This window comes from Anthonomus grandis, chromosome 4, assembly GCF_022605725.1.
Source record: "Anthonomus grandis grandis chromosome 4, icAntGran1.3, whole genome shotgun sequence".
In the NCBI taxonomy this organism is placed as follows: Eukaryota; Metazoa; Arthropoda; class Insecta; order Coleoptera; family Curculionidae; genus Anthonomus; species Anthonomus grandis.
Genome location: NC_065549.1, coordinates 19,258,950 through 19,317,329, shown reverse-complemented (window position 1 = coordinate 19,317,329; position 58,380 = coordinate 19,258,950). Strand labels below are relative to the sequence as shown.

The 58,380-nt window shown below is 32.0% G+C and overlaps 3 protein-coding genes and 2 long non-coding RNA genes across 7 annotated transcripts; 4 read left to right on the top strand and 1 right to left on the bottom strand.

Annotated features, from left to right (window-relative positions):
- The first annotated feature begins 24,077 nt into the window (after positions 1–24,077).
- On the top strand, positions 24,078–29,282 carry LOC126735407 (uncharacterized). The gene is made up of 4 exons (XM_050439377.1): positions 24,078–24,343; positions 26,520–26,676; positions 27,233–27,380; positions 29,154–29,282. The coding sequence occupies exons 1-4, from the start codon at positions 24,163–24,165 to the stop codon at positions 29,262–29,264; spliced, it is 597 nt and encodes a 198-aa protein (XP_050295334.1). The 5' UTR covers positions 24,078–24,162; the 3' UTR covers positions 29,265–29,282.
- LOC126735408 (bis(5'-nucleosyl)-tetraphosphatase [asymmetrical]) lies at positions 29,273–34,378 on the bottom strand. 2 transcript variants are annotated; one of them, XM_050439379.1, is made up of 3 exons: positions 34,230–34,378; positions 33,977–34,164; positions 29,273–29,639 (listed from the first exon to the last, which is right to left on the bottom strand). In XM_050439379.1, the coding sequence occupies exons 2-3, from the start codon at positions 34,083–34,085 to the stop codon at positions 29,326–29,328; spliced, it is 423 nt and encodes a 140-aa protein (XP_050295336.1). In that variant the 5' UTR covers positions 34,086–34,164; positions 34,230–34,378; the 3' UTR covers positions 29,273–29,325. The 2 variants fall into 2 exon arrangements, with proteins under 2 accessions (XP_050295336.1, XP_050295335.1); XM_050439378.1 differs by having other exon boundaries at positions 33,977–34,232.
- On the top strand, positions 31,612–32,622 carry LOC126735410 (uncharacterized). The gene is made up of 2 exons (XR_007660394.1): positions 31,612–32,458; positions 32,500–32,622. It is a non-coding gene; the product is annotated as an uncharacterized LOC126735410 (long non-coding RNA).
- A 7,641-nt stretch (positions 34,379–42,019) lies between the features above and the next one.
- LOC126735317 (uncharacterized) lies at positions 42,020–45,008 on the top strand. Of its 2 annotated transcripts, none has more exons than XR_007660369.1 (3): positions 42,020–42,392; positions 44,272–44,408; positions 44,478–45,008. It is a non-coding gene; the product is annotated as an uncharacterized LOC126735317 (long non-coding RNA). The 2 variants fall into 2 exon arrangements; XR_007660370.1 differs by having other exon boundaries at positions 44,272–44,425.
- Positions 45,009–45,878: 870 nt separating this feature from the next.
- Positions 45,879–57,913, top strand: LOC126735313 (MIP18 family protein galla-1). The gene is made up of 5 exons (XM_050439263.1): positions 45,879–46,201; positions 46,352–46,423; positions 46,526–46,605; positions 46,657–46,840; positions 57,654–57,913. Exons 1-5 carry the CDS (start codon positions 46,171–46,173, stop codon positions 57,749–57,751), a joined length of 465 nt encoding a protein of 154 aa, XP_050295220.1. The 5' UTR covers positions 45,879–46,170; the 3' UTR covers positions 57,752–57,913.
- Positions 57,914–58,380: the final 467 nt, after the last annotated feature.

Here is a 58,380-nt window from a genome sequence, read left to right as displayed (position 1 = left end):
AGCATGTCTATCTTCTACTATTATCCTGCGGATTCGATATAAAAGAAAGAAATCTACCAACAACAGTTACGATTATATTAATATACACGAGCGTTTATTAAAGTTTTGTCAATATATGCATAGTGACTCCAGTTTAAAAGAGGTACCTCTGGATAGATTTCTAAGTTGTATCATCATATTAGAAAACATAATTAGCTAAGTGCAGTTACCTGCTATTTGCTACCTGTAGAATAGGGTAAGACAAATTAGCAACAAAGGAGTTCGAAGCCAGACAACACTATTTAGTCTTTTGTGAGTCTGTCCGAGCGAGTCCTTTGAAGTAGGAATACGAAGAAGGGAAGAACTCCCTGTCGATCTTTGGTTATTCTTGGTTAGTATGTTAGCACAAATGATTTTAGCAAAAATACTTTCCTATTTCAGGTCTTCCTCACAAAAATTCCTAACAAGTTTTGTTAAAAATAATCAATAATGCATTAGTATTTATAGAACGTTTATTTTCTTTTTCATCAAGTTCAAAGTGTCAGTTTTAACTGCAGCAGTAAGAGCGGCATAGCTCGATATAACATCCTTCTTTCTCATCTTACTTTAATTAAAACATTCTTTAGCTATCAAAAACGGCTTTTACTAAACCAATTAAACTGATTATTTACAAGCGAAAACCAATAAATAAAATCGGCTCACAATACCGGTGAGCCTAAAGTGCCAAAATAATTAAATAGATTGAAGTACCAGCGAATAATAAGCCAAAATGTCTGGTAATAGTGAATATTTGTCGAAGTCATACTTGAAGTATGTCATATGGGTATCCTATAGTCGTGTATAAAAATGTAAGTTTATAGACTTATAAAGAGTAAAGGTGTGAAAAGGTGCTTAAAAAAACAATTTAATCAGTTCACAGAATTTATTTTATTAAGTACTCAAAATCTGTTCTGTCATTCGCGAGACACTAATAACGTCTGTTTTGAAATTCCTCACGAACATTGGCAAGTGTTTGTCCGTTAATATCTCTATATTCGCGAGTTATTCGCTCCTTTATCAATACACATCCCTGGAAACTGTTTATTAAGCTACTCTCGAACTGTCAAAGCGTAGTGCGGGGGATCTTGTTGTAAATACAAATTGTTTTATCAAAAGATATCCACTTGGTTTTCCAAAGATTGGACGATTCAAGGATATATTGTATTTTCAAAAAAATGGACTATTCGAAATTAATGAACAGTTTATTACCATACATTTTTACTAGTAAATCGCTTCAACTTCATCCATTTTTTTTTTGGCGAAGTAAAATGGAAAAGTGTTTGCCATTTAAAATAATGTGTGACACAATGAGAGTAACCATTTGGCCTACTAAAGTTTAAGTTGATAAAATGTCTTTTATTACCACACATTTTTTTTGGACACTGTTGAATAAACATTTTACATGCTGCTTACAACGATGTGTCACACGATGGAGGTTCCCATTATGACATATCAAAGTGAGGTTAACTGGAGGTGAGGTGTTTGACAGAGTTTAGCAATTTTTGAAGTTTAAAATATTTCTTGAAGCAATCTCAAATGTTGCCTATTGACCACTACGCTGACTCATCACAGTGGAAATTTAAAATGAGTATATTTTCTCCACAAGATGAGATCTCGAATCTGTTTGTTTGCCCAGATGCATTTCTGACGATATTCGATTCTCACGATATTTGTATACGTAGCAAGAAAGAGATAAGTCCTTTTAAAACAAAGATAATAAGTCTTTTAAAAAATACAAAACATAAACATGAATATCCATCTGATTCAACTTATTATTAAGTTTGTAAGTTGATAAACAAAAATATAAAAATTCTATAATTCTTTTAGGTGATAATTCCAATAATTCTTTTAGGTAACGTGAATTATATTTTGGAATCAAACATATTTTGAACAAGTTTGATATTTTTTTTCCTTAAATGAAATCTCTTGTATATTTTTGCATTTTCAAATTCACCGAATAATTTTGTACATGTTTTATAAATAATGTTTACGAAATAATTATGTTTAAATAATAATTATAACACTTTATTGCAACCGAAATTAATAAATTATATTGCATATTCCTAAAATTTATTTTATCAAATGCTGGAAGTACACAATTATTTATGTATATAGTTCATTCACAATGAAAAGGCCAAATTCATTTAAAATTCAGGTATTTTTTCTTTCTTTTATTTTTCGGACACGTCGATTAGCATTGTCGCTTGCACGTTTTTTACAATAAAAATTTTCTATACAGGGTACCTCAAGTAGAAACTATGGCGTCAACATTAATTTTTATAAATGGAATCCCCTGTATATGATAGTTTACAATTATTCTACGATATACCCTGAATACTTTTTGCATAGCACACCATAAAAGTCAGCGGTTTGTGAAATTTGACGTAATAGACTAGTGAAACATACCTTATTAAAAAATTAAACTTTATACAATATTTATTTCAACTGATGTTCAATTTTTTGTCAATTCAATGCATTTTCGATCGACAAGTCTAATTTCTTGTTAAATTCTTGGCTTTAATTAGTCATCAATATTATTTGGTCTATTCACATCAAGTTGGGATTTCAAATATCCCTATTAAAAAAATATAATGGGGTTACATCGGGTGGCCACCATTTGTTAGAAAAAGTTGCATCCAGAAATTGTCGAACAGCAATGGCAAAGTGAGGATAGGGTGCCCCGTCTTGTTGAAACTATATCTCGCTCGTTACTAGGTATGTCAGCCTCTTGTGGATCAAGGAATAAGACAACTAAAGCAGGGATAAGTCCAAACTATAGAAAGTATCAGTAGCGCTTTCCGTTGTATTGTATCTCCGAAAAAAAAGGGTGCAAAGATTCGATATTTCACAATACTTGCCCACATATCAAATTTATGAGGGCACTATATGTGATATTGTTGGGTCAAATGAGGACTTTCGGTTGCCCAATATCTGCAATTTTCCCTGTTACCGTGAGTTGGGTTAACGTGTTAACTTGAGACCCCTGTAACTAAAATTTTCATTGCAAAGGACGTATTGAATCAAATGGACAACAAATTAAATATTACAATACAAATCGTTTATTTGTCAAAAGAAAAAAAAAAGAATAGACTTTATGAAAAAAGAAGGCAGCATGACAAAAAGGACGGTTCATCGATCATAAAAAAAACTCCTTTACATGCTCCTTATATTAAGGAAAGCATAATTATGTAAACTATTCTATACATAACAAACAAAACAGCTAAATATTTCTAAATAATTCTAAATAATCATTAGTATTTAGTCTATGAAAGATTTAAAACGAGCAGTAGTCGCAATAAATCTAGAATTAATTTTTATTTTTTAATGTCTTATGTTTCTTTAAATATATGGTATGCTATACAAAAAGTATTCAAAATATATCATAGAATTGTAAAATATCATGATATTCCATTTAGAAAAATGAAGGGTGACGCCTTAGTTTCTACTTGGCACCTTGTATAAAATTTCATTTATTTCTTTAAAATTTTTATTTAAAAAATGCCCAAGTGACAATACTAATCGATGTATCCAAATAAAAAAAGAAGAAAAAAATATCTTAATATAAAATTAATCTGTTCTTCATCGTAAATGCACTATATAACCAATCATTTTAATTACCTGTATCTCTGTAAATATTTGTATTTATATTTAAATAAGTGTTAATTATTTAAAAGTTTCAACTGGATTGTTAATTTAAAATATTAACAATACACTAAACTCAGACTTAGAGAATCGAAACAATAACTATCCTGTAATGAGGAAACTAGAACACACAACGAAGTTTGAATAATCTTGATGTCTAAATATTTGAATAGAGAACCTGTAAGTCAGTAGCAATGTAATTAATATGAATATCTATCTTGTATTTTGTAATTTAATTAAAAATAACAACCTCCATTTTGCTCGGCCAGCAGAAGGTATTCTTTCAAAGCACACAGTATAAATCCATTAAAAATAAGTAGACTGAAGTTTTGAAATAAAAAATTGTTTTAAAAAACTCTTAAAAGTGTTAAATTTAATTAAAATAATAAAAATACAAACATTTGAAAGGAATCAATCATATTTAAATGTTATCACAATAAAACTCATTCAGATTATTTTAAACACTTCCAAGGAGAAAATTTCAGACCTTCTTCCGAAATAGCTTAAAGAAAAGAGAAAAGCGCTGTTCAATGTGTTCCAGTAAACGATTATACAGATTTTAATTTTATACATGATTGATTTGTTAATCAACGTAGAATGGGGCATTTGCAATACTAAATTAGCAGCAATATACAAAATCTCCTCCTTAAAACTAACACACTTTTGAAAAGCCAAGAAGAGAGTGCTGACTACACAAACCCCAAAACCTTATGCCGTATAATAATCTCGACTCGACGGGACTGAAAATAACCTCGATAATCTCAAATTGCATTCTGTGACGTCATCAAAATCGTGACAAAATACTTCTTCAATTGACTTAAATGCTGAATAACGCCTATTATTAGAATGTTATGAACTAATTAGAAAAGTACATATTTTCTCGAAGATGGTGGGATAATAAAAGACCAACTTCAATTTTAATTCGATAATTCGAAAACGTGTAAAAAAGTATTGTTAGAGTGAAACATTGATCGCCCTGAATGCCGGCTATTACTTAAAATGCAAACATTTCAAACGAATGTGATAATTCCTTTTTTTCTATTACTTTAAAATGAATAGGTATTTTTATATTTTACACATGTAATTATCAAAACATTTAATAACTAATATCAGCAATAATTAAAATATTTAAACTTCCAGTACGTAATTTTCAATATATAACATTTCTAAAACAAGAGTACTCATGATTCGATATCTTTTATTCTGATTGATCAATTTTTTTGTGAGAAAAGTATTATTTATGAGTATAATTTTTGAAAAAATTAATCTAAAATCTTGCAAATAACTTATTACCAGAAAAAAATTCTAAAGAAGTCAATTTACGAGTAATAAATACAATGAAAAATCAAGCTACGTCAATAAATGAGTCGCCATATAAATTTACTTCATATTTAAGCCAATAATATTCCTTATTTTCAGGGTAATCCTTAATTACCATAAAGAAAAAAATTATACCTAATATTCTATGAAAGAAATGAACCAATAACCTAAATATCACAGTTTTACGAGATTAATATATTTAACTAATTTAAAAAAAAGAAATTAGTAGTTTGTTTAGTTTGCCTTCATTAAAAAAAAAATCATCAATCCGAACACATAGACTTTTATGGGATCCGATCTCTTCCCTTAATATGGTGGCACACCTATCTAATACATATAGCCGTAATGAAATATAAAATATTAGCGGAAGATTTTTAAAATATAGTCCTATTTTCTGTTTAAATCACTTAATTATCGTCAGTTACATTATCGTCACAGTATAGACCTCTTTGATTACTTCTTAATTTTTCGTTGTTACTCTACGTTCTTCTATAGTTTCCATTTATATTAATACATAAATAGTTTATAGGTAAACATAAAAGATTAACAAAACCTAATTTTGTTTTACAAAATGGCAATATTTGATCTGGCAACATCGGTGGATCTCGCGTTATGCGGTGACTTTAATGATATACAAGGTCGGATCTCGAGTTTCACCATATATTTAGTGGATCTCGGGTTGATATACATGGTATATATAAAGGGGTTGAAAAAATCTACCCCTCTCATGATCCCATTAATTGAACCACTTTGTTAAATATATTAACAAATTATTGCTTCCATATATTAAGGGCTTCAGGTGGATCTCAGGTAGTCCACGATATGATCGGATCTCGACTTGATACAAAGAAGTGTGTATATATATATATATATATATATATATAATACATACATATTTATATAAGGGACCATTTCAATTTTATATAACGCCGTTGAAAAGTTGATAATGATCCCCAAAATAGGAAACGGATGATCCAATTTAATTCACCATTATAGGTTGACAAATTTCTATGGAAAAGTGTAATTTATTTTGAGAATTCTTGAATTTTCTGATCTTTTCGGCAGTGGTAGTTTCTTTTGTGTGTGTGGTAGATCTTTTCGGAAGATGTAGTTTTCTTGAAATTTTCAAATGGCATCTTCTATCTTTTGCTATTTCTGACATCCCCAATGGTCACTCTCGAATTTGGGACGTCGTGTACATTTTAGTGTTCAATTTCATACTCAATTTCTTGAACCAACTTTCAATGTTCTGAAAATCTCATTGCAAATGACATTGGTTTATTTCTACTTCTGCTGCTATTATTAATTAGAGTGAACTATTCGTCATTTACTTATTAACTAAAAGCTAAAAAAATATACTTATTAAATAAAATGTATCTCCAAACAATTAACGGTAGGCAAATTTCTCCAAAAAACAGCTCTTAACACATTGACTACGATTTTGTCAACAATTGACTTTTCCATGGTTCTGGAATGTTTCCTTGATAGCAATGCTACATTACTTGTCCAAGTTATAAGCTGACCGGTTTCCTACAATTTTAGAGTAACATTTTAATATTTATTATTTTAAGTATTTCTTCGATCGATTTCTTCACTCTACGGTCTATTAAGGAAGGCCGGAATGGGTTACATTTTATTTGTAAATGTTGTGTCAAAATGCTCTGTACAATTATCTCCAATATCTTCTAGTGAAGATAAAAGGTGTTAAGACCTTCTAGGAAGTTTAATCTTTTTCTTTTTCTGGTTAATATTTTGGAATTAAACTATGATTTATATATATAAGAAACTTTTTTGGTCTTAAAAACTTCTGTCTTTGGTGGTATTGTTTTAAGACATGTACGCGTTATTATTTTCCTGCAGTTATTAGTTTTATATGTATTTGTCCCAAAGCTTGCATTTTTCGGATTTCTTTAAACAATTGATAATTTATCTATGGCTTTGGTGGAGAAAACATCTTGTCGGACTTGCATTGTCTTATTTATTTATTGTAACACGACGTTTCGGTTGGTAAGTATCTCCAACCGTTATCAAGTGTAAACTGAAAGCAAACTACTATTCTATAGGCTTATATACTAGATGTGTGCAGCGATATGGAAGGGGAGGGAAGGGAGGGAAAGTCATCCGTGAAAAAGAGTTGGAGGGGGGAAGGACACGCGTCTCTCTAGATCCTACACTGTCCTGAGAGTAGAGGCTTCCAGATGTTGGGTATATCGACGCTTGGCTGGCTGAAGATCCTCTGATTCTGTGAAATGAAAGCTGCCTCTACGAACTTCCTCTTCCGCCAGTGCTGTTCCTTGTGCAGAATCTTGGCTTCTGACCAATGGATATTGTGTCCATTATGCCACGCGTGCTCTGCTATCCCGGATTTGGAAACCTCTCCTCTTTGGGTCCAGCTGCGATGTTCCTTCGCTCTGATTTCTAGGGGGCGCTTCGTTTCACCTATGTATGAGTCACCGCACTCACATGGGATCCGGTAGACGCAATTTTTGGTATCCACCATGCCATCTGGTTTGGTCTTTGAAACCACGCTTCTGATAGTGGTGCTAGATCTAAAGGCAGTTCTAATATTGTACTTGCTGGCAATGCGTCGGATTTGTTCCGATGTACCCCTAATGTAAGGTATGGGTAGAAGTCTGGTTGTTCCGTAATTTCAATAAGTATAGCACCGAAAATATTCCGTCAGCGAAATACTCTTTCGGACCGGGATTGGGTTCCAGGAAATTCTTCTCTGACCTCGATCGCCAACATAGCCCCCTCTCATTAACTTTAAGTTTGTAATCGTTTACTAGCGTTTGATGCATTGGTGGGTGTGTTTCGTTGAGCGTTGTAGTTGTATAATTTTTACGTTAGTCTAATAATAGTAGTATGCTCCTTCAATTATAAAAGTAATAATAGAAAGTATTAATTTATAAATAAGTGTGAAGTTTAATAAATAATAAATACAAGTGACATTTGGGCTTTTATTTGGGCCTTTAATGAAATACAATGTAAATGCGAGAAATAGCAAATAGAACCAGTGCAAGTTTAATTAAAGCTAGCACATTTTTTGGTGACCCCGACATGATAATATCACAAATAGAAGTGTGGCGCTGTGAGTAGTAATAAAGAAGAAAATACATCAGTACCAGCAAGGGCTTATGAATAGAAAGGATTGCCGTTTGATGGTTTTGTCTGAGACCCGAGAAAATAGATTCCAGGGTGATTTTCAAGTTTTGGTAACAGTCTCGATCCAGTGTACGGGTACCAGTTGTTCATCGAGTTGGGAAGCAGTTGATGTCATGGTGCAATAGATCGGCCGTAATAATTGAATTGGAGGCGTCACTGGGGAGTGTTTATAATAGTAAGCAATTAAGAAGTAAGGCAGGTCAGCAGCGGCCGGGTGAGTTTTTTAATTAAATATATAATTTAATAGAGCAGCGGTGGTAATTTTTGTTAGCGTTGACTGTTGTTGATTTTAGTAATAATGTTTTAAATGGTATTTTCTTCGCCTCATTATTTAATAATTATTAAATAAATTATGTAATTTTGATACACACAAATAATAATTGAATAAACAATAATCACAATATATCAATAATTAAAAATAAAATAAATAATTTAAATAAAAAGTAAATAAGTAATAATGGCTTCTAATAAAGAAAGAAAGGAAATAATTAAAAAATTAAAAAGTGATAGAAAACAAATTTGTGCACAATTAGATAGGTTCAGTGAATTCATTTCGGGTTGCGATGGTCTCACAAGTAAAATTATTATTAATGAAAGAATACACTAAATGTGAATGTTTGTGGGATCAATTTAACGCAGTTCAAATAGAAATTGAATATTATGAGGAATCGGAAAGCGAAGCGAGACTTACTTTCGAAAACACATTTTTTGAAACAATATGCATGTTTAAGGATATGTTAAAGGAAACTTTACCAACATTAAATTTGGCTGGTAGTAGTATGTCAAATCAGAATCTAGTAAAACTGCCACCTTTAGATTTACCTACTTTTAGTGGCAATTACGATTGTTGGGTAGGATTTTTTGACACTTTTATGGCATTAATTCACTCAAATAGTTCTATCACTGATGTGCAGAAATTTTATTATTTAAAGTCGTGCCTAAAAGGTGATGCTGCACAGGCAATTCATTCAATTGAAGTCAATGACTTAAATTATGAGGTAGCGTTTAAACTTTTGAGGGAAAGATATGAAAATAAAAAATGTATAGTACAAAGTCATGTGAAGAGCCTTTATGAATTGCCTATGATAGGCAAAAATGTTTTAATTGATTTACGTAATATGGTAGATACAATTAAAAAAAATTTAAGGGCTCTAAAAAATCTTAAGGAGCCTGTCGATTCATGGGACACATTACTCTTATACATGTTTAGTAACAAATTGGATATAATTTCCAGACGGGAATGGGAATCAAAAATTGTTAAAAAGGATATCATAACTTGTAATGAGTTTCTGGATTTCTTAACAGAAAGAGTTCAGATTTTAGAAAATTTAAATTCACACAAAGTAAATACAAATCAGTCCCAAGGATCTGCAACAGGTAAACCTAGTTTTAATTTCAAAAACAATTTTAATTCTCAAAGAACCTCGCAAAGTTTTTTCTCTGCTAATAAAGGCATTAATGCACAAGAATTAAAGTGTGTATATTGCAAGGTTAATAATAATAAACATCCTCTATATCAATGCCCCAAGTTTTTAAGTTTAAATGAACAAGAGCGAATAATTGAAGTAAAAAAATTGCATTTGTGTCTTAATTGTTTTAAACAAAATCATGTAAGTACAAGATGTACATTAGGAGGGTGTCGAAAATGTGGCAAGCCTCATAATAGCTTACTGCACATTGATTTTTCTAGGAGTGTACAAAATAATCCGAGTAATAATTCTAGAAGTAGCAATGATTTATCAAGTAATAATAATTTAAGTAATACAAACGGTAACTCAAATAATAATAATGCATCAAATCATTTAACTAATAATAATGCCTCATCAAGTTTTGAAATGACTGAAAATAGTGTTAGTTCATATAGTTCAATAAATACCTTATCAAGTGCATGTATAAATAAAAATAATTGTGAAGTTTTGCTCTCAACAGCGAGGGTTTTAGTAACAGATTTTCAAGGTAATATGCACGAGGTAAGGGCACTATTGGACTCCGGTTCTCAATCTAATTTTATAACAACGGATTTGGCGGCATTTTTAAATTTAAATATAAAGGAGCTAAGTGTGTCGGTCATAGGTATAAATAGTTCTGTGACTAATGTTAATAAACATGTCAATATTAATGTAAAATCAAAATTAAATTCTTTTCAAATAGATTTGAATTGTGTTGTGTTAGACAAAATAACTAATGCTCTGCCAACATTATCAGTTGACAAGGAGAAACTTAAAATTCCCTCCAACATAGTTTTGGCAGACTCATTTTTCAATATACCATCAAAAATAGATATTTTAATTGGGGCTGAAGTTTTCTATGAACTATTGAGTTATGGGAAAATTAAAATTGAAGAAAATTTGCCAATATTGCAAAAAACTTGTTTTGGATGGATCATTTCTGGAAGATTACCCTGCAGTAATAATAATGATAATAATGATGAGCAGGGTCAACATCAAACATTTTGTAACTTATCAGTAACTGAGAATCTTAGCCAACAAATAGAAAGGTTCTGGAAACTTGAAGAGGTTCAGCCAACAATGATTTTAAAAAAGGAGGAATTGGAGTGTGAAGAATTATTTATGACAACAACAAAGCATAATAAAGATGGAAGATTTATTGTGCAACTACCCACCAAAGGAAATATCAATAATATTGGCTCCTCTCTAAAAATGGCAGAAAAAAGATTTTTAAAGTTGGAGAAAAAACTAAATGCAAATCAGGCATTGAAAAATGAATATTCACATTTTCTACAGGAATATGAAGAGCTGGGACATATGTCTAAACTCAATGAAAATGAAATAGTAAATAATGTGGAATGTGTATATTACATGCCTCACCATGCGGTGGTAAAAGAAGACAGCACAACAACAAAATTGCGCGTAGTGTTTGATGCCAGTGCAAAAACAGACAAAGGTATCAGTTTAAATGAAGTATTAAAGGCAGGGCCTACCATTCAAGATGATTTGTATTCTATTTTAATAAGATTTAGAAAGCACAACATTGTTTTAGGAGCTGACGCAGAGAAAATGTATAGACAAGTTTGGATCGATCCTGCACAAAGAAATCTACAACGAATAGTATGGAGAAGTAGTCCAAATGAAGACATCAAACATTTTCGTTTAAATACGCTTACCTATGGAACCACTCCTGCATCTTATTTGGCAATAAGATGTTTGCATGAAGCAGCAAAGGAGCAAGAAAAAAATTATCCCAAAGCATGTTATGAAATAATAAATAATTTTTACGTGGATGATTATCTAAGCGGAGGATCTACAGTAGAAGAAGTAATTAAATTAAAAAGTGAAACATCAGAAATTTTGAAAAAACGTGGCTTTAAACTTAGGAAATGGGTGTCAAACAAAAAGGAAATTTTTGAAGATGAAGAGGTTAATAATCTACAGCAGTATATAGTCGATAAAGAAGTTACTAAAACATTAGGACTTATATGGAATATTAAACAAGACACTCTACAATATGTGGTATCCCTAGATTGTCCTATAAAGGTCACAAAGAGAAAGGTTCTGTCAATATTATCCAAAGTTTTTGACCCTCTCGGGTTAGTAGGTCCTATTATTATCCTAGGAAAATTAATAATGCAAGAAATATGGAAGGGCAATTTTGATTGGGACGAAGACCTTCCTAAAAATATTTATGAGCATTAGCAAAAAATTTATCAAGATTTACCTTATTTAAATAATTTAGTAATATCCAGGCATGCAATAAATTGGCATTCTATAAAAAATGAGATACATGGCTTTTGTGACTCTTCCGAGAAGGCATATGGTGCTTGTTTAATTTTGAGATCTGTGTCTTCAAATAATGAACTAAATACTCATATTCTTTGTGCCAAATCTAGAGTAGCGCCTCTGAAAACTATAACCTTGCCAAGGCTCGAGTTATGTGGAGCGTTGCTACTTTCTCGTTTAATAACAAAAACGGTACATGCTTTAAAAATGGAAATAGATGACATTAGATGCTGGTCAGATTCGACAATTGTTCTGGCATGGTTATCTGAAGATCCATCTAAATGGAATACTTTTGTTAGCCACCGAGTCGCTGAAATTCAAAATAATAAATTAATAAGCACTTGGAATCATGTTTCCAGTGAAGAAAATCCCGCTGATCTTATTTCTAGGGGATGCAGTGTACATAATTTAATAAATTCCAAGTTATGGTGGCAAGGGCCTAAATGGTTAAGGCAAGATTTTTCATATTGGCCGACTGTTTTTGGCAAGGAGAATTTTGTGCAAGGCTTACCGGATATGAAAAATTCAAATACATATATGTTACACTCAGTTACAGAAAGGTTTGAATTATTAAATAAGTTTTCAAGTTTTTTCAGACTTAAACGAGTAACCGCTTTATGTCTAAGATTTTATAATAATTTAAAATTAAAGCCAGAAAATAGACTGATTGGAAATTTAACTGCATATGAATTAGATAAGGCATTAATAATACTGTGTAAATTATCTCAGTCATATGAATTTCCAGATGAAATAAAGGCTTTGCAAAATAATAAACCTATTTCTCGATCAAGTAAATTAATTTCGTTAAATCCCTTTTTGGATAAAAATTCTGTTTTGCGTGTTGGTGGCCGCATTAGCAAGGCTGCAATTTCTTATGATAAAAAATTTCCTATAATATTGGAAAATTGTAATTTCAGTAAGCTTATAATTAATTATGAACATAAGAAAAATTTGCATATGGGTGCACAAAATTTACTTGCAAATCTAAGGCATAATTTTTGGATTTTAGGAGGTATTACTATCATCAAAAGGGTACTTCGCAATTGTATAGTATGTTTTAAGGTAAATCCATACAATATGACTACTTTAATGGGTGAATTGCCTGAGGAGAGAATATCGCCTACTAGAGCGTTTTATAATTGTGGAGTGGACTATGCTGGTCCTTTTAATATTAAAACATCAACTTTACGAAATAGCAAAGTTTTAAAGGCATATTTGTGTATCTTCGTTTGCTTCGTAACTCGGGCTGTTCATTTAGAGGTTGTTTCCGACCTATCAAGCAATTCTTTTTTAAATGCGCTAAAGAGGTTTATTAGCCGTCGTGGTAAATGTAAGAGTATCTATTCTGACTGTGGCACAAATTTTGTGGGCGCAAATCACGAAATGTTAGGATTTTTAAATCAAATTAAAAGTAGTGAATTCAATAATAAAATAATTAATAATTTATTGCAAGATGGTATTAATTGGAAATTTATACCTCCTAGATCCCCGCATTTTGGTGGTTTGTGGGAGGCGAGCGTAAAACAAGCAAAATATCATTTAAAACGAATTGTGGGTAATGCTGCGTTAACTTTCGAAGAGCTAACAACAGTTTTTACGCAAATTGAAGCTTGTCTTAATTCCCGGCCGCTTAGTGCATTGTCAAATGATCCAAATGACCTATTACCATTGACCCCAGGACATTTTTTAGTAGGGGATTCTTTGGTGGCTCTTCCTGAGCCGGATGTGCGTACTGTAAATGTAAATAGACTAAATAGGTACCAGTACATGAAGCAAATTGTACAAAATTTTTGGAATAGGTGGCAGAGAGAGTGTCTTACTGAGTTAATAAGGCGTTCTAAGTGGCGACATTCTAGTGGTCCGTCGATTAAAATAGGAGACCTTGTGTTAATGAAAGAAGAAAATTTGCCTCCATTAAAATGGTCTCTCGGGCGCGTATTGAAGTTGTATCCTGGTAGTGATAACGTCACACGTGTTGTATTAGTTAAAACTAATCATGGTGAATTTAAACGTGCCATTGCAAAATTGTGTGTTTTGCCTTTGTAATATAATTGTAATAAAGAATAATTTAGTTATAATTATGTATTAGTAAGTAGATTTAAGTTTAATTAGCAGTTTTAAATTGAAATTACTTTGTTAATTTTCTGTTGTTGAAAGGTGGTACTTTCAAGGGGGGCGGTATGTTCCGTAATTTCAATAAGTATAGCACCGAAAATATTCCGTCAGCGAAATACTCTTTCGGACCGGGATTGGGTTCCAGGAAATTCTTCTCTGACCTCGATCGCCAACATAGCCCCCTCTCATTAACTTTAAGTTTGTAATCGTTTACTAGCGTTTGATGCATTGGTGGGTGTGTTTCGTTGAGCGTTGTAGTTGTATAATTTTTACGTTAGTCTAATAATAGTAGTATGCTCCTTCAATTATAAAAGTAATAATAGAAAGTATTAATTTATAAATAAGTGTGAAGTTTAATAAATAATAAATACAAGTGACATTTGGGCTTTTATTTGGGCCTTTAATGAAATACAATGTAAATGCGAGAAATAGCAAATAGAACCAGTGCAAGTTTAATTAAAGCTAGCACACTGGTTGTCGTGGTGGCCTCGTCTCTGATTTGATTTGGACGCGTCCTTTGGATGGTCCTACTTATTAGCTTCTTTGGATATCCATTCTGTTGTAGGTCTTTGTAGATGGTATCCACTTCAGTCTTGAGATCCTCGTCGTTTCTACAGATGGTTCGAGCTCTATTGTAGAGGGATCTTATGATGCCTACTTTGGTGGTTGCAGGATGGTTGGACTCATAGTGCAGATACTGGCCCGTGTGTGTTGGTTTTCTATAAACTGAAGTTCGTAAATTTCCGCCGACCTTTTTAACGAGAACATCTAGAAAAGGTCCTGCAACCACCAAAGTAGGCATCATAAGATCCCTCTACAATAGAGCTCGAACCATCTGTAGAAACGACGAGGATCTCAAGACTGAAGTGGATACCATCTACAAAGACCTACAACAGAATGGATATCCAAAGAAGCTAATAAGTAGGACCATCCAAAGGACGCGTCCAAATCAAATCAGAGACGAGGCCACCACGACAACCAGACTTCTACCCATACCTTACATTAGGGGTACATCGGAACAAATCCGACGCATTGCCAGCAAGTACAATATTAGAACTGCCTTTAGATCTAGCACCACTATCAGAAGCGTGGTTTCAAAGACCAAACCAGATGGCATGGTGGATACCAAAAATTGCGTCTACCGGATCCCATGTGAGTGCGGTGACTCATACATAGGTGAAACGAAGCGCCCCCTAGAAATCAGAGCGAAGGAACATCGCAGCTGGACCCAAAGAGGAGAGGTTTCCAAATCCGGGATAGCAGAGCACGCGTGGCATAATGGACACAATATCCATTGGTCAGAAGCCAAGATTCTGCACAAGGAACAGCACTGGCGGAAGAGGAAGTTCGTAGAGGCAGCTTTCATTTCACAGAATCAGAGGATCTTCAGCCAGCCAAGCGTCGATATACCCAACATCTGGAAGCCTCTACTCTCAGGACAGTGTAGGATCTAGAGAGACGCGTGTCCTTCCCCCCTCCAACTCTTTTTCACGGATGACTTTCCCTCCCTTCCCTCCCCTTCCATATCGCTGCACACATCTAGTATATAAGCCTATAGAATAGTAGTTTGCTTTCAGTTTACACTTGATAACGGTTGGAGATACTTACCAACCGAAACGTCGTGTTACAATAAATAAATAAGACAATGCAAGTCCGACAAGATGTTTTCACTGTACCATTGTCTACCACCTTCAGAAACCGGCTTTGGTGGATTTATTGTTATACATTTGCAGGACATGTATTGCTTAATTGCATATTAGAGAACCCTATTAAAAATCTTTAAAAGTATTTTTATCACTTCTTATTGATTTAATGTAAGTTATTCACTTATAATTTTTGAATAGCGCTTTGAAACTTTTGAAGTTTTAATTCTTAGCCTTTAAAGGACCTTTGAAGGATGCCCTTCGTGCAAGGTAAGGAAATCAAGAGTTGGCAACATTCTGTTAGATCTTTTCGTGACATGGTTAAGATTTGCTAAGGGTGTATTTTAGTATTTACTATAAGTAATAATCACTTCAAGGTAAGTAATTATGATAGAGTCTATAAAGAGCTCCTCCGGAATTCTAAAGAACTTTTTCTTGTGTGTTTGTGTCGCAATATTACAAGATCCTAACTTCATGTCCTCTCCTAGTCCACTTTTTTTGCAATGATATCTCGTAATTTCATTTATTCGGGTCTATCATGGTGGTCTTTTATCATAGATCAGATAAAAGACCGCCTTTGTTAAAAATATTAGCAAATCTTCAAGTTATTAGTATTTTATTTAAGTAATTCAAACAAGTTAAAAAGAACAAGACTATTTAACAATAACGCTTCAAACACTATTGCCACTAACTAAAAATTATCAGCGGCATAGCGTAGGTATTTTTGAATCCGTAAACAAATAATTTAACTTATATAATTTTAAATGCTATAAAATAATTGGCCATAACATTTTTTTTATAGCATTTAAAATAATATAAGATATAAATATATAACATGCATTCTTTAAATTGGCAATATCCGTTTTGGTATTCTGTTATTTTTAATATTCAGTTTTGTTGCCTTTTTGTATAGGTCATACACATTTTAGTTCCATGGCTTTTGCTATTGTCTTGCCTAATGCCGCTACTTTTTACTCCAAATGGATATGTCGATATGCTTCTTATTTATAGATAATGTAGAAAAAATTGTCGTTAAGCAGAAATGTTTTATCGAGAAAGTTTTCCTAATCGTCTTATACCCTCATATAAGTCGTTTTCAAGAGTGGAGGAAGAAATGCGCACCGGATTATTTCCAAATTTAAAACATTCCTATCATAAAATGACAGCAAGAAATGAGGAAAATATTAGATCTGTGTTAGCTTATGTTGCAGTAAATCCACATGTTTCCATTTGCACTATCGCAAGAAAATGTAATATTGCAAGAAGTACCATTCAGCAAACATCGACCTTCTAAAATCCACGTAGTACGACTTCGCCCTAGTAATTACCAACAAAGAATAGAGTTAACTGCAGCCCTTCGGGTTTTAATTCATGACAATCCCGAAGTTTTGTCACAAATCTGTTGGACTGATGAAAGTAGATTCCATAATAATGGGATAGTTATAATAGACATAATGCACATTATTGCTCTGATATTTTATTAGACCGTACTTTTATGAAGGTATGTACAATAACTTCAGAGCAGTATTTAAATTTTCTCCAAAATTCACTATGGGAACTATTAGAAGACGTGCCTATTTTAGAGCGGAATTTAATGATTTAGCAACAAGATGGCGCTCCACCCCATATAGTGCCTAAATTATTACAGATTATTTAAATAATAGATTTCCTCATAGGTGGCTTATAAATAGGGGTCCTATTATTCCAGATGGATTTTTTGTCTGGGGTTATTTAAAAAATACTGTTTACCAACGACTATCCAATAATCCTGAAGAGCTTAAAAACCGAAATTCGTAAAACCTTTCGAACAATTACTGCTCCCATGATTACTGCAGCTTGCACCAGATAAATCTTTTGGCGATATGAAGCTTGCGTGGAAGCTGATGGAGCTCAATTTGAGCATTTAATTAAATAATAGATTTAAATTTTGTAAAACAGATTAATATGACGTTAAAATATTTTATAATAAATATATTGAATTTGAAAAGAAACTTGCTATTTTAATTTTTGCGACAGAAACATTTTAATTTAAAAAATTCCTTACGTTGTTGTGAACACATGATTTTTTTATGAAATTGAATTAATAACTTTACAATTACAAGCATTTCAAAAATTAAAAGAAATAATGGTGGTGCCATTTGAAAAAAAAAAGTTAAGGTGGTTTTAAGGGAATGCATTTATCGGCGGTAGTTTTTTTAAGTAATTTTGGGTAGTGGTCCTAAAACTATTAAAAATACATTTTCTTAAAAAAATATATTTAAAAATTAAAAATTGCAGCCTGTGACGTTGATTGTGGGACACCCTGTATAGCTGTCGGTTGGCCATTGGTTTACTCAAGATAGGAACAGCCACAGTACTGCCGTTCCGTTTCTATCTGAAGTTCTTAGCTGTGATATCAAACGGCCGCTTCTTTATTATGTATTTTTTTATACTTGTACTTGTAGTAATTAATTTGTAATCTGTATAATTTCTAGAGTAATGTTTAGTTGCTGCATATCCCCTTTGGTTTATACACGCTGTATGTGGGGTCAGAATCGCTGTTATTAATTAGAGATGCCTAAATATTTAGTGTAAAATTCCAAAATTATAACTTTATATCAAATCGTACTCAATTCATGTTACTACACCTTAGTAGCCTGCTCTTCCTTCTAAGAATTCTAGCAGTGCAAAAAGCTTTTGTTAATGCTTCAGCTTTCCAGGCAACTATTAATAATAATTTTCATATTAACTATAGTACTAAACATTAACCTTGTAGGTTTTTATGAAGTAGAATAAACATTGTTATCAACCATATACTCGTAAAATTAAGATGAACAAGAGACTACCCTTTAAGATTTTATAATGACACAATCAGCCTAATTAAAAGTAGCCGACAAGCCGATTACAACTTCTCAAACCGACGCAATAGGTAAGGCAAACAATGATTATAACGATTAGATTTATAAAACCGAAAAAAACATTGTGAAAGACGTTAAATATTTTTAGTCAGTTTTTCACAGAAAAACAAATTTTGTATTTTTTTATAACAAAAATTATTATTTACGGGAAAAAAAAGACATTTAATAATCAGGAATCTTCCATTTGTATTGGCATTAGTGAACTTTTTCCACAATATTTTAGTGAAGTATTTGTACTTTCTGATACACCAGCTTTAATTAGCCTAGTCGATGTTAAAAGGGTTTTTTGTAGCTAACAATATTCATAAAAATAACATTAAATCTGCACTTATATCTAAAAATCCTAAAAAAAGACCTGGTCCACACGGATTCCCTTAATTTTTTCTAAAATCCTGTTCTGGCTTGTGTGAGCCTTTGCATACCTTGTAGAACCACTGTTTAGTCCAGCGGGCATTTTGCTCAATATTTGGACCAATAACTAATTCAGTACCATTTATTCATTATAAAATTCATTATAGTAATATCGAGAAGGATCGGGAAACATGTGCCTTGTACACCGAGTTTTCCAAATCTTTTGATAAGGTTCATCACCCCACACTTTTCATAAGGTTGGAGAATTTCGGTGTGCACGGGACCCTACTCAAACTCTAATTAAAAAATTACTCAACGGATCGCTCTCAACATATTGTCATAAATGGATAAAGGTCTTCTTGTATTAACTAGTACGTACCGCAAGGTACTCATTTGGGACCGACATTGTTTTCAGTCTTTTTAAACAACAATTGGTCAATGTTTATCAATTTTTAAATATCTTGCATATGCAAATAATCTAAAAATCTTTATAACAATCAAGCGGTATCAGATTTTCTTGCCTTGCAACCTAAAAAAAGGTAGCTAAGCTTTCTATTTTGAAAGGTATTGTACCTTAAAAAAATTATTTATTAATACAGAAAATGTCATTCTATATTCTTTAGTAGAAGAGCAGTTCACACACAAAACAAATGTGATGTCTCTCGCGGAGGCACTACCTTGACATATGTAGAGTGTATTAAGAATTTGGATACGTGTGGCATTGGATTCCAAATTTCTCCTCGACGTTCATATAGAAAATATTGTTGAAAAAACTCTAAAAAATCTAGGTTTTATATCTCGAATTACCAAGGCTTTCAATAATCAAAGATCATTAATATTGTTATAAAATGCAATTGTTAAACAAGCTAGTTTGGAATCCGATAACCAATATATTGACCAAATAGTTTTAATAATTTTCAACAAATTAATTTTAGGGTCATTCTCCTGAAACTGCGGGAAATTACATAACCTTAGAAAAATTCTTTATACAAAAGAAATTTTCTTCTTTTTACGTAATTAAAAATTAAAATAAAAAATATATATTTCCTTATTTTTTGTAACCATAGAACGTGAATAAAATATCACTAAAAAAGTGATACCTGTTGTTTCAAGCACTGTGATCACGTCTGTGAGCAGCCAAAAAGGTAAGGATAATAATCTTATTAATGTTAAATACGTATTATCATAAAGAAAAATACAAATAAACATTGTTGCACAGAAGTTTTGTAACCTAACCTAAAAATCTATAATTTTAAACCGTCAAAAGGTAATTTTCCATCACTCACGTCCGTGGACAAGTTGGCCATGGACGTGATTCCGTGGACAATTAAATATTATTTATACACAATAAAAGTATTTTTAACAACTTTTTCTTTATGAGCTTATAATCTATAAAAAGATATTTATTGCGAAGCTTTAGATAACCCACTAATGCATCAACTAAAAAACACTTTTTTTAAGGTATTAAATGGCTAGAACAAAGAAAATATGCGATCGAGATCTAGAAAAAAGAAGAGAAGCGAAGAAATTAAGTATGCGCAAAGCAAGAGAAAAAATTAAATCTGATCCTGTGCGATATGAAGAAGAGAAAAGAAAAGATAGGGAACGAAAAAAACGAAGTCGAGAAATCGTTCAAGACGTTATAGGGAGAGAAAAAAAGATGCCGAAAAACACGCTGAAAATGAAAATAATTTTCTTAACTACAACACCCCACCATCCAGCCCTTTACCGATATTAGAAGATATTCCTGGGCCAAGCGGATCGAGAAACATTACTCCTCAACAAATAAGAGGACAAAAACTAGCGAGGAGAAACCGAAACACAAAAACGAAACGAAACGAAAAAAAAGATTTGGGATTTGGAGCTCTTAGTAAATACCCTAAAAAAGCGCGTGAATAAATATAAACCCCAAGGAAGCAGAGCAAATCATCGTCACCTTTCTAAAATACAAAGTCCTAAACGTCAGCAACTTGTTAAAAAAATATTCGGTACCTACCCTCAGCTGTAAAAAAAACTTTTATTTGCTGAAGTGATTGAAGAGCAGGTAAAAGAAAACTATTCCCGGGAAAGCAAAAATAAAAATGAGAAAGGTCTATTTTCTATCGATGCTTAATGGTGAAGTGGTAAAAAAATACAAATTTCTTACACATTTGGCGAAGCTCACATCAGATGGAAGAAAGAAGCACATACACAAGCAAGATATAGAAGCAAGAATCTTAGATGAAATAGAAAAAGATGAAAATAGCAGAATAACAGCCGGAAAAAAAGAAACAATTACAAAACACAAAGTTAAGAAACAGAAGCGGCTGTTAAATGATACGCTTCTGAATCTTTACAAAAAGTTTACAGCTTTATACCCTAATTTTAAAAAGTTGAGCTATTCGACATTTTGCAAGTTTCGTCCATTTTGGATTTTGTCTCCCAATTATAAGAATAGAGAGACGTGTTTGTGCAAACAGCATGCAAATATGGGCCTTATATTGGAAAGTCTTAAGAAACATTCCATTATTAACGAATCAAGTATTAATGAGGTAATAAAACGTATTTGCTGTGATCAATTTCCCAAAGAATTATGTTTGGAACGGGTATGTGAGCGGTGCAAAGATACAAACGTTAATTTTAATCATTATGAAAAAAACGAACAAATATCCTATCAAACGTAGGCTATTCAGAGACATGAAGTTGATATTAAGGGTCAGCAAAAAATATGTTCGAAGACCGTCAAGTTAACGAAAATTTGCACCAAAGAAGAACTATAGTGAATATTTTTAAAGCCACGTTAAACGGATTTATGCAACATATTTGTAACATAAATCACCAGTACGCTGCAATTGATTTAGTTAAAAAGTCACTGTCGGATACAACAGTACTAATCCACATGGACTTTTCAGAAAATTATGTCCTAAAATATGCTTCCGAAGTTCAGGTTTCTCACTTTGGGGCGTCAAAGCAGCAAATTAGTTTGCACAACTGTGTTATCTATTATGGTGGCGATATGAAACCTGAGTCTTATTGCACCCTTTCTAACTGTTTAAGACATGACCCTGCTGCGATTTGTGCACATTTAGACCCGCTATTACAGGAAGTAAAAAAAAATGTTCCAAATTTAAAAACCATTCATTTTGCAGCGATGGGCCATCGACCCAGTATCGCAATAAATCAATGTTTTACCTAGCGTCTTCACATCTAACAAAAGTACTTAACGTTAAAAATATGGTGTGGCATTTTAGTGAAGCTGGGCATGGAAAAGGTGCGCCAGATGGTGTCGGCGGGTGCTTGAAGCGCACTGCGGATAGCTTAGTAGGAAGAGGAAAAGATATATCCACTTTAGAAATACTGATTCAAGAACTTAAGCAAGCTTGCAAAGGGATCCACATTATACCGATTGATGACCAAAACTTTATCGAAATGGACAAACTGGTTTCAAATGACATTCCAAGTTTTAAAGGAACATTGCGAGCCCACCAGTTAGTATGGCATCGTACTGAACCGAATACCATCTATGTTAGAAGGCTGAGCTGCCAAAATTGTCATACAACTTGCAGTCACTACAACTTGGGCAAATTGGTGTATAAATCTCATAATATTTTGGAAGATGGAAAGGATGATGATGACGACGATAATTTCTGGTTCACCAGTTCACGAACGCCTACAATACAATGACATTTATGGATCTGACAGTGATACAAGTGATGATATACCACTTTCAAAAATTAAAAAAAAAACAGATTCACCAGTTTAAAAAAAATATGTTTGTTGTTTTGAAATTGTTGGGAAAAAAATTTATCGACATTATGTGGCGTGTATATTATCCGTAGATTCAAACAAAGAATATACTGTTAAATTTTTCAAAAAAACTGGAACTAAAACGTTTGAATATCCAGAAATACCAGAATAGCTGTCAAAATAGCTGTCATTGAAGAACAGGAAATTCAAATGGTATTAGATCCTCCTAAGTATCTTGAGAAGAAAGACGAATACCTTTTTAAAAATTTAAGTTCCATCCCAAACTTGTTTTAGGAAATAAGTGTTGTTTATAACATTTTTATAAATTATATAAGATTACTTACTTTCTTACTGTCAGTTATAAAAATCATTAAAAGAATAAAGTTTCATTTTGAATCATGTTTTTTATTTAAATCTATTAAAATGCATTAATTTTATAGTTTAAAATAATTTAAAAAACTAAAATTTTTGTACTAGCAAGAAAATAGATCATGTCCGTGGTCATGACATGTCACGTCCGTGTTCCACCCAAATAATTTTTTTGAAAATTTGGCCAAAATATATTTTATTCAGCTCGACCGCTATGGTCATTCTATAAACTAATTTACTTTTATTGGATTTATTAATCAAAATCACATTTTAAAACGAATTTATTTAATTTCATTTGTACTAGTATTATCCGGTCATTTTTTAAGAATAACCCATTAATGATAACATATTTTTCACCACTCTGGCCTAAATATTCTTTAAATTGTTATTGTTTTTCAAAATTTTATATGGCGTATGTTTTTCTCCTGCTCTTTTGTCATAGATTTCATTTAATCAATTAAAGATTTTTTGCATACCCTTTTATCAAGCTAATTACGGTTTTTCTCTCCCCATTATGATGAGAACATGTAATGAGACCATATTGCAGGCAACCTACTAATATGTTTTAAATCGAAAATGGCGTATTATTTTATAGCGACAACGTATAAATTGTAATATTACTCTAATTATAAGTTTTTTGGTTATACGTTGATTTTTCTAATGAGAAATAAATAATTTAAATATATATTTTATGTGTAATATAACTTCAGCATAAGAAACAAACTGAATATTCAGAACCACTTATAAATGTATAATTTTTAAGACATTCAATATTACATATTCATAAAAAGCACAATTTATTTAATAGCATTATACTAATCGCCCTGTATATACACACAAAAACAACTCTTATAAGTAAAAGTATCCAAGTCATGAGTATTCAGTATAGATATACATCTCGAAAAGCCCAAAAGTGTAACATAATCAAAATATTGTTGATTTTATTGAAATTATTAATAATTCATAACCTGCTCTTTAATAAACATCCACCAATAAATCTTTGAAATGTTTGTTTTTCTTTGCAACTTACGCTAAGGCCATATAATAAAGGCATTAGTAAGCATATTTAAACAGAAATAAATAGCGTATTTAATTTTCATTACATTTTGAAATTGACTTTGAAATCATAGTGTGGTTTCTGGTGTTCTTTTCTTTTTTTTTTTCAAAAAATAATCATTGATGGTCATGTCGTGGATCAAAAAGATATTTCAAGGCAAAAAGAAAAACTTCAAACATATTGAGGAAAGTATTAAAGATCTGGAGGCTAGAGAGGATGTTTTATTAAAACGTCAAGTCGAATGGGAGCAACAAGTTGCGACTTGCGAAGAAGCCATAAGGAACAACGTTTCTGATAAAAAATGTAAGTATTAAATAATCTCTATGATCACTTATGTGAGTGATACTTTACTAAAAGGGTCATTCTTATTTTTATTTTTTAAGCATTTTCCTGAGATTCTTATTATTTTAAGCCAATGCTACGTAATTCCTTTTCGTCACATAGAGGATATTCTTAAAGTTATGAGAAGTGCTTTGAAAAAGAACATCCAGCTTTTTAACAACTAATTGAATTAAAGAAGAATTCCAATCATTATTTTAAATAAACAAAAATTGAATTTTGTATTTAAATTTGTGTTTACTCTAGAAAAATTTAAAATTCAAATAAAAGGTATATAAAATAAAATTTTAAATACAAAAAAGTTAATAATTATAGAAAATTTTGTTTTTATTAATTGAAGGAATGTATTAATTTTGTAAATATATTTTGATCTGAATTATAAACTTTCTTTCTGCTAGGATATTATAAGCGATTTATGAAGATCTTAACTTTAAAATAACTAAAAGTTTTCTTAAAAAAAAGGAAAACGAAATTTCTTTATTTTTTTTTAATAAATGGAATAAATGGGAAAGCAGAAGAAAATTGATTAGACATTGAAATTAATAACAAAAAATAAGGCGATTAAAAGTATGTGAATTCTGATAAATTTTAATCTTAATAATGATTTTTTTATTTGGAATTACGTTACTACGCGAAAAAAAAATTAAGAAAAATTTGAAAATACAGATACTGGAAAAAGTTTTTTAAGCAAATATATATGACTGTAAAATAAAATTTTTTATTTGTGGTTCCTTTTAAACCGTCTATAATTTTTTTTAATGTCATATAAATGTTTTTCATATACATTTTAATTGTAATAATATTCTGAAAGCACTCTAAAAGGTCATATTTTGGGAATATTTAGTTTGGACATACTAGGAATGTCCATTTCAAAGACACTTTTTCCTGAAATGCTTTACTAGAAGTTTTACGACATTCCTAAGATGTTCTAAACACTCTATTGTGTAGCTTTCTGTAATATTCATGGTTTGTTTTTTCATTATTAGGAATGAGTCATAAATAAGTAATAAGCGATTATAATTCTTGATCTCCGATAGCATTAATTTAAAATATTTGCTAAATGAGCTAACACAATCTTTTTTTAATATTAATGGAATTGTAAAAAATCTTCAGTATGGATTACTTATTTTATCTTCAATCGCCTCTGTTGCAGGCATATTTTTGATCCTGGTACATATACAGGGTGTCCCATATATAATGGTAAATTACTTAACAGCAGATTAATTTTTAAAAAAGAATAAGGTTAAGTTAAATCTTTATAGTCCGAAGACAACCAAGATACAGGGTGATAAACTTAATGTAATTTTTTTTTTGTTTTTGAACTTTGGCCATGGCCCATGAGTTTATTTATTCTTCATTTTTAACAATATTTGGATAATGGGTTTTTTATGTCAAACCTTAAAATTAACCTTTTTTAAAATGATGTCATAAAGCTAGCAACCTTTACACCTTAAAATCTCGGTACGATTCACCCTTTTACAGATATTTACATTTAAAGTTTTCAATGAGCTCAAGTTAAAATTTTATTTTCCTAGTTAAGAAGTAGTAGTCAGGACTTATGTTCTTGTCAGCTATTTTGACGAGTGGTTATAAAAATTGAAACTCATACATCTAGTAACGTTACCTATTACCTTTTATTGCTTAGCTGCAGCTGAGAATTATGTTTTAAGATTCGGCGATTTTTCAGTAAAAGAATTTTAAAATGTACAAATGGAGGTCATGCCGTTCATTTACTGGGAAATATTCAGAATTTTTATTTTTTGTATTTGGTCATTCATTCGAAGTGTAATAAAGCAATTTAAATAGTTTATGAATGTTTTTTTTTGGAGTGCATTGAAAACTTTAAATGTAAATATCTCGAAAAGGGTTAATCGTAGCGAGATTTTTGAATTGTACCTTTTTTAAGTAAAACTGACAACACAATACATACAATAATACATAAAAAATTGAGTTATATCAAATCTAAAAAGTTACTGAGTTTAATTTATGGCAATAGTTCAAAGTTAATCACCCCGTATCTTAGTTGTATTTGACTTTCGGACTAGGAAAATTTAACTCATTTTTGTTTTAAAAAGAATCTGCTGTTAAATTATTTACCAATATTTATGGGACATCCTCTATATAAAAATTTAAATTTTAGTGGCCTTAAGGATGTTAGAAAAAAAGCGAAGGTTAGAAAAAAATCTCAGACGATTGGATTGTCAATTAAACAAGTTGAATTTTTACATGGACAAACTGAGAACCTTCCAAATTGATGCCGCTATAGCGCCTTCTCTTAAAAGAACAGGAATTAAAAAGTAAGATTTATCTTGTTACTTATACTGATTGCTACGTTGCATATAACTCAGAATGTCCTACTATATCTTATTGGTATCTTATATCAATAAAATCTGTTTATATAGTATATAGTGTTTAATTTTTACAATTTTATCCCCAGTCCTTATGGCTTAAATGTTTTGTGTTTATTGTTTTCCCTTGCGTTATTTGTTTTATGTTGCTTATTATATTTAATTCTATCTAAGTTATTGTGCCTGACCCTATTTCACATTATGTTTTAATATAATTTACTGAATTTATAAAGTAATTAATTTTTCCATTATATTATTGATAAATAATTTGTATTATTATTATTATGCATTACAAAAAGGTGTTTTCAGTACAATTTTAAAAGCAAACAATGGGCTATAGTAGATAATGTTGATAGATTTTTTGGTCCAATGAAAAATATGTGGTAAACACAACTTACAAGTGCTACATAGCCTCTAGCCACGTACCATTTTACCGACGACTTACTTGAAAAAAGAAAACTATTAAATGTAAGAATTATATTCATTACTTTTGTATAACTTTCAGAGGCAAAGGGGATGTCAAAAATATCATGGAACAGATTCTTAAGCAAAATCAGGAGACATTAATTGCTCAGGATACTTCTGTTTCAGATGAAGAAGATCTAGTTGAATTTTTGGAAGCTTTGCAAAGCGAGTATGCAGAAAATAATTCAGTAAGTTTATTAAATACGTGTTAGCATATGTACAAAAATTAGTACAGAAGGACTAATCTACTCTTTTTTACATTGAACTTGCAACTAGTTCTGACATCCGTATTTGCCAAAAACTTCAGGCAATCAACGCTTTATAATTATGTATATACAGGGTGTTCCGTTGATCATGTTACAAACTTCTAGGGTAGATAAAAAACGTAAAAAAAAAAGAATAGTTCATAACAAAGGTCCGGAAATGCTTCCTCAGGGAGCTGGAGCTCTTTGAAGATAACCTTTAAAAACTATAGTTTTCGTTTTATAGCTTTGTAACTACTTCAGCTACCGCAAACAATGTTGAGACATAAATTATTGGTAGTACGTTTATTCTTTTGAACTTACTAAACAAAAATAATTTTAACCAGAGGCGTGGAAATCAGGGGGAAATTTAACCCCATTTATCTAAGACTTCAATTTTTGCCCATTTTTAATCAATCATCGAACTACCGTTGCGTGTTTCATTGGTCACGACCAAAGTGCCTGGAGTTCCTCTAGGCAGTAGACGTTGTATGGTAATGAAAACTCTGTCTTTTCCAGATTTTTCTGATAAAAACAGTACAAAGTTGATTACTAAATCGTAAATATGGGAATAGATTGGCATAAAATGTAATAATAAGCATATCAGCAATGGCCATTTTTAAAACGAATTATCAGATTATGATGCTGCTATGCCTTGTGCATAAAAAAAAGGTGCTCTTAGCAAAAATCGCTAAATATCACCGTTTTTGTAAAAATTGACTAAAATAAATTAAGATACAACACCAAAATTAATTACTTTATTAATAATGCTAAAGTTCATTTTCCGAAAAGCTATAGTGCATGTTAAGAAGGTTCCGGCATTAATAAAATCATTTTAAAATGCCTTAAGTTAATTTACTACCAAATTAATCAAGTGCTACCTTAACTTTTTTTAAGACAGTTGTGACAGTTTAACGGTGATATTTAGCGATTTTTACTGAGAGCATCTTTTTTATGCAAAATCGATAAGAATATCATAATCTGACGTACAAAAGGGCAGAAATTGAATGCTTAGAGAAATGGGGTTAAATTTACCCAATGCTCCCCTTGGTTCGCACGCCCCTGCTTACAATAATTTTTGTTTATTAGGTTAAAAAGGATAAACGTACTAAACATAATTTATTTCTCAAAATTGATTGCAGTAGCTAAAACAGTTCCGAATCTATAAAACGAAAACTATAGTTTTAAAGGTTATCTTCAAAGAGATCTAGCTCCCTGAAGCATTTCTGGACCCATGTTCATATGAACTAGTCTTTTTTTTGACGTTTTCTATGTAGTCTAGAAGTTTGTAACATGATCAATGGAACAACCTGTATAGAAAAAAATTCAATCACCAAATTCAGCAGCAACAATAAATAAATTGATTTTGTACATATAAAGAATAATTAGGTTATTCATATAGAAATTAAACAAAATAAGGCACAATATTGTAGCTTTAGGTACCCAATTCGTTCCATCAGTGATGGATGAGTCAGTGATCACTGATCCATTCACTGACAGTATTGTTAATCTTAAGATGTTAACATCTGTGTAGGGAACCCCTAAAAACATTGTGTTTTTAGGAAGTCACACTAAAAAATAAATTTGCTTAATTTTTTTTGCTGGATGTCGCTCAAAAGATATTTAATTTATGCCTAAATATTTATGTCCTTTATACTAACTGACAATAATTAAAAACTATTTACACTGCTTTACGTTATAATTTCAATATCTTTCTAGATAACCAGTCCAATCAACTGTGAAGCTGGTCCACAGAAGGACAATCAAATTTGTAGCGGTCAAGGAACAAGCACTGAGAAAGCCGTTGTACACTTGCACAGTTTTAAATAAACTTAAAATTTCATATTACTTAAACATGTTTATTATATAACTCTTATAGTTAACAATTTGTTTAATTATTTTTCTTTAAGTAATTATCATAATTTACCAAAACTTGCTGCATGTCAGCATATCCAGCTAATTCGCATGCTTCTTTTAAGCCTAGCCACCTTAAATCTTGATGTTCATGGGACAGCTTAACTTGGGCAGAAGGATTAATTAGTTCTGCTAACCAGTAGTGCACAATTTTTGGTTTTCCTTTAACCTCATAATTTAAGGTCGTTTTGGTATCCTCGAAAACTTTAAGGTCAGATTCCTGTAGTCCGGCCTCTTCAACAGTTTCTCGATAGGCTGTTTCTATGTCGGATTCTCCTGGATCCACGTGACCTTAAAAAATGTTTATATACATATATGTAAAATAAAAAAAATATATTTTCTCAAAATATACACTAAATACCAGTATTATAAAAGTAAAGAATGAAATAAATAAAAAAGTGATTCCAATTTATACAATCAATCTCTCAAAGCCATATAAATCTCCATTTAGTAAAATTTATAATTTTCAAAAAGTTATAATAAATCAAACGTCAAATAAGAATAATAATAAGAGTTTTTTCCTTTCCTAAAACTACTTTCTCTAAATTATATTCTTCCTTATAGCACATATCGGTCAAGGAACATTCCACTTAAATATTCTAACAACTTCATCTTTGTATTTTGGCACTAGTCGTGTTTGTAAAAAAGAACCCAGTTTTGTTCTGTACAAATGGTGACAAGCGCTCTGAGACAATGTCATTACTAGAAGTGGTGAAACATTATTCTCAACACGCAAGAACATTTTTTCAAAAGGATATGCCTTTAAATATTACCGAATTACTGGTGAGAAGTAATCTAGAAAAAAGTCATAAAGCATCTTTATAAAAAGTGATTTTACTCTTTTAATTTTCTTCATGAAATTTTATATGTTGTCTTTTGAATGTCATTTAGTTTTTATCATATTTGTTGCAAAATAATAAGTATGCAGGGTTTCAAAGTTGAGTCACTTTTTTTAACACCCTGTAGAACCCGTCAAAAGAAGTTGATATACCAAAAATCACTTACAGGTGTGTGCAAAAAGTTCCGGCCAAAGATAAACGTATAATTGAGGGGGTCAGAAGCCAAGGGGTCCAAGTACCAAAACGTAAATATTAAGAAATTTCAATTTTAAATATTTTTACTTATTAAAAAATTTAGAACCCTAAAATGCATGAGTTATGTACTGCAAATTTTTTGTTTTGCTTATACTTATAATTTAGGATGGATTTGAAAAATGTTTGAGCTTTATTTTATTCACAGGGCCGTACTATGGTACACGGGTGTTGGAACAATTTTGAAAAAATGCCACATAATCATTTATTTTTGTAGATAGGTAACTCGATAGGTAATAAAAATTCTCAAATAATAGAATAGACTTTAATAAAAAATAGACAGAAAGTTTTGTATTAATATTAATCATCATCCGATTCAATCATGTCACCGAGAGTATAATCTTCATCGTTTCGCCCGTTTGTTTGATGGCCTGCATTCAACGTCTGTCCTGGATTCAACGACTTATAGAAATCATGGTGTATTGGTGGTACATATGGTAGAAGCTGCATCAAGTTATTGAATTTTGCTAATTTTATTTTTGGAGGACTGTCATATAGAGCAGGTAGAAGAATTTGAAGGTCTACCACGCAAGGCAGTTTTTTTAGAAAGATCCATTTCTTCAAATGGAAAATCACTATTATAAACTTCTTTATAAAAAAGTTTCATTGGATACTTTTTTTTGAAATGTAGCCATTGCATTTTACTTATTCCTGTAAGATTTGATTTCATGATGTTGTCCATGGGAGATATAGATTAAAAATCCTCAGGCTGCATTTTTACTACAATAAATTTTCTACTGAATCCTGCTATAAAATTAACCCAATCATCGGGAATAAAAACGTGAGTTAGCCGTCTCTTTGGTTTTTCAATAATGGCAAAATCTTGATCGCATTCCATAAAGGAATGTCCCGAAACCAAAAAACGGTGGTCAACACTTTCGATATGTGTAAATTGCACAATATACAACCAAAATTTTATTATGTTCTTGTTCTTGTTTTGACCACCACAGTTATCACTCAATGCATCGATGTGGGTCACTGTTTTTGGCAAACTTTCAATATACTTCATCAAACATGACATGACTTCTTGAGAACCTTTCGACCCTTCACCTTCATGCCACATGTACATATTACCAATTCCGGATGATAAATCGTGGATTCCTAGATGTGCCATAGCTGGCGCAAATAATATACTTTGCTGCATGTCAAATGCGGAGAGGGTAAGGTTTTTTGTAGATCAAAACAAATAGCACGTTTTTCTGGACACTGTCTTGCTGATTCCTTGGCGGCGTTTTTTAAATTTTTGGCTGCTTCAGCTTGACGTAAATGACGATCATGCTCTCTGGCAACGCGGGAGCCCTCTTCAGATTCTGGATCACAAGAATTTTTCTGAGTAATGAACGTGTCACACTTTGTACATGTGTCTGAATATGGTCGGTGAAAAGCTAAGTTGAAATGGGTATTAAAAATGTTGCGGTATTTGCTCAGATTTAATGGTCGGGCTTCTTTTTCGTGACAAAATTCTTTGTATAGCTTGTACATTTTTGTTACATTTAACTCGGGACACAAATATTTGCGATTCGGATTGTCTTTTCTAGTATAATGACTCACAAATTTTGGGAATGAGTTTATATGCTGTTTTGCTAAGTTTAAAGACTCATCGTCTATTTTATTGCTAGGGACATGTCTTCCCCTTTGATCCGTTTGGACGACTCCAGGCTCCTTCTTTTTCTTTGTGACGTTATAAAACCGTTTGCGGCTAATATCTAGAGTTCTCAGAAAAAACTCTTTGCATACACGTTTATTTTGAAGTTTTATCACAGTGCTAATAGTCTTTTGTCTGGTGATTTTTAGACAGTGCATTTTTGGAGCATTATTTTGTATGTATGATGCAATAAAGGTGCTCTGTAGATCCCATCCATTAGTTTTGTTTCCAAGATTCCAATAATCAGTAAAAATTGTGTTTCTAACTTCCTCCATAAAATTTTCTGTACACTTGTATCTGCATGTATGGTCATAAGCCTTAACAGATTTTGCATGATGTAGTTCACCCTTGCGACCAACGTATTCCTGGCCACTGTTTCTTCGAACTTTTAAACAATTTCTTTTCCATGTCGCAGTTTTACGAACCCTTTTTCTGGACTTCCCATTCCCAGCTTCATTCAAGTTTTGCACTTCAGCATCATCGCCACCACTGCTACTTGGAACATAATCTCCATCTATATCAGAGTTGTCTGAGAATGGCTCTGAAAAAGAGTCATTTTAATAAAATCTGTTGTAGGTATTTAAATAATAACGAAAAAAATGCAATTATTATGATTATGTTCTTAGTTCCATATGAATTTGTAATGCTATAATGAAAAGAAAACTCAATTTGTATTATCATAACCTTAAAAAATTGATATCATAAAATATGTACCTTAATTTTTATTTTAAATAGAAATTTTTCTTGCTACAATAACTACTTACTTCTTTCATCATCTGATGTAAGCATTTTGAAATTAAAAATGCACTTCGATCACTATTTTTCACTATTTTAGTATGACAACTGACACTGACAAAATCATTAGTAATCAACAGAATATAACAGTTTCCTTGGCTGCAAATGGATCCAAGTATACTTGGACCCGTTTAGCTCTAAACAACTGTTAAGATATGGTAAGTAGTACATTTTCTTATTTATAGATGGAGCCATTAAGACTTGTTTTATGCTTGGATTTCTTTGCCACCAAGTAAATGTATATATTAAGTTTTGATTTCTGCACTTAACTCAATATTGAAAAAAACTCGACTTGGACCCCTTGGCTTCTGACCCCCTCAATTATGCCCTACAAAAAAAGTGAAAAATTAAAATTCACAACAGTGTTTTGGCCCTTCCTGAATCCAAACTGCTCCTCCCCTAAAAGTGTATTTGCCTTCAGATACAACACCATTCTAGAAGTTATACATTTTTCTTATACCTTTGCAAAGGCTGGGAGCAAGGAGATTGGGCGGTAGGTAGAAACATCCTTTTTATTTCCCTTTTTAAAGATAAGAATTATGATTGCCTGTTTTAGATAACATGGAAAAGTGTTTTCTTTAAAGGAAATATTTAAAAGTTTTGTAAGCAGCAATATAATTATGTCTTTAATTACCTTAATAAGTTTAATGGAGAGACCAAAGATATATTTCTAGAGAGCATCGCATATCGAGCTATCGACAATTGCAAAATTTCAGGTTCTTTGTGACTTATGATTTCTGAGATAATTAAAACACCTTGTTTTCAAGAAAAACAAAAACTTACTATTTGGCAATGGCCTAAATGTACTTGACATTTGTTTTTTAATAATTTAAATATATAGACTTCGGCTATATATTATATAGGAACTTAATGTTAATTATTTTGATATATGGATATTAAGATTTTATTCAAATTTCATTAAATAATCTGAAGTACACAATTTATCATTAAAATCAAAATTACTACCTAGCTCTCCAAATACTTTAATGTAAGTAAAAGGCTGTTATAAATTGCACAAAATGTTTTATCTATTACCATGTAATTGCTTTAAATTTATAATAATAGGTTTTAAATTTACAATGATAACTTCTGATTACCTTTTGGTGGGGTCCAATGATGAATTCCATAGGAAGTTTGCAAGAGCAAATATTCAATCTTTTCAGCAACTCTCCTAAACACTACAAGTCCAGCTGCAACCTTCCCCATTTTGTTTTTAGTTTAATTATAATAAATGATCCTCGTTTCCCCTTGTAATAACTAAGTAGAAATGTTGCAATACTTGCAACTAGAAAATAAACAAGATTTGAACAGGGTTGCCACTAGTATTAATTATTTTTCTATTTATCATACAATGTTAAGATTCTCCAAATGCTTTGTGTAGAGCCTTAGCTTCTGTCAAAGAAATTGGTTTCAGGGCAAATCCCTCTAGACGGGGTTCATGTTCAAGATCTCGTAACTGGTGAACTTTTGTTTTTATTTCTTCATGAAGATCCTTAACACCTTGTTCAGCATTAGTTAGCTCTAAAAAAGTTAGATAAAACTTATTTACAGAAAATAAAAAATGCTTAAAGATGTACCTTGCTTCAGGATATGTTTACATTCCTGAGTAGGTCTTTCAACATAAATTGAACCAACTTGAATCCAGCTGGTTCGCTCATAAACCTGCTCTAATGCCCTTAGGGCTTCTCTGTATTTGTTTTGAGCATTTGCAAGTTCTAGTTTTTCCTCTTTTAAGGTTAAAATGTCTTGGGCCACAGTTTCAACTTCTTCAAGGTATTTAAAGGATTTTTGTTGTTCTAGATCCGGTAGCGTTGACATGGGGGAGAACTATGATGTAATATGTTCGTAAGAGTGCTTTATATTAAATTATTTGTAAATTTAAGATCTAATGGAGGAATTAAATTAAAATTCTATAAATTGTTGGTCCAAATTGCAAGTAAAAGAGAAGCAACTTTTTTCGAAGTGTGGCAACGGTGACGGTAATAAATCAACAGATGCCAGCTGATCTAAAGGTGTTTATAGGCAAGCAGCGAAGAGCAGCGTTATTCATGTTATTGTACAATTTAGTACTTGGGTGCATACGTCAATAGTTTGTTAGTATCACAAATATAATTTTAAAATGCCATAAATAAAATATTTAAAAAGTACAAAATCAACATTGTCAAAAGCTTAAGCTCCAATAAAGTTTTTTTTAATTGAACATGCAAATATTATAGAAAATGACACACACTAACGACAATACTACAATTAAGGAATTCACTAACACTATAAAATCCCTTATGAAAGGTAACAGGAGGCATCTCCCTGACGGGAGTGGGCAGTCTATTCTATTGAATAGTCTGACTCCACGAATTTAATAAAGATTATTAAAGATACCTGGACTGCCAATTCAATGAGAAGTAAATCACCACTACTAGGTGGCCGCCGTTTTGCGTTCCTTTCGATGTTGGTCACTTTGACAAATTTCAATGTTGCCAATTGTAGAGAAATAAAACAACTAAAGTTTTTGAAAGATTATGTATATAAAAACAAAATTACATTTAGTAAAGGATTTAAGAAAGTTGCGTCAAATCTATATTACATTTTTATATATTTTATATTAGATTAGCAACAAAAGCTTGAAGCGTCTTTTGCAGTAGTCATGATTTGATCGCTCTAATGACATGTCGCGAGAGACGCTTATAAATATGGCTTTAAGTTCGTGACAGATCACATGTCAAACGTCATCATTGTCAACTTCAATACCTTTAAGCCATATTTTAGCGAGTAAGCGGCTATAAGCGTCTTTAAGACATCTCATTCGAGCGATCAAGTCATGACGTCACCGTATAAGGCGCTTTAAGTGTTTGTTAGCGGTCTCGGGACTAATAAACCCGATATATCAAAGTCAAAGGGAAGCTATACAAACAATAATAAAAAATAAATATTGATATCAATTTTTTGATATTTTTGAGTTAAGAAGCATTATATTTCTTAGTATCAATTTTAATTATATATTAATTTATTTAATATTAATATATATGAGACAGTTAAGACATCCAAACCCAATAAAAATGCAGAAAAGAATAAATTATCAAAAGAGCGAACAGATTTGCAAAAAATACAGTGAAGAATTTTTTTTTAGATAGATTTTTTATTAGTTTTTGTTTATTTCTGTGGAAAAAAAATATGAGTGAGGGAATGTTTACGCCAGTAACTTTTTTGTTTATTGTATTTCTTCTTGGGCAAATGTCTGCCCTTAATAAACGTTTTCAGGGCGAAATTAATTTGTATTTTGTTAGGAGCTAGACCTGATCCTAAAAATGTATGAGATCGGATTTAGACTCAAAACGTTTTGATAAGGTAACGCTTAAGATATCGTAAGGTAACCGAGTTAAGGCCGTCGTCCCACCAAAGATACGCGACAGCGACGCGAAGGCGATACGATTTCGCCTGGACACATTCAGACGACATGCAGTTGCCCCACCAAAGATACGCGTTTCGTGTTTCCTACGTTTAGTTTAGTTGTTCATTTTAGTTCAAAATGTCATCGAGTGAAGACGAGGACGTGGTTGCAATGTTTTGGTATTTGCGGAATAGAAAAAAAATAAAAAGGCAAAAAAAAATGGTGGGTGCATCCTTTTATTGAGAAAAATTAAAAAAAAAAAATGTTTGTTGCTGCTAAGGAGCTGCACAGACATCCATTAAAATTAAAATCTTTTTACCGAATGTCAAAGGAGCTCTTTTTAGAATTGGTCGAAAAAGTTAGACCTTACATTAAAAAAAAAATACAAATTATCGAAAAAGTGTGAGTGTTGAAGAACGGCTGTTAATTACGCTAAGCTAAGTTAATAACATGATTTTTAACGTGCAGTTGATCCATTACGTTTTAGTGCCAAACAAATTTTCTGCTATTTTTTTTATAAATGTACGTTCTTATAATAATGTAATTTAAAGAAAAACAAATAGGTATGGGGTAAATAGATTAAAAAAATTTTTTTTGCAAAATTTTTTGGCAGTATAACGTACTTATTTAATGGGGAAACATGCCATTTCTAATTATTCATCAACGATCAACGATAAGAGCTGTTAAAGAAAATATAAATAATATTATAGAACAAACTTTAATCTTTTTATTACGGTTAATACAAAGTTAAAGTATTTAATTTGGTAAAACACGTAATTGTGTTGAAATTTAATTAAAGGCACTTATTTCAAACTCGATTTCCGGTTGGATTCTGGAACTCTTGCGAATGTGTTGTGCTAGTGTGGTTTGGCCACCGATTTTCGACCTGGATACCGGTAGGGGAAGCTAAAGGTGTGACGCTTGTGCTTCTGCTATACCATTCATTGTCAGTACTTCCGTGCATCCAGGAATTTATATTGTAGTTGTGAAGAGATGATGTGGATGGCCCTGTACTAGTGTAGAATGATTAGCATTGGATGTTGTACCTGAAGACGTATTATCTAAAATGTTGTCAATAAGACCCAATACGTCTCTTTTAAATCGTCTGGTTTGTTGAGGGTTCATCTGGTTTACTTCTGGTAGTAAACTTAATAAAAACATTTTATTTGGGTCCTTGGTTTCATCTCTGTTTTTACGACTTTCACAAAACTCTACAAATGCTTTATCGGGATCAAGCAATAACACCTCTACAAAAGGACAAAGCGCTCTAAAAAATTTTGCTCGTGACGTCACACGTTTGGGCCATGCACTTCGGGTTGATTTTCGCGTGAATTCAGCTGTTGACGCTGCCGGTGTTCGTCCACGGAAGGCTGCCTGCAACGCTGCCAGACTTTGCAGATTGCCGTGAACGTTAGGACGATCTATTAGTATCTTAAAATAATTAAATCTATATCTTTAACTGCTCTTACTTTACAATTTAGTTAAAAAAAGAGTGCATCCTTATTTCTCTTTTTATAATTTAAACTTCCATTTTTTCAAATTTTATCATTTATCTAATACCTTGTTATTTGGCAATAGGAGTTCTTTCTATATAAATCTGACAACGGCGCATCTACTAGTTCTAAAATCGAAACTGTTTATTTCCGCGAAACGTGTATGTTATATTTATGTAAACTCTTCGCGTACTTTTAAATCGCAAAATCGTAATTTCGGACTAGAAAAATCCTCGGAAAAACTGGTTCTCGGTCGCGGTTTTATTTGTTTATATCAGACTTTAATACTTTAGTTCGTGTTTAATTTAATGTTTTTCTCCTAGTTTGGTTTCTAGTTTATACCAGAGTGTAAATATGCCTCAAAAGTGTTGTGTTCCGGGTTGTAACGGAAACTATAAAAACGGACCTAAAGTGCATGTCTTCGGTTTTCCTAAGGATATACCTAAATCTAAGGGGAAAATGGGTAAGAGCCATACACAGAGATGACTTTGAGCCCACAAACAACACCAAAGTATGTGAAGCTCATTTTCCTGAAGGTAGTATAATAAAGAGTACTTTATTATACGTTTTATTATACATATTAAGTTCAAGATTCCAACACAGGTAAAATTTTTACAATAGAATTATTAAAACCATGACTGAAACTTTTGAAACTTTTTTATATAGCGAGCCAGTTTGTGTTTTAACATCAAAATTTAAAACTCCATATACTTCCCATAGTTTAGATAATTTATATGCAATACTTGAAGCAATAGACCTTACTATTATTACCCTGCCTTTGGAGGAAAATGTTACCAATAATGACAACCCCGACTGTGACTTAAATCTGCCACCTACAAATACTGCTACTAAGACTGCTACCAATACCCTTGGCAATACTATTCTCGATGATGCCAAACCATCAAATGACATAAATAAAATGAAACATGTGTTCGATTTTGTCTCAAACATACTAAAAAGTTTTAAAAACATTGAAGACAACAAAATAGTGCATTCTTTAGATTTTACTTGTGAACAATTAGCTTTGCTTACAACTGCAAAGGAAAGGTACAGATATTCAAGTAGTACAATAATTTTGACTTCTATAATCTATACTATTAGTCCTCATGCATACAAGAATTTAAGAGATTATGGATCCCTAATTTTACCACATCCTCAAACTATAATGGGTATTTGTAACAAACACATGACCGATCCCCACATAGATGAAAAAAAAATGTTTTTAACTTATGCCCGAAATGTGTTTAGTTTACTAAAGGATCATGGGAGATTTGTGACACTACCTTTTGATGAAATTCATATTGACCCTTACATGGACTATAAAGGCGGTAATATCACTGGAACATCAGTCAATAATAAGTCTCTAGCTTCCTCGGCATTTACTTTTATGATTACAAGTGTGTGTTCCAGCTTTAAGGAAGTAGTTCACATAGCTCCCATCTCCAAAATTACATCAGACATACTTTATAATTTTATTAAGACAATTATTGAAAATTTAGAGGAGATTGGGTACATAGTTTTTTAATAGTGTGATAATAATGCCATTAGTCATTTTTCAACTGCAGACCAACTTAGCATTGTTTATCCTCATCCCATAGATAATCAGAGACCATTATTTTACCTATTTGACACAGTTCACTTACTTAAATGTGTATTTAATAATTGGCTTAACTCTAAACCAGACCAAAAATTTTATTTTCCTGATTTTGACAACTCGAAGAAAAAATGTGCTTCTTTTTCTGCAATTAAAAAATTACATGAACTGGAGTATACCTAAGCTTTTTAAGCTTTTAAAGTCAATATATGTATTTATGTGTATATAATAACATTTTTTACTACTTAATGGTATAAAAAAAATAAAAAAATACCTAAATACGTATGTTGAATTTTGGCGCAGATGTAGGGGAGTTGGGAGTCTGCATTTAATATTACACCATAATATTTAACCTGACATTCAACCAGAATTAAACATACCTTTGAATGTTTCCTGAACTCTATTCTATTCCTAGCATTTTTTAAAATAAGACAAATATTGAGATATTAGCATATGAAATCCCTTGGTTTTTAAAAATCGGTGGCCCACATCGATGACGTTACGCACCAAGCACTAAGGACTTGTCTTTGAGTGGGTGTTGGATCAAGTGCCTCTGATTTCCGTTTTTTAGCCTTATTTATAGCTGTTTTTTTAGTGTCCTTTGTTCTAAGCTGTGGTATTTGTTTCGTCATATCAGGTTCAGTATCTTTCACTGCAATTTCATTTTGGATCTCCGTATTTTCGGATTCAGATTCATTTCGAGATTTTCTGAATCTCTGGCAACTGGTGATGGTATATTCCCTTGTGAATCAGAGTCCGGAGCATTCGTCTTTACAAATGGCACTATAAATTGCATACTCTTATTTAAATAGTATGGCTTTTTAGATTTAGCCGATGATCCACTGGGAGGTGATTTTAAATTCCTCACAAACGCTGATCGTACATTTTTCCATTTTTGTTTACAGGTGCTTACTGCAACAAAATAAAAATTATGTAACATATATTTATTTATGTTATTTTTTAAAAACTGTTTTTTTTTTAAATTTTATTGTACCTATCACATAACCTGAGTTTTTTCTTTGTTTTTTTTTCCAGATATCTTGCCTCGGGAAGTACGTTTAATTCACTCCACTTTTATTTTGCAAGAGGACAAAGCACCATAGCAAAAATTATCTTTGAAACAACAGATGCTATTTGGGAATGTCTACATAACCAATATATGCCAATTCCCAATCAAGATCAATGGAAAATCATAGCCGATAGATACGATAAATTATGGAAGCTGCCTAACTGCCTGGGGTCGATCGATGGAAAACATATAAGAATACAAAAAACGCCTAAAACTGGCTCTGAAAATTTTAATTATAAATCGTTTCACTCGCTTGTTTTGATGGCTTGTAGTGATGCTGATGGGAATTTTATTATGATCGAAACTGGTTATGCTGGAAGAAATAGTGATGGTGGAATGTTTAAAGCATCGCGAATGGGTCGGTGGCTACCACAGGAATTATTAGATTTGCCAGAACCCAAGCCTCTGCCTCGTGATGAAACTGGTCAAAATTTTCCGCATTACTTTGTTGCTGACGAAGCATTTCCGCTTCAAAAATATCTTATGAGACCGTATCCGAAAAGAAGGCTAAATAACAAAAATCGAATATTTAATTACCGATTAAGTAGAGGTCGCAAATCTGTTGAATGTTCATTTGGCATGATGACTGCAAAATGTCAGGTGTTATCAACTGCAATTCGTTGTAAAACAGTGAAATCTCTAAATCGTATCGTTCGTTCAGTTTGCATTCTTCATAACTATATTCGTAAAAAAGAAGGAAAACCCTATACAGAGTATGATGCAGATGATGAAGGGGAAGAAGATATTAATGACAGACCAGCTGATATGTTTGCCAATAACCAAGAATTAATTACTTTATCTGCGTCGAATGCACAAAACTTAAGAGAATATTTATCTCAGTACTTTCTATAAGTGCCTCTACCTTGGCCATGGAAATATACCATTAATATTTAGAACCTTTGTAATTTTAATTTTTTACAAAATACAGTGCTGTCACGATAAAAAGAACAATCCATTTAAAATTTGGGATCTATAATTTTTTTAAATCGAAAAAATGCCCAATTTTTTTTTTATTGCGGGTTTTTTTATACAAAAATTGCTTATACAGGGCAGCCTGCAAAAAAACTTTTCTTAAAAAAAAAATTGGGCTGTGTATAAATAACTTTTGTTTCTTTTATCGTGAAGGCCTGAATTACCTGCGCTGTTTACTTCCTTGGCTACTGCTGCCCAAGCTTTTTCAGTCAAATCTTTTCGCGAATATTCTGATAGCTTATAATTATATAAACAAGCATGTTTTTCTATAGCATCTACTAATTTTGAATTAAAATCCAGTTCAGCATTTTGTTGTACCATAATAAACAAAAAAACAAAACTTCGATAAATGAAAAAAAACGCCAACACACACAGCTTGAATGTTGCTTCGCAACTGACACGTCCAGTCTCCCGGCAACACGAAGGCAACACGCACAGAACACAAATATATAGGCGACACGCATTTGGATGTGTCTTCGGCGCAGCGTTGGTGGGGACAAAATGATTTTAAAACATGGGTTCGACACGAAAGATACACGCTGGCGACATTGCGGAGATGTGGCGTCGCTGTCGTGTATCTTTGGTGGGACGACGGCCTAAAGGTACGTTTTCGGTAGGACTGCTGGCCGTCGCGGCTGGCAGTTATGCACACATTTAATGAAAACCAATGCAAGAGTTTTTAGTTAAACGACTCGGCCGTTGCGTCTCGATATTCGGCAGTAGACTGCCGCATCTTGTCTGCTTTGACACCAGTCTAGACGCGTCCGCCAAGGATTACTTCGTGTTTTTTGTATTTTGATTTTTAATAAGTAATAAATAATAATTAGTTGTTGCTTTTAATACAAAATGAGTAAAACATTATCCAATGAAGAAGGCGAAATGTTGATTGAAGAGGTTAGTAAATATCCACAAGTATATGACCACGGAAATAAGGATTTTAGGAATATAGATATTCGAGAAAATATTTGGAAGAACATTAGTGATGCTATAAGAAAAGATCGTAAGTACACATCAATAATAATATAATAAATACTTATTTATATGCTGCATAGCCTTGAACTTAAACACTAAAACACTTAAAATAAATAAGCTTGTTTAATAATTTATTATTCTTTGACAAAAATAAAATTGCACCGTTTATAATTAACTAAAAAAATAAAATAAATTTAAGTTAACTGCTTAACTACTTGTTCGCAAAACTCTAGCATTTTGCTATTCAAGTGCTCCTTGCTCCATAAAATAATTTTTGAACTGATCTCTAACATCAAAACCTTCCGCATTCGCATAACCACCAAATCCAGTCAAATTATGAAGGTTTTTAGGTAAAGTTTCTATTGGATCATATTCATAATAGGGCTGTATATTATTTTCTAGATAAGCATCTCGTAATAAATTATGCAAAGCACAAGTTGCCATTACTAGTTTATCACAAGTTGCTGCCTTGACGGCGTATAAAATGGCTATGGGCGTATAAAATATTCTAAAAACTTGACACATTAACCCAAAAGCATTTTCGGTTACTCGTCGAGCTCTATATAGCCTTTAATTAAAAACTGTTTTATTATGGTCAGACCTCGCAGAACGTTTACTAAATGGTTTCTGCAAATGCTTATGTAGGCAAAAGGCTTCATCTCCTATAACTACATAGGACAACACTTTGTTAGTTCCTGGACGTGCCTTATCAGCAGGAAATAATCGACCAGAATATACAAGATTTCCCATTTCAGATTTTGTAAAAACTTTCTCTTTCCCATAGGATCCAATATCAACAAAAAGAAATTTGTAGTTAGCATCGACCATTGCCAGTAGCACAATAGAAAAATAATCTTTATAATTAAAATACAACGAACCAGTTTTATTTGGGCAAAACATACGAATATGTTTTCCATCAATAGCGGCAGCGCAATTAGGAAAGTTCCATTTTTTCCAAAACTCTATTGATTTTTCTTCTAAATCAAAACATGTTGGTGGTTTTAAAAAAATTGGCCTTAATCTCTGGTGAACTGAACTCTGGTTTCAGCAAATGCTTATGTAGGCGAAAGGCTTCATCTCCCATAACTACATAGTACAACACTTTGTTAGTTCCTGGACGTGCTTTATCAGCAGGAAATAATCGACCAGAATATACAAGATTTCCCATTTCAGATTTTGTAAAAACCTTCTCTTTCCCATAGGATCCAATATCAACAAAAAGAAATTTGTAGTTAGCATCGACCATTGCCAGTAGCACAATAGAAAAATAATCTTTATAATTAAAATACAACGAACCAGTTTTATTTGGGCAAAACATACGAATATGTTTTCCATCAATAGCGGCAGCGCAATTAGGAAAGTTCCATTTTTTCCAAAACTCTATTGATTTTTCTTCTAAATCAAAACATGTTGGTGGTTTTAAAAAAAATGGCCTTAATCTCTTGCAAAGTGCATCTAGGGTTTCTTGTACTATAATACTAATATAACTGTAGAAAATTCGAAATGAAAATGACAGTGATCGAAATGTCTCTCCGGTTGCCAAGTACCTGAAAAAAAAATTGTGCTAATAATATATTATTAAACAAAAAAATGATTTTGGGAAGTTATGTGATTATGCTTATGCAGGGTGTGTCAGCAAGGCGTATGGCTAAAAAAGCGTCTAAACGGTAACAGGTAGAAGAAAAAGTTCAAGAAAAATGATAAAAATTTGCAAACTAAAAATACTTTTAGATATACAGTAGATACTTTAGATATAAAGTATTTTTAGTTTTGTCAACTTTACTTTAGCTTGTATCGTATAGGCGTTATTTTAGCTGTTGCTGACATACATACCCTGTATATACATATATTATAAACCATGTAACAATATTGTGTCTAGTAAAATTGATGCATTCTTTGTATTGAAGGTGAATTATGCAAAAGTCGTTGGAAGAATATAATAAACAATTATTTGAAGCACAAGCGGAAAATGCCTACAGGCAGCTCTACTCTTACTAAGCAACCAAAATGGCATTTATATAAATGTTTGGGTTTTTTGAATACCGTATCCTACGAGAGACCGTAAGTGGTTAAATATAAGGATATATTTAGATTTAACTTAAGTTATTTACAGTTCTATTACTAACACTGAAAACGATGCACACACAAGTGACCATGAAGATGATTCTCATGATAATCAGTTTCTTCTTGAGGCAAATTCGCCCATGACGTTGTCAGATTCATCTCATTTATCAGAATCAGAGCCTGCCGTTAAAAAATATCGGAAGTAAACTTCAGATTCTGGAAGATCTCGAGAAGCAACTCCAAGTAGTAGCAGATCAGGGATTTCGAAAAAACAAAAGAGTCAAGTGTTGGACAATATGGATAAGAGGTCTCAGCAAAGACTGAAGCTTTTGAAAAGGATTGTCAATGACATCGAGAAAGAGGAAGACGAAGTTGACGTATTTATGCGTAGCATTGCAATGACTGTAAAAAAATGCCTAAACATAAAATTGCCAAAGCAAAATGAGTACTTTGCAAATTTTAAACGATTTACAAATGACAAACGATTACTACAATACCTCTGATTTTAACATGTACACTTTAACTAATTTGTAATATAACTTTTATTGAAATTCGTACTTACCTTAGTGTTACTGCCCACTTTTCCTCTGGCGATATCATAGTTTGGACAAAATGTGTAGCCGATTTGGTAAGATCATCCTTTATAAGGCTTAAAACAAATACAAATTGATCTTCGTTTAGACGAAAAAATTCCCTGAGTTTCTTTTCATTGCCTTTCAAATGGGATTTTACTAATAATTTATAATATCCCTCTTTTGATCAACGTCAAAAGGACACAACTTACACAACCAGGTATATTTATTAAGTTCATGGTATATATCGACAAATGTGTTGCATGCTAGGTGAACAAATCGCGGCAACAGTATGAAGTGGGTCCGAGTCTTAACATCGCTCCTATATCTGGAGACGCCTGTCTAAAGTCTGTATTTTATAACTCTATCCGATGTTGTCGCACTTGACCTCACTTCCTAATAATTATGAAAAAAATACAAAAATATGACCTTTTGAACTTGGGATGCACTTAGTGTTTGGCTTATCAATATTTATTGAGGGATTATCAATATTTAAAAAGAGTTAAAAGAGCTTTTTTTATCTCGTCTAAGAATTAATATATTTTTGTTAGCAACCCTGAAAATGTTCAGAGTGACCAACGTCAAAAGAACACAACTACTAAAAAACGGTTAAAAGCAACGGTTATTTTTGGTTATGGTGGCTATTTACATTAGCACTCCAGGTATATTTATTAAATTCATGGTATGTATCGAAAAATGTGTTGCATGCTAGGTGAATAAATCGCGGCAACAGTATGAAGTAGGTCCGAGCCTTAATATCGCTCTTATATCTAGAGACGCCTGTCAAAAGTCTGTATTTTATAACTCTATCCGATGTTGTCGCACTTGACCTCACTTCCCAATAATTATGAAAAAAATACAAAAATATGATCTTTTGAACTTGATATGCACTTAGTGTTTGGCTTATCAATATTTATTTACCTCTTATAAACGCAATTTTAAGGTCTAAGCATCATTCGGTGTTCAGAATGAAGAGTCTTGTCTCGCAAAATTTTATTTATCGATTGACTTAGATCTAAGGTTGATTGATAAGGTGTTTTCATATCAGTTTATCACGAGTGATTTGGGATTTTCGGAAGGTTATTTAGGAATTTCCGATTAATTTCTACGGCCATTTAAACACGAAAATTGGTTTTAAAAGCGTCAAAACATCACGTAACAAATATAAAAATGCCGGAGGAGCAAGAGGACCATAGCCAAGGTTAGGTTATTAAATGTCAAATGATATGTTTGTCAACAAAACAGCTGATTTTTTTAACATTATTTTTTAATGCAAATTTTAACAAATTTGTGTGTGTCTATTTTATTTCCTGTTTTAATATGTTTTTGTCTTATTTACGTAAAAAATTAGGTTCTGACAAGGGCAAGGAAAAACTTGTTGAAGAGACTATTAACAGTGATGAGTTAAAGGACATGGTTTATGGTAAATATAAATCTGAATTACTAAAAATGCATGGTCCATCACATTATTAGCTACTTAGTAGTAATACACAACCTAATAGTTAACTTTTATTATATATTTCAGACCTTCTTAGGAATATAAAAGATCCTGAGAAGCCTAACACGCTTGAGGAGCTTAATGTGATTTATGAAGACGGAATTTTCGTAAGTCAGTGTAAAATATTCATTACACAATTAAACGTAAAATCATTTCAGATTAAACAACCTACAGGAGCAAATATAAATATTGTTAGGGTAGAGTTTAACCCGACTGTACCTCATTGTTCTTTAGCTACCTTGATAGGACTGTGCATTAGGGTTAAACTATTAAGAAATGTGCCTTATCCTATAAAGTTAGATATTTATATTAAGGATGGAGCACATGCAACTGAACATGAAAGTATGTATAATTTTTTTTAGTTAGAACATTAAGTTGTGAGTAAAAATTAAATTTAACAACTGAAAAAGATTTTATTAAAAGTATCATATTATAACGAATCATGAGAGCGGATTAGAAGTCGGAAAAGCGGCAAATGAGCAGGACTGTGCCCCTTCAATACAAGACAATTTTTGAAAAGAATCTTGGGAAGATTATTTTAAAGAATTTGATAATTTACATGTAAAATTACATCAATCACTTTTTAGCAGAATCTTGTTTTCAATTTAGGACTGGTTTTTGGGTTAAAAGTAAAAGAATTGCTGAAACATTTAATATAAAGAACTATTTTTAAATCATAAATTACATTAATTCAATTCATTTATTGGTACACATATTATATAACTCTTATACAAGTCAATTACAAATTTCAAACTACCTAAACAGTATTGAAAATCTAAAGGTTACCCAGAAATACTTCTGATTGGTGTTTGTTAATTGTAAAATCTTATTAACTAAACTATTGCATACTGAAGACCAAAGATAAGTAATGGTGGTTGTATGTGCATAAATCAACTAGCACCTGAGCTTTGGAATAAAAAATAAGCTGGACAAAATACTTGGAACAAAATCTTTTAATTCTTAAGAAATATACAAAACTCAAATATCTTATCTTAGTATTATATGAATTAATATTTAGTGTGATAACCTCTTGATTTAATTAAATTTTCTATTATTGCCCTGTCCATACTTCAAGAAGTTTAAATAACTCAGCATTTTTGACCATTCCAGAGTCACAAATTTTGCAGTCCAGAAGTTCCCATAAATTCTCAATCAGATTTAAATCCAGACTTTGGGCTGGCCAATTTAATAATGTAATTTTTCTTGCTGCAACAATGCCTTTACCAACTTTGAAATGTACTTAGGATCATTGTCCTGTCAAAACACAAAATTTACTAGCGTTGATTAAAATGTGTAGTGCTCCATTACATCACGCAGAATATCTCGATACATGAACCGGTCCATTTTTCCTACCACCTAATGAAGAGGTACCATACCAAGAAAAGCGCCCCCATACCATCATGTTTCCACCTGCATGCTTAATTCTTGATCGCCGAAACTCTACCCTTTGGTCGCCGAACATGTACTATTCCATCATCAGAAAATAGATTAAATTTGGAACTGAGCAATACCTTCTTCCAATCCTGCACTGTCCAGTTAAGGTGATCTAGTGCAAATTGGTTTTAGGAGAAGCGGACTTTCGAGGTGATGAAAATTTTGCAGGTTCAGTAAATAGGGAATATTTTTATCTGGGACGTGTTAAAATGGGAGTGATCCCTAATTTTGTTGAAGAGCACATTAAAAAGCGGTTCCCTCAGATTAGAGACCTTAAAGTAGATATGTTGCCAGTTAAGGGTGAGACTATTTCTTTTAATATAAGCATCAACAGCGATTGTAAGGATGATTTTTTAAGGCCGGATAACTGGCCTAGAGCGGTTATCTTGCGAAAATTTGGGTTAAATAATAAACGCAAGCTAAATTTTCATCAAAATCAAATGAATCAAACCATAATTTAGTGCGGGATGGCCGTTTCAGCAGGCATTTAGTTGCTGCTGCTATGATATTGTTATGATTGCAGAGACTTGGTTAACATCTGAATATTCAGATGCTGAAATTGAACTCACACCAAACTATGATTTATATAGATATGATCATCAAATGGGTACAAATACTACCAAGGCTCGTGGATGTGGTGTATTGATTGCAGCTAAAAAGAGTTTATGTACACAGAATTGGTATCCCACTTGTTGATGTGGATATTTATCAGATCTATTTGACTTTTACAATTGACAATCTTTGTTGTTGCTTGTATTTATATACCATCTTCATCTCCACTTCAAGCCTATTTAAGCCATTGTGAATCTGTTGAACATGTATATAGTAGATATTCAAGTAGTTTGTTTGTCTTGGCAAGTGATTACAATTTACCACATGCTAGATGGGAGAATGATGATCTTGGTTTGGTGGTTGGTGGTTGTCTGGAGAATGACAGAGAGTCTGTGCTTACTCTGGCCAACTGCTTTAGCTTCTATAACTTTTTTCAGGTAAATGGGGTTTTAAATGCCTTGGATCTTGTATTTAGTAGCTCAGATTTAATTAGTCTCGAACGTGCAATAGACAAGATTTTTGAGAATAGCTTGCACCATACAGCAATTAGTTTTAACCTTTGTTGTGCAGAAAATTCTGATGATATGATATATGAGGAATATTTTTATGATTTTGGTAAGGGAGATTACATAGCAATTAACGATTGTCTTGCTGGGATAGACTGGAATCAATTGTTTTTGGGAGAGACATCTATTGATGTCATAGTGTCAATTTTCTATAATGTGATCTACTCCTCAATTGAAAGGTTTATTCCTCTAAAGAGGTACAAAAGTTCTTCTTTTCCATGTTGGTTTTCTTCAGAGCTTCGCAGTTTGATAATAAGAAAGAAACAAATTCACAAAAAGTTTAAAATTAGTGGTCAATTTGTATTTTTGAGACATTAATGTGAGTACTTAAGAGAGTTGTGCTATAAACAATATAAACTCCTGGACAAAATTATCGCACCACTAATTATTTTGTCAAGAAAATTCAAATAAAAATAAATATCAGTTAAAACAGTTATAATATCTTTTCTCGTATAAAAAGCAGAACTGGACAAAAACTATGTTTATGCTTTATCATGGAACATGCTGCTCGTGAGGAGTGAGAATACATCCGCAGGAAAGTGTTCATAATTTGATACGAGGAATGCTGCGAAGACTTCAAGCGGTCATTGCAGCTAGAGGTGGCAATACATGTTGTTAAAAATTCATTATGGGTCTATTGTTTTATTTTTGTATCAAAATTGAAGTTAGTGAAAATTGATGCTTTTCCTTGTATTGAATTTAGTTACTTAAATCTCGTTTTGTTAAATAGAATATAATTGTTTTTGTTAATTAATAATGCATAGTTAACAATGCTTATAAGTTTGCTTATTTTTTTATCTTTATTAAAAAAAAATCTCTAAAAATCAAGTGGTGCGATAATTTTGTCCAGGAGTTTATTAATAAGGTGGAAATGAATCTCGCTAGCAATCCGAGGTACTTTTGGTCATATATTCGACTGGTTTTAGCCTTCCCTCCAGAATGACATACAATAACAGGATTAGTATGAATATCTCGGATACTGCGGATATGTTTGCAGAATACTTTTCCTCATCCGTCATCCTTCGCTCATCCGTCTATTCGGATGAGCAAGTCAATGACATACCATCTTTTGATTTTGATAAATCAATTTGTCTGAGCAATTTAACCCTGTCAACGCAGGATGTTTATATTATTCTTATATTACTTCCTCTAAGAATAAGCTCTGCGCTAGACCAGATGGGATTCCGGCATTCTTCCTAAAGAAATGTGTTTGTGTTCTTACGAAACCAATACTGTTCATTTTTAACAAATCTCTAGGTACTGGTTCTTATCCCACTCTCTGGAAGAGGAGTTTCCTAAAACTAATTTTTAAATCTGGTAGTAGAAATGAAATTTCCAATTTAACGGGCTGTGTGTAACCAATCTGAGTTGCCAAAGCTGCTTGACTGCCTGGTCAGTCATAGGATTGCCTGGAGTTTTAAATCTTTATTTAATCCTGAGCAATTTGGATTTATAAAATGCAGATCTACTGATGCTAATTTGGTGCTGTATGTCAACTACCTCTACCGCTGCTTGGAGAAAAGACTTCAGGTTGACTCAATATATACAGATTTTTCCAAGGCTTTTGATAGGGTTAACCATGGGGTACTCTTGCAGAAGCTTAGGGCTTTAGGTATTGTGGGGCCTCTTGTTCAGTGGATCTCGGGATTCATCAGAGGTAGAACGCAGATTGTTAATCTTGGAGGTACATGTTCCTCTGAAATATTGGTGCCATCTGGGGTGCCACAGGGCTCGCACTCAGGCCCTGTTTTGTTTTGCCTCTTTTTGATTGATCTGGTTGGAAACTTGAAAATTGTCGTGTGCTAATGTTTGCTGATGATGTGAGGCTATTTAGGCCTATCACATCCCTTTCTGATGCTGTGCTCCTGCAAAAAGACCTTAATTTGTTCTTTGATTGGTGCCACTTGAATAGAATGTCCCTTAATATCAATAAGTGCCATAAGATTACTTTTTCTAAGCAAAGAAACCCTATTGCTTTTCTTTATAAAATAAATAATGTAGCAATCTGTAGTCAAAACAGAGGTTTCTGACTTAGGAATATTTATTGACTCCAGGTTGTCTTTTAAAAGTCACATCAATCAGGTGACTGGTAAGGCAATGAAAATGCTGGGTTTTATCCAACGGTCTGTAACTGATTTGTCTTTGTTTGCTTTTAGATTACTTTATTGCTCTCTTGTTAGACCCATCTTGGAGTATGGCTCAATTGTGTGGTCCCCGTCATATAACTGCTACATTGAGCAGATTGAAAAAACTCAAAATAAATATTTAAGGGTGGCTGCTTTTAGATGGGGTTACAGGAGACAGGAGTGTTAATATCAGTGGGTCAGGGATAACCTGAACTTACCCACATTAGAGTCACGAAGAACATTACTCGACTTATGTTTTATGCATAAGATTTTAAATGCTACTATAGATTGTCCCGAGTTATTGTCTCTTTTTAAACTTAGGGTGCCTACCAGATTGAATAGACAGTCAGAAATATTTTCAGTCTCATTCCACCATACCGCTTATGGTATTAATGAGCCAATTACACGAATGGCTCGAAGTGCTAATGGTCTGTCAGGATAGATAAGCTTTTTTGACTCTAGGACTACATCTTTTAATGGGCAGTTAAAGAATATTATTTCATAGGGGCTTTAATTAATTAACTCATCTACACCTTTCATTGATTTATAGATAGTTTTGTATCTGAATATATATGTTTGTATGGGTATGCTATGTAACACTTTTGTAAATGGATTCTGTAAATAAATAAAATAAAAAATAAATAAATAAATTGTAGGCGTAGCTTTACGTTATTTTTCCGCAGTAAGGAAACACGTAGTTTACGTAATTTTGCAGGTCTGTAGGTCTTTCATTTAGTGTTGGATCATTATGAACAATATTTAAAATTCGCTTATCCACCCGGGCAGTAGTAGCTTTAGGTCTTCCACAGCTTTTTCCTGGAATCGTATGACGATATATGTATATCTTTTAATGATTCATGAGACAGTGTTTTTTGGAACTTTCCATCTTTTAGAAACATAACACTGCTTAATACCCTGTTTGTAAAAGTCTATAATTCTTTGGCGAATATCTCTAGAATATGATTTGCCTTTTGCCATCTTTTTTCAAATTCAAATATATTTATTGTCTAACAGGAATCTAATCCTAATCACTAAGACAATATATCAAAATATAAGTATTAACACTTCATATATCATGAAAAATAATAATAATCATATATAAAAATATAACTAATAGGTAATCATAAAATATGTTCAAGAAGAAAAAAATATATATAAGAGGCATATTAACCAAATAGGTTTACAGTATTGTTTGACAATAATTTTTTTAAATGACGAGAAGACATTAAAGAGATCGACATCCAGACTCAAATGGACCAAATTAAACCAAGAGCATGCTCTGTATTAAGGTTCTTTCTTTGCTAAATTTGTGCTATATGTTTGTAAGTAAAACATTTTTGGTCTTCTAGTATTAATGTAAGGCACAACAAAGTATAGAGCTGCTAGCACTTCCGGGCAGTTAATATGACCATTACACAATTTGAAAAGAAAAAGCAAATTTGCACAAATGGTTTCCTGATGAAGGGAAAGCATATTGAATCTGCTGAGTAACAAGTGCTGATTCCGGATAAATTCCATTAGTTTTAAAAGCGATATGTTTCAGAAATTAACGTTGAACAAATTCAAGTCTAACAATGTGAACAGTATAGTTTGGATACCAGAGTGGAGCCGCATAAAGTAATCGCGATTTTATTAGGAAATGAAATAAGATGATTCTACTTGATTTACTAGTGAAGTCTGATGTAGCTCTTATAATAAAACCAAGATATTTAAAAGATGACTTTATGATATTATCGATATGATTGCAAAAATTAAGCTTCTTGTCAATAGTGACACCCAAATCACGAACATAATCACAGTTAGAAAGAATTGTACTATTTAATGTATAGTCAAAGCTAATTTCTTTTTTTAGCAAAGAAATGGACATCCTTTTACACTTTTCAATATTGCGAGGAAGCCTATTAATCTTGCACCAGTTGTAGATTGAATTAATATCATTTTGGAGAAGCAAACAGTCATCCCAATTAGTTACAATGCGAAATATCTTTAGGTCGTCAGCAAACAGAAGACTATTGCTTAAAATGTTAACAGATATGTCATTGATAAAAATGGGAAACAAAAAAGGAGCACGATTGCTACCCTGAGGACCACCACTATATGCTTTATAAACATATGACCTAAACACATTATACTCTACAAACTGGTGTCTATCCGCCAGATAGGAAGCAAAAAATTGTACAAGATTAGAATGAAAACCAAGCTTGCTAAGTTTCTGAGGAAGAAATCCATGGTGCATCTTATCAAAGGCTCTAACATATAACATCTTAACAGAAATATATCGCTAATCGTTATAAATTTAACTGACCTGAACACTGGCTATTCAAAAACTGCGTTAAAAATACATATTTATAAGTTTAAATAGACAGTTCCAAGCATTTTGACCAGGACATAAATTGAAAAAATTTCTTATGGTTCGATCAAAGATCAGCCAAAAATATATTCTGTGGTATTTTGTTTATTTAGTGATGTGCTATTTTTTAAGATGCATAGTAAAATTTATAAAATTGAAAAGTTTCAACCATTATGGCCAATACTACATATAAAGTTTATCTAACAATACTAACTTAAAATCCATTAAAACATTTCATTCTTTGTTATAGAATATTAAAATGGGCATTGGAAAATTCTTCAAATGAATGAAATTTAAAATTAGAAGGTTTTTTTACCCTGAATTTAAATTCATTAAGAGGCAAGTCTTTAAGTAAGGTTGGCAAGGCAATAAAAAACTCAACTTCATAGTAGAATGCCACACCGGGTGACCAGGAAAGTCTATAATGTAGTAACAGCTTCCACCTCTGGTAAAGTGATTGTGAGTTTCAGAAGTAGTCACAAACCTGGAAAGATTTTTCCCTCACAAATAGCAGACACACAAGAATATATGCACTGGGTAGGGTAAGACATGACCCTGACATCATTGATGTTGCGGAGCAAGTATTTTCGGAATGTGTTGAATGACTTCAATTAATTAGATTATGCGTCATTAGGAGTGGAAATAGCCAAAATAGGCTCGCAATAATTACATGATGTTGGGTTACTCTAACATTATTATGGAATATGAGAAAATAATTCATGGACACAAAAATCAAAAATATGTTAATATGTATTTCACAATAATCATAGAATAAACTCTGCTGCTTACTGTTAAAGAATAAAGAAAAGTGCATTTATCATGTTAATTTTGTGCCAACTCCTCCACAAATAATTTTCAAGTTCCTTGATTGACTCCAGCCTTTTTTATCACAAGTTTTTGGGGAAATATAAACAATGACTTAACTCAATATCTTTTAATTTAAACAAATTAAGGATTGCATTTTATCACTGGTACTAAATAGCTTTTTGGTAACTAGCTATTTGCATTGAAGAAATATCCTTACTATTTTTTAAAAATGGACATAAATTTATTGTGGAAAATTTTACAAGTCAAATCAACCACTTGCATCTTCCAATATTTACATGCCTTTATCACCTACTAAAAGATTGGTTTTTTATGAGCGTAGGGAGTAAAATATTTACATGACCTTCCACCAAATATCAAGATGGCAACAGTTATGTACTTCTCTTGAAAGATAAAATTTGGATGCTGTGTAAAAATTCTGACGTCTTACTTGTAAATGTTCTAATTATATGTTTTACCAAATATTAATTCGTCAATTTCAGTTGTCAATTCTTTAAATATTAATTCATTACTTAGGACTTTAAGTAATTGTAGTTCCCTAATTTTAGCTAAGCTTTATTAATAATCATATCATATATAGAGCAATAAAACATGTCAACTTCAACATTAACATGGATAAAGAATTTCAAATGGCTTGAACAAGAACTCAAGCATAGCACCTCACTATAATTCATTAAAGTGTGTAACCAACAATCAAAAAGAGTGGTAAAGGCAAAGGTAATTTAAAAAAAATATGTTACAGGTTGTGAGAAGTTGGCACAAAATCAACAATTTATATTCTTCATATTTTTGTGAAGCTGAGCTATAGAGATTCAGTTTATAGGTCCTGCTAGGGAAGAGAGGATTCATCAGCAAAAAATAAGTTGTCCTTAATAAGTTGTCAAAATATGCAAAGTAATTGATATAGTAGAATTGAGATTGGACCCAATATTGATTCTTGGGCTGCCTAAGCAACAGATTTATAGTGAGAGCGTAGGACACCTACACTCTTCAGCAATGCCTTTTAGGAGGAATGCCATAATAACACCATTTCTTTAAAATCATTTTAGGGTTTTCTTTAATCTCGTCACAATAAAAATTTATCTGATTTATTAATTGAAACTTAGTTTCTATTGGAATACTGTACCGTTTTGTTTTAGATGCTCCCATGAAAAGTAGTGGGCTGGATGAAAGTCTGGTGACCTAGCTAGCCAAGGATGTGGACCTCCGCGTCCAATCCACCGATCAACAAATTGTTGATCAAGATAATTTCGAACATCCTTCCAAAATGCGCGGGTGCCCCATCGTGTGGGAAGTATATGCCTCTTAAATTAATTTACTTAGGAAAGTCTAAATTGTCAAATTAAATGATCATTTATTAGGCCGCACTAAACATTCACCGAAAACTTTTGTTGAGAATTAGCCAATCGTACCAAATGGAGGTTTTCATTTGCCCATACATGAGAGTTTCTTGAATTAAAGACTCTGTCCCTTGTGACTTTGGCGTAATTACTAAATAGCGTTCTGCAAATATTCTTCGGTGATTTATTATCCACCTAGCAAATGCCAGTCTAAGCAAGTCCTTCTTGTATCTCTATCTTTGTACCTCTTATGCCTAGAATGGGCTTCAATTTTCATTTTTTATACTTCTCTATAGTAGTGTCTGTGGTACCGCTAATTGAGCGGAAATTCGCCTAATGCTAGTGCTGAGATCTTCTCTTATACAAGGTTGATAATAGTCTCTTCTTGAACCACGTAATTAGAATCCACTCTTTTAGCATGAACATCGGTTGAGGGAAACTTACCATTTCTCATACAATGTATTAAAAGTTGCGGCAAACGTTTGGTCAGAATCCGTACACAAATACGATATCTGCATACTCAACATTTGTAAATAACGTCATTTTTACAATTGAAACGTACAAACTTTTTGGAAAGGGGAAGCAATATTTCGTGCTTTTAATAACGTCAAACAAAAATTAAATAGGTACATAAATGTCATTTTAAAAACATCTGTCAAAAACCCCAGACTTATTGATTAGTTTGAGGCAATAAAATTTATTGAAAAAAATTAATAATTTCTTTAGCAACCGTAGATATATATTATAGCTTTCTTGATGTTATCTTTAGTACCGCTTGGGTATAGCTTTAATGCACACATTGCAAAAAAGCCGCGTGTACCATCGAAAGATTTTTTTGTACGTAACCTTTGATGTGCCACTCAACATAGTGGCATATTTTTCTTTAGAAATGTATGTCTCACAAGGGCCTCTTTTGTGAATTGGCCGAATCCGACCCTGAAACTTTGCTATTCTATGTTACAAAGTCTAGATACCCGAAAGGTGTTTGTAAAAAAAATAAAAAAAAAATTGGGTAAGCCGTTTAGGAACTACAGGGTCAACAAATTTTTACCAAAATAGGAAAATCACCCTGTATATTGGTAATAGATCCGAATAACCAACAGGCATGCCTTATACTCCACATAAGTATGTACAGTAGATCGCGAATCACCCTGTATTTTTCATCCTATTTATAATTGATTTTAATTCATTTAGTAGGCATTAAGAGAAATGATTTCTGAATATTATTAGTTGATAATAACTTATACGAACCATTCAAGAGTTTACATTTTAATTTAGTTAATGTGCAAGCAAAGAGTATTTTATCAGAAAAAAAGTCAGGGGTTACCCCTATTAATATTTTGTGAACGAATATTATTAACCATTTTAAAAAAATTGGACAGTCAGTATTCTTTCTAATGGACATTAAAAAATAATGGACCAAACGCAGACCCCTGAGGAACTCCAGACAGAATATTAGCGTTATTAAACAAAAGCACTACATTTTCTATTTTCTGCTATTTAAATATAATTTATTGGATGTATTATAACGCAGTTTAAATTTAAATTTAAAAAAAATAATTTTGGACCTGATTTGGAGTAATTGAAGCTCAGAGTCAGATATACATCTTTTTGTCGGATTTTTTAAAAAGATTTTGCAGTATTTTATATGTTTATAGGACTTAAACCGTATTTCATCTGAAATTAAAAGTAAAGGAATTGTTGAATTTAAATTCAAGTTTTCAATATTCTGTTTACCTTTGATATACTTTTACTTATATGGTAGCTTTTATCTAAATTTTATTTTCCTTGGTAGCATGTAACTACAGTTTATTTTTATTTTTTCAATTTTATATTAAATATACCAAAAAAACGCAGGGAAATACATGAAGTCATCAAAAGTATAAATATATATATACATGAGCCATTTTAAATAGTATGTTATAAAACAAACATAGCCTGATATGATTTTTTCTTTTCTAGTAAATAAACAAATAAACGACAAGGAAAGGATAGCAGCCGCAATGGAAAATCCTAATTTAAAGGAAATTGTAGAGACTTGTATTAAAGAAGAAGACTGATGACTGTGTATTTTGACTATCGTTTATAGTTAGTAGGTTTATGGAGCAATAATGTACATAGGTTCGGTTCTTGTTTATATAACTTTTAATTAGGTTTTACTTTTTTAAACTTAGGTTATAGAAATTTAAATATTAATAATTATAGCATGGTTTGTTGACTTCTTTTGTTGTTTCATTAAATAATTTTTCATTAAGTATTTTTTTTTGCCATAAGTGTTACAAATTTATATGGCTTCGTATACAACTGAAAAAACATTAATACTTACATATAAATTATAATTTAATAAAATAGTCTTTTATAATAAAAATAAAACTTATAAAACTGCGGAAAAGTGCTACCAAACTTTTAAGAGATTACGTATGGTGTCAGAGGTTAATTGCTATTTTTGAATGTTTATAATTCCACCGTTCTATAGGGAAAAAGCATGATGTTCTGCGTATAGCAGGGTATTTGCCATATCTCATCTTGAAATTGCAAAAAAAATATGCCCGAGTTAAGTAAGCATTAAGGAAAATCTATTGATAACTTACTCTTCTTGATAAATCTACTTGGAATTTTTGTATGTATTGCACTTGCATATTAAAAACATTTAATATATCTATATGTAAAGTATTTGTAAAAAAAAGAT

Excerpts from the sequence above, each read along its gene's own strand:
- LOC126735407 (XM_050439377.1), top strand. The coding sequence starts at position 24,163 with ATGGTCATGTCGTGGATCAAAAAGATATTTCAAGGCAAAAAGAAAAAC. Across the intron at positions 24,344-26,519 it reads CAACGTTTCTGATAAAAAAT|TGGCCTTAAGGATGTTAGAA; the intron begins GTAAGTATTAAA and ends TTTAAATTTTAG. Across the intron at positions 27,381-29,153 it reads AGTATGCAGAAAATAATTCA|ATAACCAGTCCAATCAACTG; the intron begins GTAAGTTTATTA and ends ATATCTTTCTAG.
- LOC126735408 (XM_050439379.1), bottom strand. The coding sequence starts at position 34,085 with ATGGGGAAGGTTGCAGCTGGACTTGTAGTGTTTAGGAGAGTTGCTGAA. Across the intron at positions 29,640-33,976 it reads TCATTGGACCCCACCAAAAG|GTCACGTGGATCCAGGAGAA; the intron begins GTAATCAGAAGT and ends ACATTTTTTAAG.
- LOC126735313 (XM_050439263.1), top strand. The coding sequence starts at position 46,171 with ATGCCGGAGGAGCAAGAGGACCATAGCCAAG. Across the intron at positions 46,202-46,351 it reads GCAAGAGGACCATAGCCAAG|GTTCTGACAAGGGCAAGGAA; the intron begins GTTAGGTTATTA and ends GTAAAAAATTAG. Across the intron at positions 46,606-46,656 it reads TTTATGAAGACGGAATTTTC|ATTAAACAACCTACAGGAGC; the intron begins GTAAGTCAGTGT and ends AAATCATTTCAG.